The following is a 72089-nucleotide window of genomic DNA, read 5'->3' as shown; positions in this document are numbered from 1 at the left end:
AGAACCATTGAACTAATAAATGAATAAAAGAGTTGATTTTTGTGAAAAACCAAATAAAATAGACATCACATTAGTTAATCTGATTTTTATAAAAGAAAGAAGAAATTCAAATAATCAGTATCAAAAATGAAAAGGGTAAACTCACCACCAGTGAAGAGGAAATTGAACCAATTATTAGAAACTATTTTTCAAAATTATATGACAATAAATCTGATACTCTAAGTGAAATGGATGAATATTTACAAAAATATAAATTTCCAAGATTAACAAGAGAGGACATAGATTATTTAAATAATCTCATCTCAGAAAAGAAATGGGAAAACCACTAATGAGCTCCCTATGAAAAAACCCCCAGTGACAGATGAATTCACAAGTGAATTATATCAAACATTTAAAGAATGATTAATCCCAATATTATACAAACTATTTCGGGAAATAGTCATAAAAGGAATCTTGACCAATTCTTCTTATGACACAAATATTGTACTGTTACCTAAGCCAGGAAGATCAAAAACAAAGGAAAATATATAGGCCAATTTCATTAATGAATATAGATACAATATTTTAAACTAAAATACTAGCAAACAGATTACAGCAATTTATCATAAGGATCATTCACTATGACCAGGCAGGATTCACATCAGGAATTTGAGGCTGGTATAATATTAGGTAAACTATCAGTATCAATGATCATATCAACAACAAAACTAACAGAAATCACATGATTATCTCAATAGATGCAGAAAAAAACCTTTGAGAAAATACAACATTCATTCCTATTAAAAATACTAGAAAGTGGACTTCTGGGTAAACATGAAGGCAGTCCAGACACAGGACTCTTCCTCTCCTCTGAACCCAATGATATAAACTACATCAAAAGACCAAAATAAAAAAACCAAATTCGTAAGAACAAAGGGACTCTACAATAGGGCGCAGCATTGAAGGTATGTGGGATTTGGGCATTTCCACACTATAAGGAGGTGAAAAATCTCCCACCAAAACGCGAGCTGATCTACCCTCCTACACTCCACTTACAGATCCAGAGTCAGAGCCAGTATGTGCCAGAATCAGCAAATGAGTGAAGGGCACCTCTAGAATGAGTAAGAGTCACCTCTAGGTCGTTGGGAGCTGACTAAGACCACCAAAAGACCTGCCCCTGAAAACAATTACACCTGAAACCCCAGCAGGCTAATCCCAATACTATACAAACTATTTGACATAATAAGCAAAGAGAGAGTTCTACCAAATTCCTTTTATGACACAAATATGGTACAGATTCCAAAACCAGGAAGGTCAAAAACAGAGAAAGAAAACTACAGACCAATCTCCTTAATGAACATAGATGCAAAAATCTTATATGGATACAAGCAAAAAGTCTCCAGCAGTTATCACGTGGGTTATTCACTATGATCAGGTGGGATTTATACCAGGAATGCAAGGATGGTACAATATTAGGAAAACCATCCACATAATTGCTCATATCAATAAGCAAACCAAGAAAAATCACATGATTATCTCAATAGATGGCAGAGAAAGCCTTTGATAAAATACAACAGCCATTCCTATTAAAAACACTAGAAAGCATAGGAAAAGAAGGGTCATTCCTAAAAATAATGAACAGTATATATCTGAAACCATCAACTAATATCATCTGCAATGGGGATAAACTAGATGCATTCCCAATAAGATCAGGAGTGAAACAAGGATGCCCATTATCACCTCTATTATTTTACATTTTACTAGAAACACTAACAGTAGCAATTAGAGAAGAAAAAGAAAATGAAGGTATTAAAATTTGCAATGAGGAGACCAAGTTATCGTTCTTTTCAGGTCACATGATGGTCTACTTAAAGAATCCTAGAGAATCAATTAAAAAGCTAGTGGAAATAATCAACAACTTTAGCAAAGTTGCAGGATACAAAATAAACCCACATAAGTCATCAGCATTTCTATATATCTCCAACACATCTCAGCAACAAGAATTTGAAAGAAAAATTCCACTTAAAATCACCCTAGACAATATAAAATACTTAGGAATCTATCTGCTGAGACAAACACAGGAACTATATGAAAACAACAAAACACTTTCCATACAATTAAAACTAGATCTAATCAATTGGAAAAACATTAACTGCTTATGGATAGGATGAGCTAACATAATAAAAATAACAATCCTACCCAAACTTATTTACTTATTTAGTGCAATACCCATCAAACTACCAAATAACTTTTTTTACTGAATTGGGAAAAAAAAAACATAAAAAAGTTGATTTGGAAGAACAAAAGATCAAGGATATCCAGGGAAATAATGGAAAAAAAAATGCAAAGGAAGATGGCCTTGTAGTACCAGAACTCAAACTATACTATAAAGCAGTGGTCATCAAAACAATATGGTACTGGCTAAGAGACAGAAAGGAGGATCACTGGACTAGACTTGGGGTAAGTGACTTCAGCAACATAGTCTATGACAAGCCCAAGGGTCCCTCCTTTGGGGACAAAAATTCACTATTTGATAAAAACTGCTGGGAAAATTGGAAGACAGTATGGGAGAGATTAGGTTTGGATCAACATCTCACACTCTACACCAAGATAAACTCAGAATGGGTGAATGACCAGAATATAAAGAAGGAAATTTTAAGTAAATTAGGGGAACAGAGAATAATATACATGTCAGACCTTTGGGAAAGGAAAGACTTTAAAACCAAGCAAGACTTGGAAAAAGTCCCAAAATGTAAAATAAATAATTTTGATTACAACAAATTAAAAAGATTTTGTACAAACAAAACCAATGTAATCAAAATTAGAAGGGAAGCAACAAATTGGAAAACAATCTTCATAACAAAAACCTCTGACAAAGGTCTAATTACTCAAATTTATAAAGAGCTAAATCAATTGTACAAAAAATCAAGTCATTCTCCAATTGATAAATAGGCAAGGGACGTGAATAGGCAATTTTCAGTCAAAGAAATCATAACTATTAATAAACAAATGAAAAAGTGTTCTAAATCTCTTAGAATCAGAGAAATAGAAATCAAAACAACTATTAGGTATCACCTAACACCTAGCATATTGGCTAACATGACAGCAATGGAATGTAATGAATGCTGGAGGGGATGTGGCAAAGTAGGGACACTAATTCACTGCTGGTGGGGTTGTGAATTGGTCCAACCATTCTGGAAGGCAATTTGGAACTATGCCCAAAGGGTGCTAAAAGACTGTCTGCCCTTTGTTCCAGCTATTGCACTGCTGGATTTGTAATCCAAAGAGATATTAAGGAAATAGACATGTACAAAAATATTCATAGCTGCGCTCTTTGTGGTGGCCAAAAATTGGAAAATGAGGGGATCCCCTTCAATTGGGGAATGGCTGAACAAATTGTGGTATATGTTGGTGATGGAATACTATTGTGCTGAAAGGCATAATGAACTGGAGGAATTCCATGTGAACTGGAATGACCTCCAGGAAGTGATGTAGAGCGAAAGGAGAAGAACCAGGAAAACATTGTATACAGAGACTGATACACTGTGGTACAATTGAATGTAATGTACTTCTCCATTATGGCAACGCAGTGATCATTAAGAACCCAGAGGGATTTATGAGAAAGAATACTATCTACATTCAGAGGAAAAACTATGGGAATAAAAACACTGAAGGAAAAACAACTGCTTGATTACATGGGTCAAGAGGGATATGATTGGGGATATAAACCCTAAATGAACACCCTAGTGCAAACATCAACAACATGGAAATTGGTTCTGATCAAGGACACATGTGGAATTGCACATCAGCTATGGGAAGGGTGGGGGGAGGGGAGAGTGGACTAGAATATGATTTTTTTAACCTAGGAATAATGTTTGAAATTGACCAAATAAAAAAAATACTAGAAAGTAAAAGAATAAATGGATGAGTCCTTAAAATGATAAATAGTATCTACCTAAAACCATCAGCAAAAATTATCTGCAATAGGAATAAGTAAGAAGCCTTCTCAATAAGATCAGAAATGAAGCAGGGATGCCTATTATGACCACTATTATTTAATAGAATATTAGAAATGCTAGCTTTAGCAATGAAAAAAGAAAAAAGAAATTGAAGGAATTAAAGTAGGTGATGAGGAAACAAAAGGTTTTTTTGCATACTATATGATGGTATACTTAGAGAATCCTAGAGAATCAACTAAAAAACTAGTTGAATCAATAACTTTAATAAAGTTGCAAGATACTGTGAACCTTAAAAATTCTCAGACCCTACTTCATAAGGTTGGATTGTGAACCTTAAAAATTCCCCATTGGGACCATTCCCCATTTGGGCAGTGAAACTAACTTAGATCAGGAATGTGAGAACTCTACTTAGATCAGAAATATGAAGACCTCTACTCCACCCATACTTAAGCCTGCTTTAGGGGAAAAAACTCCTTGCTGAACAATGAAAAGTACTTAAACCCATACTTAAACCATTCCTATTTTAGGACTAATACAAAAAGGGTGCTAAGTACCTATAAAGGTCAAGCAACTTGTGAACTTACAAGGAGCAAAGAGGTGAAAACTTACTCAGAGATTCTAGTCTACTCAGGTGTGAATTACTCAAGAGATTAGTCTAATCAGGTGTGAACTAAGAATGGTCTGTCCTTTGAAAAACGTCTACTGTGATTGGTAGATGGGAGAACTTAGGGGAGGTGACATAGGAGAAAATTCCCTTTATAAGGAAAAGAGCAATCTGTTGAAGGGGAGTCTCTTGAATAGAGTCTCTAAGGAGGCTGTTGGGAGAGAGCTCTGGAAACAGGCTCTTGGGACAGTCTCTTGAGGACAGTCAGAAGAATCCCTCTCTGGAGAAGGATGGCTGGCTGAACTGGTGTCTATATTCTTGCTTGGACAGATCTTGTGGTGAGTGATTAAGGACTGAGTGATCTCTCTCTTAAGACTCAGGTCTAGACCTTCGGCTAAGGCCCTTCATACTTATTTCTTTTTTCTCTCTTTCTCTCCTTTTCTTTAATTCCTCATTTATATTAATTAAAATCTCTATAAAATCCAGCTGACTTGGGTATATTTGAATAATTGGGAATATTTCCCTGGCAACCACCTTATATATATATATATATATATATATATATATATACATATATATATATATATGTATATATATATATATATATTGATTAAAAACAAGACACTGTAGTGAAAACATATTTTTGCAGTCACAACTTACTCATCCACTCTTTTTATCTACTACAATTTAAGTCTTCCACTATTTTAATTATTATAGTTTATGGCCTCAACTATTTTAACTCTAACAATACAAAATAAATCCACATAAATCATGAGTATTTTTACATATTACCAACAAAGTTTAGATATTCCATTTAAAATAACTGTGGACAGTATAAAATACCTGGGAATCTACTTTCCAAAACAAAACTTGAAATTATATGAACACAATTACAAAACACTTTTCACACCAGTAGTCAAATCTAAACAATTGGAAAAATATTAATTGCTCATGGTTAGGCTGAGGTAACATAAGAAAAAGGATAATTTATTCAGTGCCATACCAATCAAACTACCAAATAATTATTTTATAGAACTAGAAAAAATAATAGCAAAATTCATCTGAAAGAACAAAAGGTCAAGAATATTAAATTTAAAAAATGAAGGATGATGGCCTAGCAATAGTAGATATCAAACTATACTATAAAGCAGCAATCATCAAAAGTATTTGGTACTGACTAAGAAATAGAATGGTAGATTAATGGAGTATTTTAAATATACAACATACAGGGGTAAATGACCTTCGCAAACTACTGTCTGATAAATCCAAAGATTCCAGCTTTTGGAATAAGAACTCACTGTTTAACAAAACCATGCTGGGAAAATTGGAAAACAACATGGCAGAAGCTAGTGTCAATGCAGTGTCCCTGAACAATCTGCAGGGATCTATGAGAAAAAACACTATCCACAAGCAGAGGACAAACTGTGGGAGTAAAAACACTGAGGAAAGGCAACTGCTTGACTACAGGGGTTGAGGGGATGTGATTGAGGAGAGACGCTAAATGAGCGCCCTAATGCAAATACCAACCAAATGGAAATGGGTTCGGAGCAAGGACACATGTGATATCCAGTGGAATCTCGTGTTTGCTATGGGAGGGGTGATGGGAGGGGAGGGGGAGGAAAAGAAAATGATCTCTGTTTCCAATGAATAAATGTTTGAAAATGACCAAATAAAATAATGTTTAAAACTTAAAAAAAAAAAGAAGCTAGGTATAGCTCAATATATACATGAACTGATACAAAATGAAATGAGCAAAACTGGAGAACATTGTACACAATAACAGCAAAATTATATGATGGTCAACTATGAAAACTTGCCTACTCAGCAATGCAATGATCTGGGACAATCCTGAAAGACTTATAAATGGGAATACTATTCAACCTCAGAGAAAAGAATTGTTACAGTCGGAAGGATGTGGATCAAAGCATAATATCTTTCACATTATGAGCATTTGCAGTTTTCTTTTGGGGGTTTGGTTTTGTATGAGTGTGATTTTTTTTAATAATTACCAATATAGTAGTTTGTTTTGAATGATATTTAAAATTAAATTAAAATGAAAATAAATACAGTTCTCCATTCAGGGAGTTGTTTGTGTAGACAGCAAAGGAAATGAATCACAGATCTATTTTGGTTCTCATTAATGTGAAATTTGAGGCTATTGGATCCTTAAAAGCTATACATATCTTTCAGAATCAAGACATCATTATTTACCTTTCTTATAACAAGTTTAGTAAAGAAAATGTCCAATGCTAATTTCAAATAAAACCAATAGGCATATTTATTGCTTTTGGTAAAAAATCTAATTTGTTCTAAAGATTATGTTTATATGGCAACATTGTGTGAACATCTAGACTTGTTAAGTTTTCAAATGTTGATCAAATTATAGAATGCATTATAATACTAACCCATAGGGAGGGGGAGGTGCCAAAATATCCTAGGTGAAAATAGCAGTGAAATTGTTTTTCCAAAATTACCAGTGATCTATTAGTTGCAAAATTGAGTAGATTTTTCTCAGTCCTCAACTTTCTTGACCTCTTTAAAGGCTCTAAGTCCGTCAATCACTCTCTTCTTCTTTATACCTTCTTCCTTGTACTTGACAAGAGTCTCTTCTACTTTTTCTCCTACTTATCTGGCAACTCTTTCTCCATATTCTTTACTAGATCTTCATCCTGGTCATGCCTGCTAATCATATGTCTCCCAGAAATCTTGCTGAGTGCTCTTCTCTTCTCCCTCTCTACTATTTCAAGTGATCTCATTGGCTCCCATCAATACAATTATCATCTTTATTCAAATGATTCTCAGATCTACTTATTTAATCCTAACTTCTCTGCTGATCTCCAAGTTCAGATCTCTGAAGTCTGTTGTACATCTCAAAGTGAATGTTAAAATAAATATCTTAAATTTATCAGATCCAAAACTGAATTTATTACCTTTCTTCCCAAACCATCCCATCTTCTTAATCTTCCTATTACTGTTAAGACACAACATATATCCAGTCACTCAGCCTCCCATCTTTGAATAAAGGTGCCATCCTCCAATCCTCTTAGTATCTCAAACCCCATAGCCAATTAGTTGCCAAATCCTCTCTCTTTCATGTGCCCCCTTCTCTCCTCTGATAAGGGTCTGAATTCTTGGTAATAGTCCAGTGATTAATTTTGCTATACCATCTCTCTTCATTCTATTCCATCCTCAACTTGGCTGCCAAAATGATTTTTCAAAAGTTCAAGTCTAAATTCCAATTTCTCCATCTCACATCTAAGATTAAATATAAAATCTTATTTGGCATTCAAAGTCATTCACAATCTGGTCCCATTCTTACCTTTTTAGTCTTCTTAGAACTGACTCCCCACAATATTCTCTCTGGTCCAGTGACACTAGCCTCCTTGCTGTTCCTCATACAAGATATTCCATCTTTGACTCCTGACATTTTTAATTTAAATTTATTTGTTTCTTTTTTGAGATTAAAATGCCCAGTTACATCCTTCCCTGCTTCCCCAACCTTTTATTTTTTTTAATTTTTTTTATTAAACCCTTACCTTCCATCTTGGAGTCAATACTGTATATTGGCTCCAAGGCAGAAGAGTGGTAAGGGATAGGCAATGGGGTTCAAGTGAACTTGCCCAGGGTCACACAGCTGGGAAGTGTCTGAGGCCAGATTTGAACCTAGGACCTCCCATCTCTAGGCCTGGCTCTCAATCCACTGAGCCACCCAGCTGTCCCCATTCCCCACCCTTTTAGAGAAGGCATCATTTAACAAATATATATATATATATACATATAACTATATCTTACTTATTTCTATTTATCAGTTCATTCACTGGAGATGGACATATACTTTCATTAGCTATCTCTCATGCCTCTAACTCTTTGCTTCCAATGTCCAACTTCTAGTCCCCCTTGCTATCTTTAAATATCAACTAAAATCCCATTTCCTACAAGAATTTCTCAATCTCATTTTTCTAATTTATCATATATATATATATCTTATTCATGAATAATTTTCTCATTGTCCCCACCCTACCCCCATTGGATTGTGAATGCCATGAGAGCAGGGACCCTTTTTTGCCCTTCTTTCCTTCTTTATATCATTGGGACTTACTACTATTCCATTTCCTGGAATACATAAGGAGCTTAAGAACTTTATACTGACTGACAAACATAAAAGAGCAGTACCTACAAATAACTCATTGTGATCTCTTCATATTAGTTCATCTAGACTACATATACATAAAAACATCTATGCATAATATATGTACACATATTTTAAACATGCTCATTATATTTTACTATGAGGAAAATGGACATATTCCACAAAAAGCTGCTAGGAATATATATCATGTAAGACTAGGAAAGTATAAAGATGCAAGTGCTCTTATAGATCATCTATCCTTGAATCTTTAAAAAAGATGTTTATATATATGTATAATATATAAACCTTCAGATTTTGAAGATCAAGTAATTTCTTCCTTGGCATTAAGAAATTTTCATAGACTACACTAAAAACTGTTTTAGTGTAACGAATGAGATAAAGCCAAATGTAGAAAAGTTTAGGAAAACCCACGATAAAAGGATGGATGGTCATGGATATAATCTTCTCTAAGGGTTTGAATATCAAGCTCAAGAGTCAGAAGCAAGGGTACAAAGTGGCTGTGGCAAACTCCTAAGTCTGGGAAGATAGAAATAAATCAGGGTATATTTGAATGCTTATGGAAAAACATGCTAAAGAAGTATAAGCAAATGTTGGGAGTCATGGCAACAGACTCTCACCACCTGTCAGAAGAATACTACTAACTAGAATTCACATGACACTTGAAGGTTTGTAAAGTACTCTACACGTATTTTTAAATTTGATTCTCATAGCAATCCTGTGAGGTAGTTACTATTATTATCTCCAGATCAGAAACTAAGATGGAAAGAAGCTAAGTAACATGTCCACAACCATACAACTGGTGTCTGAGATAGAATTCAAACTCAGCTCTTTGTGAATCAGCATTCTAACCACTTCCTCCTCCTGTCATTTCTAATCAGAAGATGAAACCTTTCCTACGGCATCAGAGACCTTACTGAACACCCTAGTTACCCAAGGGAAAAGGGCAACATCATATTTCAGAATATGATGCTATGTCATCCTCTAGAAGAAGCCCTGTTAGGATAAGCCATGTTGCATCCATTTCAAAAAGCCTCAGCTGACAGTAAAGCACATTTTGCTAATGCAGGTCAGGTTTTTTAATTCCAAGGATCATAGTTATAGAGTTAGAATAAGAAAATATCTTAGAATTCATTGAGCTCAACAAAATGAAATATATAATTTTTATAGGAATTTAAGGTCTCAGGAAGATGTAACCTCTGTCCCTATTTTTAGGACCTCTGCTATCATATATAATAAAAGAAATGCAAATCAAAACAACTCTAAAATTTTATTTAACACCACACAAATGGGCAAAGATAAAAAAAGACAAAAATAGTCAATGTTAGAGTGGTTGTAGAAAGGTACAGGAAGGAGCCTCATATATTGTTGGTAGATGTGTGAATTAGGTATAACCATTTTGGGGGAAAATGAAATTATAACAGATAAAATGATTAAAATGAACCCTTGGCCTAGAGATTTCATTGCTAAGAGATCAAAGATAAAAATAAAGGACCTATCTATACCAAAGTATTTCTTGGGAAGCACCTTTTGTGATAGTAAAAAAACTAAAAAGAAAGTAGATGCCAGGTGACTAGGGAATGGATAACCCAATTGTAATACATGAATTTAACAGAATATTAACTATTTTGTTAAGAAATGAGAAATATGGTAAGTATAGAGAAGCACAGAAAGAAAGACTTAGGGGAATGTCCACAAAGTGAAATAAATAATAAAAAACAATAACATAATGACAAAATGTCAATAGAATAAAGGAAAACAAAAGAATCAAAAATGAATGACTTAAAATTACAAAGAATAAGAATAACTCAAAAAAAGAGTCCTGAAAATGTATATTTCTTTCCCTTCTTCCTTTGCACAAGTAGGCAATCCATGGTATTGGAACACTGCCTGAATTGCCACATAGATATATTGATCAGTTTTGATGACTTTTTTTCCTTCTTTTTTACTTTAAAGAATTTTTTATGGTATGAGATGGTAGTGGAGCTGAGAAAGAAGAAGGTATTTGGATGATATATATATATATTTATATATATATATAAACAGAAGATATCAATATAAATAAATTTTCTGAAAGAGCTCCTGCAATCAGTTTCTGCTTTGCCCATTAATGTCTATCTTGAATTTATAATCTATTATTCTCTTTTCTATCTGCTCAATTTTTATTTGAATTAGAAATCCAAGCTTTTTTCTAGGTTTTCCCTTACTCACACCTCTTAAAATTCATTCACTTTCTGTATGAAATAGTATCTGTTCCTTCCCTCCTAATGTGGGTGGTCCTTAATTCTACTCTTTCACCTATTGGCTAACCTCCTACTTTTCTTCTATCAAAAATACAGTAATTATAAGGTTTCTCTGCTTGCTAAATGGGTTGAAATGGACAAGTAAACTGATATCTTACTTCCCACAGGAAACATGAAAATTAGGGACTAATTTGATTAGTTTTTAGTGTTTCTTAATGATGTGAAAGTGATCTTTGTTACTCAAAGGCTCTGGCAGGTCAATCTGGAAAGACTGAGTAGAGGTTTTGTGATATCATTTGTTTTTCAAGAACTAGTCTAGGTGAATCTGGATTGGGTCATCACCAAGTTGGCTAAAAGTAATAATGTAGAGAATCATAGAAAATCTTCAAGACCATATATCTCTGTCAGTGAGGGAAAAAACACACACACACACACAAGAAATCACAGATCCTCAAAACATTGCAAAGTACTGAGATTAATGATGAATAAATTATTTACCAACTAAGAAAAATCTGTTAGCACAGTGGGAAAATCAGTGGAGTTGGGCTGCGCAGGAGTGGGAAGGCAGCAGCCAATAATGATAATAGCTGGCATTTATATAATGTTTTATTGCTCACTTTATATACATGAACTCATTTGATCCCCACAACTCTATGAAATAAGTAGCATAAGTATTACAAATATATAATCATACCAATTCAAGAATTTAAAAAAAAAGGTTTCCTTCAACAAAGCATCAAAAAATAAAAGGAGGGGCAGTTAGGTAGTTCAGAGTTATAGAGAGGGAGAAAGGAGGTCCTGGATTCAAATTTGCTTCAGATACTTCCTAATTGTGATCCTGGGAAAGTCATTTGACCCCAATTATCTAGACTTTACCACATTTCTGCCTTCGAATCTATATCAGTTCTGAGACAGAAGGCAAAGATCTTAAAACATAATGATAATCAAATCAAAGGAATATAGTAAATATGTGAGATTTTGTTCCTAGAGTCAGAGAATCTGGGTCATTTCTGATCTTTACTGCCTAGGGAACCTTATGCCTCAACTTTTCATCTTTAAAGTGAAGGACTGGACTAACTGGCCTCTGAGGTAAGTTGCAGCTCTAGATGTATAATTCACTGAATAAGGTCCATAAACCGTTATGACTGGTCCTTTTAGCATTAATCAAGAGTTTCTATTTAGTTAATTAGATGGTGATAAACAGGAGAACTGGCCTCAATCATTGGTTTCAGTAGCCTTTAAGCCATATACATATTCAGCTCTCTGTCCAGGTGTCTTTTTGGGTGGCTGGCTGCCTTGGTCAGGTAGTTGTGGTTTGTCCCTCAAACACCAGTGACATTACAGGGTGATATCTAGAATCATGCATGAATTGGATTTAAGTGAAGAATAATTGCACCAAATTGTCAGTCTTACTGCATCTTCCAGGATCACTACTCATGACAAGACGAAAGTCAGAATGACTGGAGATGACAATGGATGGCGTTGGCATCTTCCATGTCTGACCGAGCTCTAAGCACTTCACAGCATTTGATTCAGTCACATTCATGGACATTGGAATGAATTGTTCTCAGGTGCCCATTCCTTTGGGGTAGACATCCCCTAAATCACCGAAGGGCTTGAGGTCTGTCTCTCAGTTACACTCAACCTGCTTTATTAGCCCATCTTCAGAGATGGTGCAAAGCAGCTGTGCAACTACAGCTTCTTAGAACCATGGTGACCTGGAAAGGTGGTAAGCGGTAGATCTAGAAAGCTAGTATTCAAATCAAGTCTTCTGACTATGTAGTTTTTGTTCTCTTCTCTCTCTCTCTCTCTCTCTCTCTCTCTCTCTCTCTCTCTCTCTCTCTCTCTCTCTCTCTCTCTCTTTCTCTCTCTCTCTCTCTCTCTCTCTCTCTCTCTCTCTCTCTCTCTCTCTCTCTCTTTTACACACACACACACACACACACACACACACACACACACACCAGTTTCTTCCCATATTCAACAAATCTGTGAATACCAAAGCAGAAAGAAGTAAGGCTTGTCTGGATGATGTTTGAAAATTGCCTTTTCATCATTCTGGGAGAGTTGAATGATTGTGTTTGAGGTCTGAGAAAGAAATAGCTGCTAACAATCAGGTTATCCAGGGGCATCTCACCTGACATGGTATCAGGTCCCTAAATGTCTATTCTTCTCTTTACCTTTTCTTAGATTGCTTTTAACAATAACCTTTGTGAGGAGAGAGCCAAGAGACTACATGATATATTTTGTATTTCCCTCATGGTCCATTGTCTGACTCTGAGGAGGACTGAGACGGTGTCTCAGAGAGATGATGAAGTATGCTACCCTACCTCCTGAAGAGAATAAACTAGAAATGCAGACTGAGGCATACATTTTTAGGTATGGTAAATGGAGAGAATTATTTTGTTTGACTATAATTATTTGTTATAAGGGAAGGTGGATTTTTTTTTGTTTAATAGGGAAAAAAGAGAAACATTGAAGCATTTCTTAAAGCACAGAAAAGAGAAGAAGTAAAGGAGAAAAGCCTACGATGTATCAGGCACTGTGCTGACTGCTCTATAAATATTATTTTATGTGAACATCACAACAATCCTGGGAAGTAGGTGCTGTAATTATCCCCATTATACATTTGAGGAAACTGAAACAGATAGTGGTTCAATGACTTCTCCGGGATTACACATCTAGTCAGTGTCATAAAGCCTTCCCTTGGTTAAATCATGTCCACCCAACCTCCATATGTGGCTGATGCCCCATCAGCCAGACCACTGAATACAGCAGACTTAACAAGGGCAGAAAGGGTATGGCAAGTCTGACAATGGCAGTCCGCCATCTCATAGTTTCCTTTAAATGGATTCAATTTCCCCCAATATCATTCAAACATATTCAACTGTAGATAGATAAGTGAAATGGTCCTGTTCAATATCTGTGCTCCTAAGTGCTGCTGCTTACACTTTCACGATAATGTCTAGGTTGACTTGTCAGCCACATATTCTGTCCTCACTGGTAGCAGCAGGGAACTGGATTGAGCAAAGGGAGATCTGACTTCCTTGTGAGAGCACAGCTCTTGAACCAAATCAGTCTTTCCCTGATGCAAAATGTCACCTCTCCGGAAGAAATGGGTACATTTTTCTGGCAGGTGCACTTTTCAGGTAAGTTAAGTGTAGCTATAAATGTTTCAACAGGAACAAATATACATTGGAAATCATTGAGAATCTGAAACTAATTTTGAAAACCAAATGACCAAATGTGGAGAACCAGAGGAATCAAGTCAAAGATAGGCTACTGTCATTTTGCAAAGATCAGTACATGCTAACAGATCAATTCATATGTTCAGCATCATACAGGGAAGGAGGTGGCTGAGTACCTGAAACACTGGGACTGGAGTCAGGTAGTCGTGAGATCACATCCTGTTTCAGTCACTAACTAGCTGTGATCCCATGCAGTTCACTTAACTTCTTTGCCTCAGTTTCCTCATGTGTAAAGTGAGAATAACATCAGTACCTACCTCCCAGGGTTACTGTCAGAATTAAATGAGACCATCAATCAATAAACCATCATTTAGCCCCTAATATGTGCCAGGTGATATTTGTAAAGAGTTTAGCACAATTCCTGGCACATAGTAAGTCTTACCTAAATGCTTATTCCCTTCTTTTACCCTTCATATATTAATATTTATGGATTATCCACTGAATGCATTTAAATTTTGCAGTATGGAAATTTACAAATCATGAGAACACATAATCCAGCACTGTGGGTGGGTGTGTTTGTGTATGCTTTAAGAGACAAAAGACCATTCACATGTGGTGGGAGGGAGGGGTGAGATAGGCAGGAAAGGGTTCAGAGCTACCATAGCCTCAAGCAGAGATCACCTTTTATATAGACTCTTCACTGATGCTATATCTAAGAGTCTTGCTTTGTTCCTTGGGGGCATTGAAAGGATAAGGATAACTTGGCCATGGTTTCACAGTTGGCATGTGTCAGATGAAAGTCTTGAACTTAACTCTAAGACCAGGTTTCTAGGTTCCTATAATAATCATTTTGGTTAAAAATATAAATAGTGTTTTAAAATTCACAAATCACTTCACACACACACACACACACACACACACACACACACACACACACATATGTAATCTCTTAACAATCCTGTAAAGTAAGTGCTCTTATTATCCCCATTTTACAGATGGAGACCCTGGGTCTGAAAGAAGTTAAATTATTTGCCCTGCATCAAAGAGCTAATAAATGTCTGAGGATTTGGACCCAAATGTTCCTGGCTCTGAGACTAGCCCTCTTTCCACTACACCTTCCATTCATCTCTTCCATTTTATTCTGGAAGATATCAAATTGGGGCTAAACTTGAAGGTGAATTTTGACTAAGGAGAAAGTGGCAAGTTTAGGGAACAAGCAAACTAAAATCAAACCACATTAATGGAGTCAAAGAAGTTTCTGAGGTGATAAAATTAGATAAAGGAATAGATATCAAGGGTAGATTAAGAATTTGGCCTCCAAGACCCCTAAAGGAAATCCATGAATTCTGGACGATCTCTGACCTCAAGCTGAAAAAAAAATAGAATATAGGTCAGACATTAGACTGGCTTAGTTGAGACTCTTTTTTAGGGGGCAGGAGTTTATGTGAAGAGGAGATGTACTGGTGGTTTCATTGATAGAGAAAACTCACTTTCCTGATGCAAGTTGGCATCAGCCTTCAAAACTTGCCAGGGGCACAGAAAGGTTGCTACTTATCCAAGAAGCACACAAACCACTTTGCCCAGGATAACTTGAATCCAGACCACCCTTGCTCCTAAATCAGTCCTTTATCTCACCAGCATATTGCTTCTACTTACTATGCATTTGCGTGATCCAAGTGAGACAGAAAAGCTGCCTATGGTAACTCTGTAGTTAAATCAGGGTTCTGTGCTCAGAATGTTAAGGTTGACCCAGGCTGGTTGCTGGACAAGAAACATTTTGCTATAAAAGGAGGAGGAGGGAAACAGATTTTTTGCAAGCACACTCAGACTAAGTCAGAGCTTGTTCACTTGAGTCTCAGCTGCTCCTGTCTTAAAGCCTTTTCTGTCTCTGAGGATAAGGGAAAGGAGAGGCAGAAACTCTGGCATGACTGCCATCCCTGATGCTTCTACTGTCCCTATTTGCAGTGTGTTAGTGGATGTTATAGGTATGTGGCTATATGTATAGGCTCTTCTGACTCCTCAATGATGCAGCAAATAGGGTTAAAGAAAGAGGAGGAAGCTCTAGGGGATGGTAAGCATGAAACAAGATCAGAAATATGGTATACACAATAGCAAGAGCTTAATTTGTGCAGTGAGGGGGGACAATGGAAAGAGTTAAATGGGTTAAACTGGCCTCAGATGCTTACGAGCTGTGTGACCCTAAGGAAGTCACTGAACTGTTTACCTCAGTTTCTTCAACTGTAAAATGAGTTGGAGAAGGAAATGGTAAACCACTCCAGTATCTTTGCCAAGAAAATCCCAAAGGGAGTCCTGAAGACTCAGACATAACTGACACAACTGAACAACACCACAAAATAAGTGCTTGTTAATTGATCAATTGATTGGCAGCACTATCAGTATTCTCCATCACTCCAGGACTCTTATCACATCCCATATCTCCTACCCCATTTTCACCAATCATATAATCAGGTTGCTCAGGTTTCCTGAATACTCCATTAAGGTGTATGGCCAAAGCTTCCATTTCCTCTTTATCACTGAGCATACATAGAAATAACTTCTCAAGACTCACATATCATTTTAAGAGAAATGAGAAAGAATAAGAGGAAATAGAAATACAGAGGACAACCATGGGTTTTATAATATGGTTTTATGACAATGTTATTCATATGTTCCATCTTAATGCAAAATTAAAATTCAATGGCATGGTGTAATGAAAAAAATCAAAAGGACCAAATTTTGAATCAGAGGATCAGGATTCAAATCCTAGCTCTCCATTTACAACCTGTACTTCAGCTTCAGCAAGCTACTTAAATTCTCTGTGCCTCAGTTTCCTCATTTATAAAATGCAGAGAAGAATCTTGGCCTATGTGAATTCAGCAGTTTCTTTCATATTTAAATCTATGATCCTAGACTAGAGCTTTAAAGTTACCCTAGAATAGGGTCCTAGTTTTGAACCGCTGTAAAGGTTTCAAGTTATCATGTCCATTTCCAAAATATGGATGTACTGAATTGGAATGAATTTTAATAAGAAGATGGTAAACCTTATGAAGAACTCTTAAGAAACAGGCTAATGCCAAAAGGAAAAATGCTGTAGGCTGCTGCTTCTTTGCTTTGTTTCTAGGTTTTGAGATCCGGTGGGGGACAAGTACAAGCAAAGATAACAAAACTCTGGATTTTCAGACCCCAAGTTAGGAAACCCCAATTTCCATCAGATGTCAAGTTCCATTTTGTAGACAAAAAATGTCAATAGAACTTAGAGGACTGAGCAGTCACTTTTTTCTTCTCTTTCTTATTTTAGTTCCCATTACAGAATCAGTAAACAGATAAAGGCAAGGTATTGCTGCATCAGGCATACCTAGCTCCACTTAGATAAATTAAATAAGCCCATAGGTTAACTGAAAGGCACTTAACCAGTTTCAAACTTTATGCTTCAAATTTCAAAGTTTCAAGAGCAGCCAAGCCTGCAGGAAAATCTACTGCAACAACAATTGAGGAAATCAGTGCTCCTGAGAGGCTCTACCTACATGGGAAAAGGGGGTGGTGGGACAGGAGGCAGGGAGGGTTAGGCTAACGAACCTAATTCTCATAAAACATGATATCAATGAAGATCTCCATAAACTCTCTGAGGGCAAGAATTATATCCTAATTATCTTTTACATTTACCATTAATAAGCCCTAAAATGTTTGTCGAATGAATGATAGAATAGTTGACTCAATGAATGAAGAGAGGTATCTTTAAAATGCTTACTTTTTGCTTTAAAATGGTATTTCATTTATCATTATTGGCAAGTTTGTGATACTGTTGGGTAAGAGAACAAGTTGTTCAAGTGATATGATTTGAAACTCTCAAGGAATTTTCAAATACATTCAACACTCAACTATCCAGTAATTAGTTTTCCCAACTTAAAAGATTTGGACAATTTTATTAGTAACCTCATTTTAATGTTGGCAACCAGGCACATTCACAGCTATACACAATAAAGAAAAAAATGAACTCAAGTTTGTAGGTAGCTGGTGTCCTACTAAGTGCTTCAATGAGCTTGTTCCACCCTACCAGGATAAACCCCCCCTTCCCAGCATTCATGGCATATTTTCATTTTTTTTGTCTTTAACACTCACATTGTTATGCTGTAATTATGCCACCAAAGCATAGTACAAGACCTTTGTACTCCAAGGCCACATGTGAAAAGTCAGCGATGCGACTTAGTGAGAAGATAAAACTCTTTGATAAGCTTCTTTTTGGAAAATCTGCAGCTATTGTTGGCTGCAAGTTTGGGATTAACAAATCTATGATTCATTATTTCTGCAAAAAGGGGGAAAGTATTTATGGCACTATCAATTTCATGTGTTATGAAAAGTGACTATTGTTTGAAATCAATGTATGAGTTGTTGTTTTTTGGTTTTTTTTTTAAACCCTTACCAAAACTGTATATTGGTTCCAAGGCAGAAGAGTGATAAGGGCTAGGCAATGGGGGTCAAGTGACTTGCCCAGGGTCACACATATAGGAAGTGCCTGAGGTCAGGTTTGAATCTAAGACCTCCCATCTCTGGCCTGGCTCTCAATCCACTGAGCTACCCAGCTGCCCCCTCAATGTATGTTTTTTAATCGAGATGTCAAATCAAGATGACAAATGGTCATGGTAGTATAGGGAATTACTAGTGAAAAGAAATGTTTTGCATGTTACCAATTTTATTTTGTGTATTTCATCTTATGGATAATTTTATTATTGCATTAATTCAGTTAGGGAAAGTATATATTATCAGAATTAATATTTTATTATAAATAATTACATGCAAAAGGAACTAGTCAGAGAGAATTCAAATATGGCTTAAGATTCTTCTTAGCTACTTGAGCCTGACCTTAACCCCCACTACTTAGCCCTTATTTCTTTTCTGCCTTAGAGTCAATAGATAATGTTGATTCTATTATGGGGAGAAAAAGAGCTTTTTTAAAAGAATCATATGCATAAAAGTTCATTTTCAGCAATCTCTAGCTAAAGATTAAAGTTTTTGCTGGTCATGGGGACTTAACCCCCTATTTCCCAATAGGTTCAACCTATCAACATTTGCATTTTTGGCTTGTCTTTTTTTCTAGGAACTTTACACCCTTGAAAGTTGAGAAATTAATATATCTCTAATATGCCTACTTTTTGCTTATACTGGTATTTTATTTATCATTGTTGGAGAATTTAAGACACCATTAGCTAAGAGAAGTATGTAGCTGACATCATCTGCAGCCCACAAAAATGTTTCATTTGCTAGATTTTATTACTTTAAGAGTAATTGATGAGTTAGGTAGTTGATAGTGAAGACATTTTTTGCAAAAATAGTTAGAGAGGTATGAAGGAAAATGGTGTCTAAATGGTTACATCAGCGGAAACCAACCAGTATTGAGGTTACAAAATAGATGAGTGAAGAGTGTTACTTAACACAAGTAGAGTTTGGTGTCATAGAGTTAGAAAATCACAGAATTATGAATGTTGAAATTCATTATAGACATCATGTAGCCCATTCCCTTAATTATAAAAATGAGAACACTAAGGTTCATAGAGATTAAGGGACTTTCCCAATGTCATGCAGATACATAAAAATGGACCTAGAATCCTGGTTTCCTAATTCTCCACTCAATTAATTGCCTTTTTAAAAAAATCACCCCTGAGTTACTGCTCCTGATTCCAAGACGGAATCAATCACTCAGTCATTACGTATTTATTAAGTTCCTTCCATCTAGCAGGCACTATGGCAGAAAAGAACCCAAATGTAGAGGTTATAAAGCACTGGAGCATTTAAATCCTTTAAGTTATAAAAGTATATTTCATGTATCTCTGTTTATTTCCTCAGTAAAAGTTTGAGTTCAATTTTCCCCTAATTCCAACTCTCATATGCTTGCGTGACTCTCCTTTAATATGTATGAGGATCCATGGCTTCATAATGTATAGTAGGAAAGGTGGAGTAGTGGAAAGAATGTTGAACTCAGATTCAGAAAGATGAATTCAGACCTTGAATTTGAAACATGTCTAACAATCTAATGGAGGAGACAACTATACACAAACAAGATAGAGATAATGAAAGAAGGGATGGCACTAGCATTAAAGAGCCTTGGAGAATACTTTCTTAAGAAGATGAGATTTTAATTGGGACTTGAAAGAAGTGAGAAAATCCAGAAAATAGGGATGATAATGTAGAGTTCCAGGAACAAGCTGCTCAGTGAAAATGTCTGAAATCAGGGATGGTATTTTATATAAGAAATGGAAAGGAGGCCAGTGTCACTTGATCACAAAGTGTGTAATGATGAGATATAATAGGACTGGAATGGTGAGAAAGGGGGCAGGTAATAAAGAGCTTTGAATTCCAAAGGATTTTATATTTGATCCTCCAAGTGAGAGGCAACCCCTGGTGTAAAGTAAATAGGGAGTGACACAGTTCTGAAATTTATGAAGATTGATTTGACAGCTGAGTGGAGAATAGGCTTCAATGGGAAGGACTTGAGGCAAGAAGACCATCCCATCCAGAAAGTTATTGGAATAGTCCAAGCAAGAGGTTATGAGAAGTTACACCAGGAGGATGGTAATATCAGAGAAGAAAAGGGGGCATATATAAGAGATGTTACAAAGTTGAGATATGAAGAGAAGAAATGAAATAAGTTATGAAAGTAAAGTCAATGAGAATTGTGACCGTATTGGATATGATCCCCCATTTTTGCACATCCCTTTCTTTGTATCTTCATCAAGAAAGATAGTACAATAAGAGAGATTAAGGAGTTAAGAATAATACCTAGGTTAGACCTCAAATTCCAGTTATGAGGGTGATGATGGTAGCCTGAACAATCATTGAGAAGTTTGGAAATAGGGAGAGCTGGGGAGAAATAGAATGGATTCATTTTGATATGTTGAGTTTAAGATGTCTACAAAGTAGTTGAACTATGGAAATAATAATAGCACCTCCTCAGGATTATTGTGAGGATCAATTGAGATTATTTGCATATGTACATATGAAACATATACACACATTTTGCAACATGAAAGTACTATATTAATATTAATTGTTTACCATTTTATGCTTTACTTTGCAAAATACTTCCTAATCTTATTTGATCCTTACAACAGTCCTGTGAGCTGTATTTTGTATATAGTATCCCATTATACCTATAATAACACTAAGGTTTAGGGGAAAAAAAGTGACTTGCTCATGGTTTAATAAATATCAATGGTAGAATTTGCTTTTTTAATTAACTACTTCATTTGTACATTAAAATGTCCAGTCATTTCCTTCCTTCTCCTGTCCCTACCTAAACTAACCTACTTGTCCATGTTGTCCCAATTAAATCACCAAAAATTATTTTATAAAACTATCAAAAATATTAACAGAATTCATTTGGAAAAACAAAAGTCAAGAACATTGAAAGAATTAATCAAAAATGTAGAAGAAGGAGGTTTAGCAGTACCAGATTTTGAACTATATTTTAAAACAGTAATGATCAAAACTATCCAGTACTGGCTAATAAATAGAAAAGGAAATCAATGGAACAGAAAAACATATAGCAAACAATTGTAAATGATTGCAGTAACTTTGTGTTTGACAAAAGTAGATTCACTTTTTTGGCAGAAGAATTTACTATCTGATAAAAAATTGTTGGGGAGCCTGGAAAGTTGTCTGGCAGAAACTAGATATAGACCAAAATTTTATACCATTTACCAAGGTAAGATCAAAAGGAATATATGACCTAAGCATAAAGGGAGATATCATTGGCAAATTAGAACAGGAAACATTACCTAGTATATTATAAATAGAAGAAGTTATTAATGGCAGAATTTGATTTCAGATTTCTATGATTCTGGACCCAGAACTCTATCCAATACACCATTCTATGGTTTCTTGTACAAGAGAGCATTGGCCTCAAAGGTATGATATGATTTATTACCCTTAATCTTCTCCATTTCATGATATGCTTTGGGGTTTCTATGATGGCCTGGGTTATTCCTAGTGTTGCTTTTGAACAAATTTTGCCCACATTCACAATATGGGAGAAGCAAGTAGTGAAGAAACTGTAATATCAGATTCACATCTAGAACCATCTATCAGAATCTCTCATTAAATATTTGTTAAATTCAATTTAATTTAATTAACAACTAGTTACTGGTTCTCAAACCTGAAAAAGTGTGGTGAAACTATAGTTTAATATAAGCTCTTTGAGGGTAGGAAAAGATTTTCTTTTTGGCTTTTCTTCCCTAACACCTATTATAGGGTAAAGAACATAGAAGGCAGGTAATAAATATTTGTTGAATCAAACATGGTGATCGCTATTATGATATAGTTCAAGGAATTTGAATGATTTCAATGAATAAAAGGGAAATTTTAACTTAAAAATCTGTATAAAGGCATTTTGTTTTATTAAATTAAAGATTTTTTGTCAACTAACAAAAAGTACAATGGAATAATGGGTTTTTTTACATCTTTTAGTAAATTTCAAAATTGTAAGTATGTGCTAAATCTGAATATCACTTGTGAAGGTTTCTTTGTTACCTTCTAATAAACTCGTTAAGGGTGTTCTATATTAATTTACAGAGAATCATATAAACTTTTGTATAAATGAGTATGTAAACATATAGGTTAGCAGTTATTGATGGCATCTCCATTGACTCTTTTGTTACCAATAAAGTACAAAAAATTTTCCATGCCTTTGGATGGCACTCTACTTTAGTTACCTTGTTTAGTGATCCCTCAACACCATGAAAATTATTACACTTTTAATTTCTCTCCCTATACTTGATGCAAAGCAAGTCCTTTCTCATCTTTTGTTTTTTTAGTGCTGTTCTTGGTAAGCACATCCTAAATTGTGAAGTCAGAATCCAAGTATGGTAGTTCTCCTGTCCTTGACAGAGAAAACAATTCATTATGATTATTTTTAAATATCTCCTCAATTCTATTCTCCTATTTTCATTCTTAAATGTCTTTGGGATTTTGATTAGTTGAATGTCTTGCGAAGCTTTATTTAAACTAGTTTTCCCCTCCACTGCTTCTCTTTTATGAGACGTTACTGCTCATAATCATCCATCATCTTTCTTATTTAGATTTTACAAACAAGTTTATATTCTAACCCTGTATTGCCTTTGGCAACTAACTCTCTGTTTGGCATATAAGTCAAAAGTGTGCTGACTAAAACACTTTTATGTTGTCACAATTAATTTATGTTAGGTAAACTTCTTTATAAAATTATTATAATTGATATGAATATTATTTATGTTTTTCATTTCCCATATTGATTTTCTATTACTTAACCTACAACACTGAGTTGTTTCCATTGCATGCCATATATTTTTCTCATTATTATTCTTTATTTTTCCCATTTACTCATTCTAATCTTAGTTCTGAAAAATTGCTGGTGAGATTGAATAGAGAGTTAGTCCAAGGATAACTAGTAAAATAAAAGCAAATTATTTCCTGTCAATAAAAATATAATGTACTTTATTTTATGATGTTATTTGGTACTTATCAGGACTTATCAATTCTTTTCTCAAAAGTATTTATGATAGGAAACAAGATATTTTTTCTGTTTGCTAACTGATTTTCTTTTTTAAAAACTCATTGTTTTAAGTTTAGATAGCCGACTTAAGGATAGATACAGAGAGAGAAAGAAGGAAGAAGAGAGCAAGGGAAGTAGAGAGGGAGGGAAAAGGAGGGAGAATCAGAGGAGGGGGAGAAAGAGGCAGAGGTGAGGAAGTGGAGAGGTGGGGATGGGTGAACAAGGGTGAGGGAGAGATGGATCAGTTTTCTCTTTTTAAAGCAGTCTGATGGCCTTAGCTCCTCCGGAGCTCCCCAGACTGATGACAGAATTTAGTGTGGTCACTTGATTGGATTTAGCTTTACTACAGCTCATAACTCTTATCAAAATAATCTGCTAGGTTGGTGAGGAATATAGATGTGCACCATTACTCTTGATATGTATATATTTTCTTAAATAAACATATATGGGGAGATAGTCAGATAGTTGTATTCTTTTAATAAAGAATTCATTTTTCTTTTTGTTTTAGGGAAAAAAAAAGCAAAAGTCATAATTCTGAGTGGCCATCAAGCTGCCAGAAATCAAAGACTTCAGAGTGGCCCTTATACAGTTTATTCCAGTCTCTAGTTTTACTGATGAGGGTTGATATCCAAAAAAGGTTGGAGATTATTGGACTATAGTACTAGATAACATCAACATCTAGTGGCCATTACATTCACTGCAGTTTACAACTCTCAAGGATATTCCAAACTCTGGAGAAGGTGTGGTGAGTTCATTCAAACCTATAGGCACTTGGTGAAAGGGACAGTCCTAGAGAGAAGTCAAGTGGAAGTACAGACAGCTCTAGGCAAACTTAGGAATTAAGATTTAATTTCCTCTCAGTGCCACCAGCCTTAGAATGTTGTTCCTTCTCCAGCCCATCCCTGAGGTTCTGTCCAGCCTTGGATGCTTGTCTTCCATGCCCTTCCTGTCCTATGAAAAGTGGATCTCAGGACTTTAATGAACATTAAGCCATTCCTTTCTACATGCTTTTAACAGCAACAAAATCCTTAGATAAGCTTTAAAGGTGAAAGTTCATACCCAAAGTTGAGCAAGGGCTATGGGATTTGGGGCTTTCCCAGTATTCCTGAAATCAAGCTATAGCTGAAATAAAATATAGTAAAAAATAAAGCTGCATATGCAGAAGTATTATTGGAGCCGAGGGATAAAAGGGCAGGTTGAAAAGAGTTTTAAATGCCAAATAGAAGGGTTTATGTTTTACCCTGAAGGTCATAGAGAGCCACTGATTATTGAGCATCCCTGTGCTATGGGAAAATCACTTTTGATGGTTGAGTAGAGGATGGATTAGAATAAGGAGAGACTTGAGGCAAGGAGACCAATCAGAAGACGAACTAGTACCATCTCATTTATAAATAGGAATATTTAGTGATGTTCTAATATGGATTAGAAATACTACTCTTTGAATTTTAGGTAGGATGGCCTCAATTTCCAGAAGACTATAAAACTTCCTCAGTGGAATCAATAATTATTCAAAAGTAACACATAAGCAAAGCAAAGTACTTGGGAAATTTATGTTGCCTATAGACATCATATAGTTGGATGTTTAGCTCATTAAGTTATGAAAACTATAAATTGTAACCTCACTATTATTAAATTTTTCTTTTCACATTTTAAGCATGTACTTTTTATTTTATATAGTAGAATTAATTTTAATTAATAATAGAATTTATCCACATTTGTCCCAAACCCTCATTATAGAAGGTATCATTCAGGAGTCTGACAAAATTCACATAAATTTAGTCTTTTATGTTTCCACTTTTCAGTTCACTCTCTAGAGGTAACATTCATGATTTAGTCTGCATTACAGGGATGAAGATCCTAAATTGATTGAATTATCAAAATATCTTTATTTCAAGTGACGTAAATTAATTCAGTGTACTTTACCTATCTCACAAATCTTCCTAATAACTTTGTGGGATATGGGAGAACACTTGGGTTATCTTTGTTCTATCTGTAGGTTAGGAGGAATGGAAATAATAGCTAGTCAAGCAAATAACAGGGACAATTAAAGTCTCCATGGATCCCAATCAAGCATTTTATCGAATTGGAGAACTAGCATAGAGCCTAGCACATAATAGGCATTAAATGCTTATTTACTGACTGACTAAAAGATACAGCATAAAAATAAATTTCCTTTCTACTCTATGAACATATTTAGCCTCTATGGGAATGAAAATCATAGCATATCATAATCCCTTAAGAATCCAAACTGCAAACCACTTATGGAACAACAGAGAGACTCTTGGTTGACATAAATAGCCCATATCCTATTACTTATATAAAATGCATGGGAGAAGTACATAAGATATCAAGAAAGAGATGAATGACTATATAAGGAAGTGGACCTATATGGCAATGAATAGATATCATGCAATGTCCAGATTTAGAAAAGGGTTTTTAATGGGTGGCTCCAAGAAGTTATGGCATGCTCAGCAACTACACCCCGCCAGGATGAGGGGAATCTAAAGTCTTCAAACCTACCACTAAGTGAGAGTCTACACAAACTTGTGAAGACTTCCCCTGGTAGAGATGGCAGATGGGAACAATTTGTTCCAACAACCATGAAGGTGGCTGCAGCAGGTGCTGGAGAGCATTTAGAGTTTGTTAAGACAGCAAAAATGCCAAGATCTTCCATTGCATCCTGGACCACCATCAGTGATCCTGACTTTTGTCTTGCCACTGGACTTTGATGATTCTGGAAGAGAGTCAAGCTATGGTCTTTGCCCAACTCTCCCTTATTTAAAATCGAATTCATGAGCAAATCAAGACAGGTCTTCTTCAAAAACAAAGGATGAACAGTTTTTGCCAGACTTCCACAGAGTTACATGACGTGCAAAAAATTTAAGAACATCAAATCTAAAGGAAGGTCCTTAAAAGCATTGGTTGGAACATCTGCATAGAATTTACAGGAGGACACGGATAAGCATCACGAAGGATGATAAGGTATAAATGTTCAGCAATCTTTAGACAGGGAATCCCCAGATAATTGAGATCATAGATTCATCAAAGTACATGTACACATCTTGATACATCTCTATTTGGTATAGGGATCTCATATTCTATCTATATTGTGGTCAATAAAAAGGAAATCCAATAATGTTTGTTGGTTTCACTGTTATTTTTTGCTGAAGGTTTTCTTTTTAAATCAGTCTATTGAATTTCTTCCTAAGACAAATGTTTGAAAAGAATTCATTGTACTTCTGGGTGAATATGGTTTTGAGCAGAGTAAATGTATTCTTGAGGGGTCAGTACCTTCTCACCAGATGTGTTCCTATTTTATTTGTCTGTGACATGTGGATTGAATGTTTTCATTAGCCTGAAACCCAGATCTTTTGCCTTTGAAGCCTTTTTCTTCCTCCTGCCTGTCTTGTCACAGTTTATTAGAAGCCCATTTTGTTCTTTGGAATTAGATTCTCCTCTCCTATGCATGATGGAACTTTTGTCTCTTCACCTGAGAATTGTAGATGATGAGATAATTCAGTTATACTCTAAATCAAGGAATTTAATAAAACTGTTATGTTGAATAAAATTTAAGAATTGTAAAAGAAATTAGTCTAAAATATGTGGCCTGCCTTCAAGGTATTATAACCTAGCATAGATATGGAAAGACTGAACATTTAGGTAAGATAAATACAGATTTTAAATTTAAATACATATATTTCTATATCTCCATAGAGGCAGTTCAAATTATAATATGATATAGTTGGAAGCAGCACATTCTGCAGTTAAGAGCAGCAGAAACCCTTCTATATATCCTCATTTTTATTTCTTTGTTTCCATTAAAGAAAGTGGAGAAAAAAATATTTTTAAACCAAAATGTTCTATCTTTGGAATCATACCCAAAGCCAAGTGTCCTGGCAAGTTTCAATTATAGTTTTTCAGTCACTTTGAGGCATACAAATATAGACACGTACCCAATTTCCATTTTATTTATCTTTTATGAATGAGTAACTCAAAATAGAAAAAAAAAAGCCATAAACTTTCACATTTTGCCTGTGGCCAATCTTCATGAGAAATATTGTTTTGTGAAAACGTGATGAAATATGATAAGCAGTTTACTAAGTATTTTAAAACACACAATAAATTATCCCTATTATAATTTACATATGACCTTGGGCAAGTCACTTCTCTTTTTTCCACAAATTTATTTTCTCATCTCTAAAATGAGAGGGTTAGAATAGGTAGTTTCTGGGGCACTTTTCTCTTCTAAATCTATGACCCTATGATCTAATGAGAGTTCTCCACTCCCATTCCTTTCTTCTTATTTCTGTAATCCTACCACATAAGGATTATATTAGGCCCCCTCTTTCCACCCTGCCCTGAAACACAATATGGAGAAATCAGTGGAAGTTGAGAAAGATGATCATAGGATAGTAGACTTGAAACTGGAAGGGACCTCAGAGGTCATCAAGTCCAAAAGGGGAGAAATGATTTGACGAAGGTCACACAAGTAACAGATAATAGAGGAAGGATTTGAATCTGGCTCTATTGAGCCCAAGCCAGTGGTATTTCCACTGAGATCTGAAGTCTCTTGAGTTAATCCGTAGAAGATATAGCACAAGGAGAAGCCAGGGGGCTGAGTTCTATTGATACAACAAGATTTAAAGTTGATCTATTTTGAGAGGAGCTTCTAGCTCAATTGTGTCAGAAATGGAACAGGACATAAGTGGATATTTCAGCTGTTTGCAGAATCCTATTTTATAGGTCAGGCATCACTCCTCCAGGTGATGACTTTCTGTGGTTAGGCATTTCACTTCACCTGACAAGAACGAGCTCATTATAACAGGCAGGTAAAGCCAGTTCTAACCCAGAGCAACACAAAATATCCTATGCCCCCAAAACATGAAAACCTAGATTTTTGCTTTGTAATGATTCCCAAGGGAAAGCCAGAGGGCATGTTGTAGCTAGGTTGCTTCTTATAACAGCTTCAATTATATACCCAAAAAAAGGGAATAGTGTAAGAAGGGGAATAACCCATTAATTCCTTGGGGGTTGGGGGAAGGACTCTAGTTGGGTTTTTTCTATTCATATGTTTCATTTTTAATTTAATTTTCATTAATGTTTCATAGAATCATAAATTTAGAATTAAAAAGAACCTTAAAAACCTTCTAGATCATTTACACATTAGGAAACTGAAGTCCACAGAGGCTGTTAGGTCCAAAGTCACTCAGGCAAATAAATTCAAACCATGTTTTGTTGCTTCCAAATTCAGGGCTCGTCCTACAGCATTTCACAAACTCTTTAAATTAATTTTATTATTTTTGTGAACTAACAATAATTTATTTTTCCTTCTACTCCTTCTCCCTATGAACAATCAAAGAAAAAGAAAACTTTCATCATAATTATAAAAGCTAGATAGATGGATAGATAGACAGACAGTGACAGAGACAGATATTTAATCAATCAAAGAAAATTTCCACATTGGCATATCTAAAAATGTTATGTTTCCTTCTGTATTTTAAGTCCATCCTCTCTCTAGCAAGAGGTGTAGAGTGTACTTCTTTAGTCCATTGGAATCCTGATTTGTGTTGATATTGATTGGAATTTTAAAGTCTTTCAATGTTGCTGCCTTCATAATGTTGTTCAGTTACGCATCTTGTCATTTTCCAACTCATTTATTTAATAATTATTATGCCAAACACTTACGAATTTGTAATTTTGTGACCATGGCTCCATAGTATAGCAAAAGAGCAAGCTCACATGGTACTAACAAGCAGAAGGCATTAGCATACCAGTTACAGGTTAATAAATCCATCTCTGGCATATCAACTCGCTCGTGTTATCTGATTTACCATGAAGTGGATTTATCTTCAAGTCCTGATACACCTCATTTTGCCCAATAGCTGTGTTCCCCAACAATTTTGTGGAAACAATTTTTAAATAAATATAATTTTCAAATGAACTTCAAAAGCATTCAAATGAATCTGTGGTCTACCTATTACCTAAAAAGAAAAATTAATTTTAATGTAAATTGAGGAATTAAGGTGATACATGGAGATAGAGTACTTGACTGGAGTGAGAAAGACTAGAGTCCAAATGTGAGGCAGTGAGGTGGAGCAGAGACTAGAGTGCTGGGTCTGGAATCAGGAAAACTCATCTTTCACAATTCAAATCTGGCTTCAGATACTTAATAGTTATATGATCTTGGGTGAGTCTGTTTTCCTCAGTTTCTTTATCTATAAAACAGAGATAAGAATAGCACACCCAACTTCTAGGAGTGTTGTAAAGAGCAATTGAGAAAAGTGCTTATAACACTTATTACCTGGCAAAAAGCAAAATATAATTAGCTATTATTATTAAATAATCATTTAATTAAATTAATTATATTGATTTAGTATTAATTAATTACATTAAATAATACATTAAATAATCATTCCTTTATTCATCAGTTTTATAAGTCTATATTTTCATAGCATAATAGATTTTCTTAGAGATAGATTCACTTATAACTAATTTCTAATTGATAGAAGCCCTTAAATCTATAATTTTTTTCTAATATGGCCTTCTTAGTTGTTATTCACGTACTGTAATATGTCAAAAGATTGTTCTTTTGCTCAGCAGGCATGATGATATACATCAGAACCTTTCATGAGTAAAAGAGTCAGAAAATATACCAACTGGAAATAGCCTCTGTGGTTATAGAATTCAATTCAAACCTGTACAGAAAATATGTTCTACAAATTCTAAGGTACCATCTCATACCTACCAAAGTGGATAATATGATGAAAAATGAAAATGATACATGTTGGAGGGGATTTTGGAAAATTGGGACACTAGAACATTGTTGGTGTAGACATGGGCTCCACCATTCTGGAGAGCAATTTGGAACCATGACCAAGAGACACAAGACTGTACATCCTCTTTGACCCAGAAATACCACTACTAGTCCTGTATCACAAAGAAATCAAAGATGGGGGAAAAGGACCTACTTACACAAAGATATTTATAGCAGATCTTTTTTGAGGTGGCAAAGAACTGAAAATTGAAAGGCTATCCATTGGTTGGGGAATGGCTGAACAAGCTATAGTTTATGGTTGTAATAGAATATTGTTGTGCCATAAGAAATATCAAAAAATAACAATCATTAAAATAGAAAACTGGAAAGACTTATATGAAATGATGCAAAGTAAAGTAAACAGAACCAGGAGAACACTGTACATAGTAATAATTAATAATGATCAACTGTGAATAACTTGACTATTATCAGAAATGCAAGGATCTAAGCAACTCCAAGAAATTCAGGATGAAAAAAATCTATCCACCACCACAGAAAAACTGATGGAGTCTGTATGCAGATTGACCAATATAATTTTCATTTTACTTTCTTGAGTTCTTTTCTCTTAAAAACAAGATTCTTTCACAACACAATGAACATGGAAATATGTATTGCATGATAGTCCATGTATAACCTATATCATATTACATTAGGAAAAGGGAATGGGAGGAGGGAGAGAACATGGATCACAAAATGTCAGAAAACAATTATTCAAAGTTGTATCTACATGGAATATAGAAAATAAAAATATAAATTAAAAAACTTATTGAAAGAAACTGTTCTACAAAAATATCAGATAAATTGTAATCTGGTGTCCCACCAGGGTGAACCTATCACTTCTATACTATCTACTTTTGGATAATGCTATTTATTCAGTTTAGAATTATGTTGCGTAGAAAGAAAGATAATGTTGATATTGCTAGTACATAAAAAGATAATGAGGAAACCAAGAAGACCTAGGTTTGCGCCTCTGATAAATACTAGCTCTAAGACTGTGCTCAAGTAATTTAGACTCTTAGTGTACTAGGCAATTTGCTAAAACAACAAATTACAGTGAAAGTGACTACTTTCATAGAAAAGTGGGAGTTTCCTTGCCAAGCAGTCCACTTTTGCAATGAAATAAAATGACTAATCCTTATCCTCTAACCATAATTGTTCAGAATCTTTTCTTTAGATCAGACCTCAAGTTATGTCTTTGCAACTTCTGATCCGAGTATTGGAAGCTAATACTAGCATTAACTTCTGCCCTACGGAAAATAAGTCTAAATACACAAAAAAACATTTTTTTCTCAAATTCATTTCTTTCAACCAGTCTTCTTATGGCAAAAACTTATAGTCCATTATTACCCTGGTTGCCCTCATCTGTTCACCAGCTTGTCAATCACTGTCTTAAAATGTATTTGAACTTCACACATGAGGTCTGACTGGGGAAGAATACTACATAACATTGTCACCTTATTTTTGGGCACTATAATTTCCTTAAAGTAGCTGAAGTTAAAAACCAACCATAAAATGCATACTTAAGCATGTAGAAGAAAATAATCTAATTTGTATCCCATGCTAATAATCTAATTTGCATCCCGTGCTATTTTTTTTTTACTTTCAGAATTTTTTTTATTCTTTTACTTTCAGAAATCCATGAATTTACTGGTGTGAATAGTACCTCCTCTGAACTAGATGGTAAGAGCTTAGAAGTTGTCACAGCTGAAAAGTATATCACTTAGAGGTAAGTCTTCTGATAATAAGTCTCCCTAAATATAACTATCATGGTCATCAGACAATAGACTCACAATCTATTACCATATCTGAACTCAAAGTCATTCCATCTCAGTGGATAAGACCAACAAAACTAGTTCTGGAGGCCTATCCATTTCCCAAAGAGAAATCAGAGTAGGCCTTGAGTTAGGGCATCTACTATTAAAGATGTGAAAAAGGCTAACCCTCAAATATTGTTCTTAACAACAAAAATGGCTACCCCCTAATGAAGAGTGCAATAAATATCCTATTCAATATAAAACTAAATTAATATTTCATACACTTACTGAGAAGACTTAATAATTCCTTAATTACTGTTGTTTTTCTGTCTGGAGCTTGGGAAATGCCCAGTTAGAATTAGGCTTCCATATCTGCATCATATTATGCATAAATTTTGCTTAAAATTTCACTTAATTCTGATGCTAAAACAATTGATGAAAACAATTTCCTGGTTTTCGTTGAAAGTTACTATGGTGACTGGGAGCCGAGTTAAAAAATGAGCAGCATTCAAACAACTGCCTCTATAAGACTCCACTTGCCAAAAAAAATTCAGGAAATTGCTCTGACTAAGCCAAGAATTCATACTGTTCTTTTGGGGTTTGGCCGAAAATCTAATTACTCCAATATCAAATGGATATCTAGCTATTTTGATATGTGACTTCTGTTATAGTGGGAGTAAAAAATAGTAAGGACATCCCTATTTATCACTGTTGGCTAAGGGATTAATAATAATTTTCATAACGATCTCATAGAATACAATTTTTGCCTGAATTAGAATATTAAGTTGATAGCACTTCTCTGCTTTTTTTCCCCTTTTTTTCTCTAAATTATGAAATTGTATTTCTTGAATTCATAAGTATTCATAAGTTGTTGGAATTTCCATCTTCCCATTGGTGTCTTAGTAGAATCCCAAGATCAGTTGACTGCAATGGAAGCCTTTACTAAATTGGATGTGTATTCATAGCTCCACGAAAGAAACAACAATAACCACAACAAACTACATCAGACCTAAACCTCTAGCATGTAATGGATTGAGCTTCCTCCACAAAGGAGGAAAAGGACTTCCCACAACGAGGAGCTCTGAATTATATGTTGGCCACATAATCTCTCTACATTTAAGCCTTCCTTCCTCCAGACTCTGTGTCCTTATGAGAAAGTGTGGCACAAGTGCCTGAGAGGATGTTTGATATACACCCTTCTCTAAAAGCTATTTAGGGTTAGCTAAGTTAATTCTCAACTAATAATATAGGAGAGAGTACAGCACTGGGGGCTTATGCCAATAGCATTAAAGAATCAACCCCAACTCCTCAGAGGGAGTTGAACATTAATGTGAGATGTATCTTTGCTATGGGATTCAGAAGAAGGCATATATGCTATGTCAAATAAAGATAATTTCTTTTGAGAATCAAATTATTCAAAAATCAATTTTTATATTGACTTTTTGGTTTATGCTGTGGTTTTTGCCTACCCACATAGAAAACATCATGTTATTTTATTTGGTAGATGTTGGCATATTTTATAAGGGGTTCTGAGCTAAAAGTGTGGTCATTTAAAAGACTAATAAAAATACACTCACAATTTTTCTATTGATATAATATGGCACCAAAAGCCCCACCTCTTTATTGTCTACAAATATGATTTGTATTTCTGGGCTATGCTTTAAATATACAGAATTAATAGACACTTAACTAAGCATCATGTGTATTAGATGAGGGCAGATGAAAATATTTTTGCTTAGAAACTTAAAAATCTGATCAAGAGTAAATGGGGGAAGTAGCTAGGTGGCTAAGTGGATTAAGAACTAAGCCTACAGTTCAAATCAGATGTCAGACACTTTTTATTTGTGTGAATCTAGAGCAAACCACTTAACCCTCATTGCCTTGCCATCACCATTCTTTTGCCTTCTAACCAACACACAGCATTAATTCTAAGACAGAAAGTAAGGATTTTATTTTTTTAAGGAAATGGAAAGGGGGAGAAAGATATCTACATACCACTATCATGTTAGATAATATAGAAAGGAAGAGGAAAAGGCTTAGAATAGGAGCCCAGGAAAAAGAAATAGCAGAGGAGAGTATCAGCAATTATTGGGAGACAGTGGGTGTCTTTCATAAGACTCCCAGTCTCCTATAGACAATGAACAAGAGTAGAAACATCCATAAAGCATGTGGATTTTGATGTCTATGTACAGGTACCTAAAGTCCAGTGAGTAAGGAAGGTGAACTAGAGATCCTAGGGCAAGGAGGTCAGCTTGATCTCATTGACATCCCTGAGCCAAGGTAGACTTCTTGGGGAAAAGTAGCTTTTGTTGCCCTACAAGTTGTCATAGTAGAGAAGTGGGCTGGGCACTGGTCGCCATATATTCTCCTTGTGTGAGAGCAGATTTCAAAGGGATTAAAGAAGCAATTGCAAACTCATCAATTGCCTAACATGTTGGAGGAGAAGTAGACCAAAGATGGGCAAGAAGCTTCAAAGAATAAAGTGCTGAAGCGACCAACATCCTCTCATCCTAAATGTTCTCTCCTCCTTTGACTTCTGTCTCTTTCTCCATCTGGTGCTCTAATCTATATGACCATTCCCATCTCCTGTCTCTTCCCCATGTATAACTCATTATACCCCTAAAGTTTTTCTCTAGGTTTTCCTTTTTTTTCCCTCTTTTGGCAAACTCATTCTTCCCAATTGATTCAATTAAAGCATGCATAGAAATTCTTCCAAAACCATGGGGAGTAGGTGGCTAAGTGGATTGAGAGCCAGGCCTAGAGATGGAAGGACCTGGGTACAAATCAAGCCTTAGACACTACCTAACTGGGTGATCCTGGGAAAGTCACTTAACCCCCAATGCATAGCATTTACATAGTACATAGAGACAGAAGGTAAGGGTTAAAAAAAAGAAATTTTTCTAATATCTAAATTTCCAACTCAACTTTCTCTAATTCTGATTTCTTATTTCTGATTTTCTGCTAGAGGGATCAATGAATTGCTCCACTGATACTGCAACCTCAAACGCATTCAAATCTGTATGCATCATCTCGCCTCCCACTAACCCACCCCTGCTCTCAACTTCCTTTCTTCTTCTAAAGACATTTTCCATCATCCTCTGAATCACACAGGAACAAGACTTCTAAGTCATCTTTGGTGATATCCTTTCCTTCATCTTCCACTTTTAAGTAGCTGCAATGTTCTATACATGGATTCAAAAAGATCAACTCCATAAAAACAAGATAGATGCAGCATCATTAGACAATAGTTCCTATGAAAACCAAACTGGATGCTTTAGTGGACCATGAGCCCAATGCACATCAAGAGTATCCCATCATTGTCAGAAAAGCTAATGTGACTCTAGGCATCATTAAGAGAGAAATCGCCTTAAGAATGAGGAAGATATCTCACCTCTGATGAAGAGGAAATTGAGGTAATTATTAAGAACTATTTTGCCCAATTATATGGCAATAAATGTGACAATCTAGGTACAATGAGTCAATATTTATAAAAATATAAATTGCCTAAAGTAACAAAGGAGGAAATAGAATACTTAATCCCATCTCAGAAAAAGAAATTGAACAAGCCATCTAGGAACTCCCTAAGGAAAAATCCCCAGGGCCAGATAGATTCACAAGTGAATTCTATCAAACATGTCAAGAACAACTAACCCCAATACTATACAAACTATTGGACAACATAAACAAAGAAGGAGCTCTACCAAATTCTTTTTATGACATAAATAGGATGCTGATTCCAAAGCCAGGCAGGTCAAAAACAGAGAAAGAAAACTACAGACCAATCTGCCTAAAGAATGAGGAAAATACATGTCCTACTATCTTCTACCCTGTTCAGGCCATATCTAAAGTACTAAGTTCAGTGCTTCTGACTTTAGGAAAGATGCAAACAAAACTAATGTGTCTCTAGACCTGAATGGCCCCCTAGAGAACTAGAAAACACAACATACAAGGAGCAGTTGAAAGAACTTGGAATGGTTTTCTTGATTTAGAAAAGATTTAGAAAATGAGAATGGCTATAGAATAATATTTTATATTCTTTTATACATGTTTTGCATTCACTTACTTGTGCACAGTGGCAATGGTGCCAGAGAGAATAAGTTCAAAATTAATCTCTGACATTGGCTACATGAGTCTAGGTCAGTCATTTAACCTCTTGTGTTCTAAACTGCATGGAGAGCTCTGACCTGCACAGGCAGAAAGTCCTTCACCTGGACACTCCCTAAACTGACAAAAATGACCCAATCCTCTTGCCTTACTTTTATACACACTGAATTTCTCTCATTCGGCTATTCCCACCCCAGAATGTAAACACTTTGAGGCTAGGCATTCTTCTGGATTTATTCTCTGTTTCTCCAGTTCCTTCAATTTACTGAGAGCTTGATAAATGTTTGTTAAGATGAATCAGAGGTAATAAGTAATTAATTTGTATAGAATTATATTGATTCTAGAACCATTTCTTGGTGTGTGGAATAATTAAAATGGAGAAATGTGCCCTTGGCTGACATGAGAAGGAAAGGACTCCCACCTCTTTTTATTATTAAATCTCTGCACTTGACTGACATCTTAGAAAATTTGGAATTAACTGTAGGAATGGGAAATAGCAGCCCCAGCAGTAGTAGCTGACATTTATATTGTGCTTTAAAGTTTACAAAGTGCTTTTCAGTACAAAACATTCTCACTCCATCCTTAAAGGATTCCTGTGAGGTAAATAGTACAATTCTTTTCTTTTTTTAAAAAAAAAACCCTTATTTTCTGTTTTAGAATCAATACTGTGTATTGGTTACAAGGCAGAAGAGCAGGAAGGGCTAGACAATGGGGGTTAAGTGACTTGCCCAGGGTCACACAGCTGAGAAGTGTCTAAGGTAAAATTTAAATCCAGGACTTCTTTTCCCTAAGCCTGACTCTCAACCCACTGAGCCACCTTGTTGACTCCTATAATTTCTATCCCTCTTTTACAGATAAAGAAACTGAGACTCAGAGAGGTCATGGGATTTTCCCAAAACCACAGAGCTTGAAAATGTCAGTCAGAGCTCAAATCCACTTTTGCAAAGGCACAGATACCAAGATGGAACAAACCACAGAGACCATGTAAATCTTATTTTACAGATGAAGGAACAAACACAGAGGGGGTTAAATGATTTCCTCAGTGGTCACAATGGTATTAGGTGGCAAAATCTGAATTTGAAACCAGATCTGGACCTATTTCCACTCTATCAAGCTCTGTCTCTGACTCCAAATGTGGTGCTTTACCCATGATCTTGCAATGTGCCACCTTTCATGTATAAAAATAGTAATATGACCCACTCTCAGGGGACTATCCATTTTTGAATTATTTTTCCAGCTCTGATGATACATTTGTGTTGATTCATCCACATTCTCTATATTTAGGTGCACTGTATTTAGGGAAAGAGAGAAAGAGAAAAAAGACCTCGCCAGCCCACTTTTCTACTTTTCAATTTGGAAAATTCTCCCAGGCAACTTTGCAAAACTCATTCAAGTAAAAAATAGACCAATGTTACCTGAATCCAGCCTACCCTAATATTAACTTAACCTGCAGAGGAAAGTAAATTAATTAAATTCCCACTGAAACCTTAGTCCCCTGTGAAAGCACATCTACACAATGGCTTGCCTTTTGGTTTCATCTCACTTGACTATAATTAATACTTTGAAGTGGTACTTTATAATCTGAGGAGAAACAAATGGTTACTCGAAAGTTTCTCCGTTTGTTTCCTTGGATCAGGTACATGATGGGGTGCCAGTTCTTTTTGGTATTACTGACAAGTCTCAAGTCTAACGTCACAGCCTAAGGGCTCCCATTCTCTAATAATCAAAGATTCACCAGTGGAAGATGGTTGAAAAAAACCCTGTTCTTTTCTGAATGGAGAATCCCCTCCTCCCCATCAAGGGTGTTGACGACAAATGGATGAAGTCACTTTAGCTAGATGCTGAGTTTCTTGGACCTCATCAGCTTTCTCGCTTACCTCAAAAGCCAAACCAGCAGACTAACAGGCTCTGTCATTAAAAGTAAAGTTCTTAGTGGGTTCAGTCATGCGAGTAATCAACAGAATTACAGGACTTCAAATCCAGTCAGCATCTCATGCCCAGTTTTATTTAACTAGAGATTCCTCAGCCCTGGTCCTTCTAGGAAAGGCTTTTTTTTCCCCTTCACTTGAGTATGCCAAATGTTGTCAATGTCTTCTTCCTGACACTTGGAGGTCTGCTAATGGCATTTGATAAAAGATGTCATTGATTTTCATTCTACTAAGTAATTTACTCAGGCTACACATTTTCCCCCTATTGCTTTCTACCAAGTGAGGGAATAAATGTAAGTGGCCCCTTTTGTCTCTCTCCTTTTTGTGAAGTATTTCACATAAATATTTCAACTGCTTCTTGCAGAAGAGGTCAGAAGGAGAAATAATGAATGCAGAATATACATTGGTAGAAACAGCTGCTGTGATTTTCCAGAAAAAAAGCTCAGCAATGAAAGGACAATCCAGATACAAGAAAGAGCTATGGAGGCATGGCAGAAATGATGAGCATTGCCTTTGGAGAAGAAAAGTATTTGGTTTGTTTTTAGTGAAGAATCATTGCTATTCCCTCTGAAATTTATTCACTGACTCCTGAGCATTGGGTTCTATCAAAACTCTAACATATTTGGACCTTTTTTGAGCTCTCTAGAAGAAAGGTGCTTGCTAAACTGAAGATTTAGGTGCCTGGTAAGATTAGGATTTAGGTCATAGACTTAGAGTAGGAAGGAGTCATAGACATCATCTAGTGCAATTCCAATGAAGGTGGGAGCATGTGAGATTTGGAGTCAGACAACATGGGTTCAAATCCTGGTTCTGCCATTTAATACCTGCATGTCCTTGGACAAGTCAACTCATATCATTGGGCTTCTGTCTTCATCATCTTCAAAATGGAGAATTTGACCTAGATGGATCTTCTTAACTTTTTTTTGTGGTCAGTGATCCCTTTTGTAATCTTGGAAAGCTATTGAATTCCTTCTCAGAATGATGTCTATAGATAATTAAAGGAAATTCTAAACTTCAATAAGAGGTTAGTATGCTAAAGATGTATTTTTTTTTCAATTTGAGTTTATGGACCCCTCTGAGATCTATCCACAGATTCCACCAAGAAGTCTATGGACTCCATCTATTAAACTACATTGTGTCTAAGTCCTTTCATGTTCAAAATTATGATTTCTTCCTCTTACAGAGGAAGAATCTTAGGTCTACAGGGGTGAAGTAACTAAGCAAGGGGCATTGGAATGGGCAGTTGATCAATAAATATTTGTTAACCACCTACTACATGATGCTTCTGATACAAACAAATACAAAAGTAGTCCCTGCTACCAAGGAATTTAATCAGGTAAACAATATGCAAACAGCTGGATACAAATGAGCTATATATCTGATAAGTTAGAAATTAGTAAGAGAGATGGGAAAGGAAAGATTTGGGATCCTAACCCAGATCCACAGCTCTTTCCAAAATTTCATGCTGCTTCCACTGTATATTAATGATCACACTGTCTCCATTACATTATGAAGTCCAGCAAAAACATAGTCAAAATTATCATCACCATCACTCTCTACCTTCTCTAAGGAAGCCAAAATTTAGAAGATTCTATGACCTTGTGAACCACTTTACCATATAAGGAAAACTGTGTTAAAATGAACATCTTCAGTATCTCTGCCCTCACTGGGCACATAGTCAAGAGAATGATGTTTCTTGTCTCTTATAAAAATAATTAAACTCAGCATTTTTGACAAATGAAAATATCTGGGAAGAAATGAGGGTATTAAATATACATTGAACCTTAGGATTTGGAGCTGAGAATCATTTAGGATTCTAATTGACCCATGGAGGTTAGAGGATCCAGTCTTCTAAGACTCATCACTGGTTGTCCAAACAATACTCCTCCTGCATTTTTCATATGAGGGAACAAACTTAGAAAGGTTAAGAGACTTAACTAAGATCACACAAATTCAAATACCATGGCTAGGATTTCAATCCAGGTCTATAACTCCAAATAAGTAATGTTTATGACAAACAAATCTAATGTGACATCTGATCTGTTTTAACTCCTCAAATTAACAAGAGCAATTAAAACGAAGTTCTCCATTGTATTTAGGTCTCTTCATTCATTCCACATTTAGCTAGTGTTTTAGTGTGCCATATTAAACATTATCTATAATTCTTCTGGGATACTGAAGAAATAAAGAGCTAAAAGCAATCTACAGAGGTCAGAACTACATCGAAGCCATTTTAGCAAAATCCTTAGGAAGCCAGAAAAACATCTTTGTTATTTGATCATTCAACTCAGTCATATTGTCACCAAGGATGTATGTCAAACAAACACAAAAGTAAATAGTTGAAGATGTGCTCTGCACCTCTCTCTCTCTCTCTCTCTCTCTCTCTCTCTCTCTCTCTCTCTCTCTCTCTCTCTGTGTGTGTGTGTGTGTGTGTGTACCCCCAATAATTGTGTAGGTTGTAATTCTTGCTTCTGTACAGGATAAATACAGGAACATTTAGTTCAAGATCATAAGTCAGACTATCTGAAAGATTCATCATTTGAATAGGGGAACTGGACTATTACTCATGAACTTTGGTGAAAATTTAGAGACCATTCAGCTCAGTTCTCCGACAAGGTCAGAGGTTGGACTATCACAAATCTAGGGAGGGAAGCCCTCTCCTGACACATACAAGGGTAAGGAAGGATAGATATCCCCATCCCTGTCCTCTTCCTATGCCTTTAACAAAGGTGTGCTAGGAGGGGAGCATTTTTCTGCCCTGCAGCTGTGGGGGAATGCATAATTATGGTCTCAGAGGAGAAGAATTCATCTGATCATTTCTTCCTGCAATATTTAATGCTAGCAGTTAACATTGGCTAAGAAGTCAGAATCTCTGGATTCCACACATAATTCTATAGCTAATTCCCTCTTCCCATCCTGCTTTTCCAGCCTTATCTTATATCTCTATGCACTCAATCTCTATGACTCAAATAAACTAGACTAACCTCTGTGCTCTGCACTCTTCCTCCCTCCCTGCCTTTCTGGCATTGTTCCAGGGATACCCTCCCCTCACTTCTTCATCTATATAAAATTTCTAACCATTCTTTCAAGGTCACTTTCTCTAGGAAGTCTTTCCAGTTTCCTTCATTCACTTTTATTACATTTCTCCTTGAAGCTTCACCACTACTCTTTTACCTGTGTGTATTATTTGATATTTGATATTTATTTTGTGTATGTATTCTATATCCCGATTAAATGGTAAAGTTTATGTGACTATAGACTAGATCTTGTCCAAATTTTTGTGATATTTGTAATGTCTAACACAGTGCTACGGACCCAGCAGGCATAATAATATTATATATTACATATAATAAATAATACAAAATAAATGGTTTGGGGATTGAGTTAAAATTAACTTTTAGCTCTCTCTGTCTACCCACCCCACACTCACCAATCCTTTGGTTGTGGGCTACAATTAACAGCATTCCCCTGAAAATCAGTGTCTCAATCTTGAACTGTTCCTTTTATGAATTGATGCCAGTAATGCAAAGGCAGAAACAAGAAATCATTCATTTGTTGATGAATGTCATCAGACCAACAAAGATGACCCGCCTAAATAGAAAGGAAACTTTCTTTCATAACACAGAGAATAAGGAAGATCATTTCTAAAAGCACTTTTTTACATCAATCACCACTGTTAATTTTCAAATATTGTAGCTCAGAAAATAAGAAGGAAATTTTCTGTGCCAGAGACCATAAACTAAATTCTACAGACCCTGTAAAATTACACTAATACATTTCAAAATCCATAAACTTGCATGGAAAAAAAACCTACTTTATCTTTACTAACTTTTAATTGAAAATGAGCAATTCTTTTAAATTATTTCAAAATATTATTCTGAGAAGAGCTCTGCAGAGTTCCCTAGACTGCCAAAGAGACCAGGACACCCAAAATGGTAAGAACCATGGATGCAGATCATTTTACAAATAAAGAAAGTGAGTCTGTGAAGGCTCAAAGTCACATGGAGAAGAGTGGCAGGATTTAAACCCTGGTCCTCGGACTCAAACTTCAGAACTCTTTCCCCTGTACTATCCTGAGAATCTCAGCATTAAAAGAGACAGGTTTGGGCAGCTGTTGACGAGTGCAGGGTCATTGAAAGCCCTGGGCTAATATATATAAAGTATTATTATGATCTTAAGTATCTTCTCTTATGCATTGAGGTCATCCATTCTAGGCTATCATAGTCCTTTGATTAAGGCTCTGGCAATATGCTATAAAGCAGACTTGTGTTAGATTTACAGCATAGGTACTAATCTAGTAGGCTATGACTTAGAGTGCTAAAAACATGAAACTAATCATAGGTACCGGGTGGCATAAGGAAAGGGTTATAAAAGAGGATGCTGAATTCAGAGTGAGCAGTAGGACAGTTATGCTGTCACATCAAGTACACACCTGACAAATCATCCAATTTTGTGACTACAATGGCCCAACCGTGCACTCTCCCCGCTGTCCACAAAACCCATTAGGTCTGCTCACATGTGCAGGTTTCAGGTGACAAATGACGACTTGATGTTATAAAAATAAAGCAGCCCAGCACCTAGAGGCAGCTCCCCCCAATGGCTTAGAGCAAGGAAGTGCTCAACAAATATTAGTTGCTTTGATCTAATTTGCACAGGCAGCTCTGCACAGAGGTACTACTCCAAGGCAGACGAAAGGTTTCTTTTTCTCCCTGTGCTCCCATCCTCCCTCTTTTGATGGAGAACCCATAAGTGGGTTTTCCTTTGTGTTTGGGGCAAACAGGTGGGAAACTCAATCTCCTTGGTTTGTATTTGTCATTTAATGATAATAATCACTCAGATCCATCAAAGCAATTTCATATCTAAACTAGGGCAGCTTGCCTCTTAAAACTCTGATAAATCAGTTATGATACAATCTCAACTACTGAGCAATTAACCAGGACCAAGACTGAGATTGCAACTGTGACCTGAACACAAAAGCAATCTAAAGTAACAGGACTGTCAGGTGAGGCAATCTCCTTTGACAGTCTGATCCTGTTTTAATATCTTACCATTGTGTTTTGGGAATCATTTAATGAAGCATAAGAGGGAAGTGGTGATGGTTTATTATTGTTGCTTTTTTTTTCCCAAAAGCAATATTTAGACAGGACATAGTCAGTCATTATGTTGAAGAATTTCAAAAGGTGACAATTAACCAGGGTTTACCTTGCCTCCCCTGGGTGGGTCCTGGACACAAACTCATCATCCACAAAATCGATTTATGCTCTGGAATGAATTTCATAATCTGTGCATGACCAAAATGAATTACATGCAACTGACTTTTTTTATTTTTTCTTTATTTTATTCCAGGAACAAATTTATACATAAAATTTCCAATGTTACATGATTCATGTTGTCTCCCTCTCCTTTTCCCTCCCCCCTCCCAGATGTAACAAGCAATTCCACTGGGTTATATGTGTATTATCACTTGAAACTTATTTCCATATTACTCATTTTTGTACTAGAATAATCTTTTAAAATCAAAACCCCAAATCATATACCCAAATTAACAAGTGATAAATCATATGTTTTTCTTCTGCATTTCTACTCCCACAGTTCTTTCTCTGAATGTGGATAGTGTTCTTTCTCGTAAATCCCTCAAAATTGTCCTGGATCATTGCATTGCTATCAGTAGCAAAATCTATTACATTTGATAGTTCCACAATGTTACAGTGTCTGTGTACAATGTTCTCCTGGTTCTACTTATTTCATTTTGCATCAGTCCATGAAGGTCTTTCCAGTTCTTTAGGAAATCATCCAGTTCATCATTCATTACAGCATAATAGTATTCCATCACCATCCTATACCACAATTTGTTCAGCCACTCCCCAATGGAGGGACCTCCCCCCAGTTTCCAATTTTTTGCTAACATAAAAAGCACAGCTATAAATATTTTTGTACAAACACATCCATCCCCACCTTTTTTATCTCTTTGGGATATAGACCCAGTAGTTGTATTACTGGATCCATACAACTGATTTTCACAAAGACCCCAAAGGCTTCCTGCTTGCTGGTTATACAGTAAGAATATGGAAAGTAGCCTCTCTTGTTTGCAATCTTCACTGGCACACATACACTGACATTGAATTTACCATGTAGTGACTTTCTCTTAAAATTGATCTAGGGAGAGGCAGCTAAGGGGTACAGTGGGTAAGACTGCTGGATCTGGCTCAGGAAGGCTGGTATTCAAGCAGCCTCAGATACCGACTAGCTGGGTAACTTTGGGCAAGTCGCTTTGTTCAGTCAAGGAGCATGTATTAAGCACCTACTACTTGCAGGGCACCATTTCAAGCTCTAGAAATACCCATCCCCCCAAAAAAGGCAAAAGAGTGTATATGCTCTTAAGGAGCTCACAGTCTAATGATTACTTTTCTCAACCTCAGTTTCCTCATCTGTAAAAATGAACTTGAGAAGGAAATGGCAAACCACTCTAGTATCCTTGCCAAGAAAACCCCAAATGGAGTAAGAAAGAGTCAGAAGCAACTACAATGAATGAACAACAACAAAAACTTAACGCAGGGATTACCTGGGGCACTAAGAAGTTAAGTGATTTGTCCATTCTTACAAAACAAATTGGTAACATGAGGGGGACTTGTAGCCATATCATCCTAGCTACACAGTTGGAACTCTACATCATACTGCTTTTGAAGCAGAATAACACCACAAAGAGACTTCAGAGGAAGGAATTTCATAGATGTTGCCCTTTTCCTGAAATATAGATGCATCCCCCCAGCTATGCTATTCCCAAAAGGGGTGTGGAGAAGGTATGACAACTTCAGCTGTCCTACTAATGCAGGTCCACAGTCACAAAAGGATCATTGGCACATTTCACAATAAAGATTTTATGCCAGAAAGTCCTCCTCTTGGCTGCCAACTGCAAGCAGCAGTCAGGACATTCTCTGATATTTTGGATTAGTGTGCCAAGAGGTGGGGAAAAGGAGGGATAAAACAAGGCACAAAAGGATTATTCTTTCCATGGCTCTTCAGCATGTACACTTCTCAAATACTAAGGGGAAAATTCCCAGAACCTTTTGTAGACATTAATGATATTTATACATTTAGGAACTTCAGCTCTCATTTGTATCTGGCAGCTTATATAAAATACTTCCCTTTGTTGAATTCTGAAAGAGACATCCCAGATATTATATGTAATATGTTAATAACTATTTCTTTCCAAATGGAAGAGGAAAAAAGAGACCCTGTGAATACTCATCAATTGAGGAATGGCAGGGAAAAATAACAATATTTATCAATATAACAGACTAGATGACCACCAAAGTCCTTTCCAGGTGAAATGGGGTTCACTTCACTTTGCACCTGTTCTCTGCTTTCTTTCAACTCCATGGAACAAGAAGCCTCCCAAATTAAGCTCATCACTTCTAATCTCATTATAATACTACTAACTCAAGCCTTGCCTGACACCACCTCCCTTAGCCTCTTCTCCCTTCAGACTCCAGAGATGTAACAAGATACTCCTGAATCCCCCAGTCTCATTCCCTGCTTGAACTTTCCTGCCTCCATCTGTGTATTGTCTCTTCTGATTAGATTGTAAACTAGCCACCCTGAACAAGACACTCAACCCCAATTGCCTAGCCCTTAGGGCTCTTCTTCAATACATGGTATTGATTCTAAAATGGAAGGTAAGGATCTAAAATTTAAAAAAAGATTATAAGCTAGCTGAAGGCTAGGATGGTCTTTCTTCTTATTAATTGTATTTCCAGCACTTAGCATGATTACTAGTATATAGTAGGTGCTTAATAAATGTTTCTTGGATTAGACTGGATTCTAGCTCTAAAATAGCAATCCTAATAGTGTAGTAGTTTCTGTTTAAAAAAAAAGGATGAAAATACAAAATCCAAAGAAACATGAAAATGTATGGATTGATATAGAGTGAAATAAGCAAAACCAAAAACAACTTAATTTAAAACAGTGTAAATTTTAAAACACTAAAAGGTAGGCTAACCCTAGTTCAATATATTAATAAATGTTGGACCCAAGACCTTTGTATTCATTTTGTACATAGTTTGTGTGACATATACATATGCCTATTATGTATATATATATATATATATATATATATATAGTCTCAGCTAATATAACATGAATTTCTTAAGAGCAAGAATTGTTTCTTTGTGTTATTTTTCCCTGTTTTTCACCCTAGCACCTATTACAATGCTTTGCACACAAATCACTTAATAAATGCTTATTGAATGATTAATAATGGAATAGTCTTCTCAACTCTCAGTAGAAAAAGAGAGACTATGGCTATGTCATGTTGCATAATTTGTCAGATATAATTATGGAACTTTTTAGTTTTGCTCAGATTTTTTTCTATTATAATAGAGGACTCATTGTAGGAATGTATTGTGAAAGGACTGACACAAGAACAAAGAGTGTCAATAAAAATTTATAAAAATAAGAATAAAACACTCTTCTATGTGAATGTTAAATTCACTGTATGCTAATTGATATTTCTACTATTAGTTTTATATTGAGGCAAAAGTGATTTTAACTTTAAACTGGAAAAATAAGTATTTACCACTAGAAGCACCAAGCATATAAATTGATGCAAAAATTTATTATTTCACTTTGAAACAGAAATGTTTATCTTACTCTATTTTATTTATCTTATTGATAAAAAATATGCAGCTTGGTCCTTTGAATTTTAATTTGAATATTCTTAAATTCTAATCATTTTAGTAGATAAATTGATATAGAGTAATTAGGGTCTAAAAAGCAAATAGGAGTTCTTGGGTTGGGGATGGAAAAATGAGAGCTAACAAGACATGGAAAGTAGATTTTCTCAGTTCTCATTTTGTTACAGTTTTCTCTGCCTAGAAGAATGATCTCTTCACCAGAAATAACCAAACAAAAATGTTTTACCAGAGGATAATAATTAAAGAAGTAGCATTCAAACTAGAGAGATAGTACCTAATGGTGTTGATGAATTAAAGACATTTGGCCCAGATAAATCACCTCTTCAGTTATTGACAGAAGCAATTATACAAAGATATTGGCAAGATGTTGCATAAGGGAAGAAGTAACCCAAGCCTGGAAATGGTAAAAAAAATGTCCTGATTATTTTTAAAAGGGTGAAAGATCTTAGATAGATGATAGATAGATAGATAGATAGATAGATAGATAGATAGATAGATAGATAGACAGATAGACAGATGGGTAGATGGGTAGATGGATAGATGGATGGATGGATGGATGGATGGATGGATGGATGGATGGATGGATGGAGAGAGAGAGAGAGAGAGAGAGAGAGAGAGAGAGAGCTATAGAGAGAAATATATGTAATATATATGCCAGTGGTTGTTGTCCTTCATATTCCTAAAATGCCACCACTAGTGATGTCTTTTGACTCCTGAATAAACTGGATTTAAGTGAAGCAGAGTTTCATAAAGTCATCAGCGTCATGTTCTCTTTCAGAGTCATTGAAGTCCAATGGTAAGTCAATACAATGGGTGCTCAAGGATGCAGGGGATGATCAGGACTTTTATAATGTATTATAACCAAGCTCTAAGTGCTACACAGATCCTGTTTGTGCCTCTTTTATGGCTTTAAAATAAATTTGTCTCATCTCCCCATTCTCAGGTTAGTCATCACACACTTGGGGCAGACATTCTCCTAAGTCACCAATGGGTTTAAGGTCTCTCACTTACCTGTGGACACAGTGTTTGCTACAGCTTCTTAGAGCCACAAGTAAGAGCTGGATGGCAGTTAGACACCAAAGGTGGATGGATAGCCCAGATAAAAAAGGGCTAGGCAAGCCCTCACACCAGAGTTTCTAGTCTTCTCTGGACACATGATACACATACTTTGACCAATAGGATAAACTGCACTTCCAAGGAAAATTCTAGAATGGATCATTAAAGAAATGACTAGTAAACCTCTAGAAGAAGTGATGGTAGCTTGGTTTCTTCAAGAACAGTCATGCCAAACTAATAATATTTTCCTTCCCATAATTCTTTGCTGTGCTAGTATTTTATACCCCCCAAAATTGTAAACATGGTGAGTACAGATATGATGTATGATGCTTATATAAGCAGTGTACATTAATGGATATAGTGTTAGTCTTTGAGTCCAGAGACATAGGTTCAAATCCCACCTAAGATATTTGCTATCTACGTAACTAGAGGCACGGACAAGTCATTTTAACACTTATAAACTCAATTTCCACATTTGCAAAAGTATAAAAATGATAATATTGGCAATATCTACCTGTTGTGAAGAAATCTTCTTAAAGGGACATAAAAATGATTTACTGTTTTCTCAACTTTGAATCTCTTCCACTTTCCTAGCCCAGTTCCCTGTTCACTAGAGATGTTTAATTTTTTTTATGCTAAATTGAACTGAATCTATCTATTCTTATGCTGTGAGGAAAGTATAGCAATTGCCCCTTTGAGCCTCGGTAATGGTGCAGTGTCTAGGACTGGACTAATTCTTAAGAATCTTATTTTCATCCTCTTATATAAACTGTGAGGGTGATAACAATCTGCCAGACATCCTATGGTAGGAGACTATTGGGGGCAATGAGTGGGAGACTCAAGTTCTTTATTTTATAAATGCTAATAAAAAAATTTTAAGTATGTCCATGAATTAGGTCTCAGGGCATGCATAAATGTATTTCAACAAATGTATTTCAATGAATAATAAGCAGAAACCAAATCAAGCAAAGACTTGCATACAAACATGGGCATTCTGTCCTAAAGAAAGCCTCATGTGAGCTGTGTGTGTGTGCGTGTGTGCAGAAAATAGGGCAGATAAAGTTCAAAATATAAGAATAAAAGCCCCCATGGCAACTAAAATTGGGTATCTTTTGCACTGAAGATTTTTTTCAAATAATTTCATTTTTAACAAAGACTTCTAAAGCATCTCCTATGTGCAGGATGTTGTTCTAGGAAGAACTTAACTAGACTGACTGATGAGGCAGAAGGGGAAGAGCTAGTTTATAGGATCCCCAATGAATGAGAAAACCATGGCATATGAGTGCTTTTAAATGAAACCCTCTTTCTAGCTATCATATACTTCTCTAGTGAGTGCAAATGCTACTTATTCCATCCAGAAGAGTCGAACACAACTGAAAAATGACTGAAATGAAGCAAGGGTGGTGAGAAGTCATCTGTCCTGAGAAATTTTGCAAGGTTCTCTGCTAGTCCTTGTATATCTGCCTTGGAAACATCAAAGTAAACCTCTCTTTTTAGTAGCTTGAAAACCAGCCCCTTTTCACAAGGAGCCATGAAATAGCATCATTCTCATCTTCCTCTGAATTGTACCAGATAATCCTATCATATGTACCTTTTCTGTTTATATTTCATCACTCTTTGGATAACAAGCATCTGCTTCCTCCACAGAGCCATTCACGCTGCCTCCTCCTCAGTTTGACTTTGGAATAATTGTGTCAATTCCCTAGATAAAGGAATTGCCCAAAGATTGCTCCCTCACTAGCTTGAACTGTCCTATGTGGGTTAGACCACTCTCCATGAGGGTTTGGTCTCCAGGAGGCCACCAATAAAATGCCTATCCTGTCCTTTTACTCTCTTCACATGGTTAGTTTATGAGATGAGCTAACTGATGTCTTGAGCCCTGCAGAGAATAAGTATGTGACTAGTAAATCACTCTGGAGGAGAGCATAGTAGAAATAAGCCTTGAATATAGGGGTGGGGCAGGAATAAATAAAAGCATTTGGCCAGGAGACAGGAGTACAGTGGGATGCCAGAGATGATCAGCATGTCAAAAAGAGAGCTCATGGCCAATGATAAGGGGATGTGACACAAAGGCAAATGTCACCAAGGAGGAGCCTTATTTGTCTGTTCATGCATACATTTGTCACAAAAAGTCATTAGTGTGCCAGTGTAAGATGGTCTTTATATTTATGTTTCCAAAGAAAATGTGCGCTCTCATAATGGTAATCTAAAGAACAGGTGTGCCAATCAGCCTGGGATTGCTATCTAGAGTGTGAGCAGCCTGCACATGTCCTGATTTCTGATGTTTGGGTAAGTGAAAGAGAAAAAGAGAAAAAAGACTAAAAAAGAAATCTGCTGCAATTCATTACATGGGATTGCCAGCATTGGGCATTAGAAAATTGCATTTCAGCTAAGGATGTAGAAGTACTTATGTGAATTACAGTAGAGGTAAACAACTTTTCAATTAATTTATCTAAGCATTTGCAATTTTCATTTCAAGATAGGAAGAACAATATGGAATACTAAATGGAAAAATATAATCTATATATCACCTGTATGTTAAAATGTGGAGAAAACTCAGTGCAGTCTCCCAGAACTTCACTGGGCTGTGTTGGAACAAAGACTGTGAGTTTCATAGGCTCTAAAAAGAACCAATTCATTGGTAACTCACTTTAAAACACAAAAGAGTTGTGATTCCATCACTATAAGGGGCTCCCAGTATGGCACCTTCTCTCTGCAAAGGCAAATCACAACCTTTGGATAAATCCCATCGAATCATTTGAGACTCAGAAAGGTTAAAAGGCTTATACAGGATCACAAAGTAAATAAATATGATGGAATTTTAACTCAGCCTTAATGATTCCAATCTTTGAACTCTTTTCATTAGATCACTACCTCTGATATTGATAACTTAAGGATTACTTAGAGCAAAAGGACTATTTATTAGAAGTTTCATTTGTGACCAATTTCCAGAATTAGCCTCTTCCAAAAAGCCTAGTGACTTCTTAGAGCATGAAGCATATGTGACTGGCATGGAGGATAAGGATCAAAATATGTCATTTGGTCTGGGTACTTTGCCACTTTTTTAAACATTAATCATGCCTGAGCTTCAGTTCATTTATCTCTAAAATTAGTCCATTAGTAGGGCAGTAAACATTTATTGATCACCTACCATGTGCCAGGTACTGTGCTAACCCCTGATGATGCAAAAAAGTCAAGACAGTCCCTGTTCTCTAGGAGCTCATAGCCCAATGGGGGAGTTAATTATGTACAAACAAGCTGTATGTTGGATGAGTTGGAAATAATCAATAGAAGGAAGATGCTCATGTTAAGAGAGATTGAGGAAGCTTCCTGTAGAAAGTGACATCTTGGCTGATATTTGAAGGAAGCCAGGAAATAGAGTTGTGAAGGGAAAGTAACCCAAGAAAAGAAGATAGCCAGGAAAATTTCTGGAGTCAGGAAATGATCATCTTGTTTGGGAACGGCAGAGAGACAATTAATGGATTGGACTACTAGATGGTCTCAAGATGCCTTCCAGTTCTAAGTCCTAGGACCCTGGGATTTAGCCACTTAGATTTATTTTTTGCTGTTTCTTTTTATCATGCCATATTCTTTTACCCGGAGCTACATAGCTCAATGACAATCTCTCTGAGCGACAGGTGGATAGGTGGTGGGCATCATTATTCTTAGACTACAGATGAGAAAATTGAAGTCTCAGAAGATCCAATCATATGTCTATCATTATACTGACAGTTAAGAATCTTGGTGGGTGGAGGAAATGAAGCCCTTCTCACATGAAGTTAAAGTCTGTCCTCTCAATCAGAGGATCTCAAAATGACTCTGGGTCCATGAAAACACTAATTGTATATGAAAGTGTCCCAAGTAATCTTCGGTTTGTTCTTTTATAAAAAATAATGCTTAAATATTACAATGTTAGCAGTTTGCTTCTGACATAAATTAGTCATTTTCCTACAACTCTGCACAGTAATGCCATTTTTCCTGCTTATTCTGAAGCCTTTTATTTTGTTTAAGTGACAGGTAGAATCAGTTGAACTGTGGGACCTGTCAGGACTTTTTGCCTCACTGAAGAGGTTTTGCTTCTACCACATAATGAATATTAATTAATGAAATGGGATCTCTTCTAAGATAGAAGTGATAGCTAATGAGGGAATTTCTCCTGCATATGTGTGTGTGGTGTGTATGTATTATAATGGGGGTCTTGTGTCTATGCAAGACCCCATTAGCTTGCCACGATGGCATCTTCATGGAGCTCCATCGGGGAGAGTTGTGATAACATCTGAGGATATGTATATAAACACACAGATTTTAATTTGATTGATTCACAAATGAAATAACTTTGCCAAGTAGAATTCAGAGTTGAATGTGGTAATATTGATAAGGATGATGGTGGCAGTAACTGACATTCAATTCAACAATAAACATTTATTAAATACCTATTTGTAAGGTCTAGCTACAAAGTCAAAAGTGAAAAGTAGTTCCTGCTTCTCAAAGAAGTTTATATTCTACTTGGGAAAAGGGAGAGAAGAAAGAGGAGGAAGGTGTCAGGTGAGAGAGGAATCCAACATAAATACCAATAAGTAAATACAAGAAGCAAAAAAAAAATGATGGGAGGTAGAGAGAGAATAATCTAGGGAGATGGAGATAGTAGTAGATATAGTATATAGTAGCTGAGTTGAAAACTTTGAAAGGATTTCAAGAAGTGGAAGTAAGAAGAGACAACAATATTGGCTGGGGGCTAGCTTTGCAAAGTCACAGAGGGGGGGGAGGTGACATGAAAAGTAGCAAGAGTAGAGTAGACTGGGAGGCAAAACAACATGAAGCAGAACAATGTGGAATGCCTGGAGAGGCAGATTAGAGCCATAATATTGGAACCATAATGAGAAGGACTTTAAGTTTGTCTTTTATCCCAAAAGCAGTAAGGAGTCACTGAAAATTGCTACCCATAATGAAATTAGTGAAATGAAACCTGGAAAATATTTAACTTCTACATGGAGTACAAGGATTAATCAATAATAAATATAGTTGCAACATTTTCTCTTGAGCAAAGTATCTATTTAAGAAGTTTGAAAAAAGTAAAAAGTGTCGACTTCCGGTTAAGATGGCGGCTTAGAGAAAGCTGAAGTTCAGATCTCCGGAAAACCCTTCCCGACCAATCTCAAACTAGAAGCTCCTAAGGCGCCGAAATTCAAAACGATCAACAGCACAGACCCTGGGAACCCTCCTCCTGGACCTGGACCCGGTTCAAAAGGTACGGCTCCCCTTAAAAGCCAGAACCCGAGATCCCTCGGACCTCAGGGGTAGGAGCGCAGAGTCCAAGGCTCCCGGAAGCGGCAGCCGCGCCGGGCTCAGAGAGCAGGGTCTGAGGAACAACAACCCTCAGGGTCTTCTACCCAAGTCCCAGTCCGGGTGAAAGTTACTGCCTGGGGCCTCCGCTGCAGAGAGCTGGTCAAAACAACAGCAACCCTCAGGGCGGGCAAGACAGCCTCACGGGCTGGATCCTGCTATCCAAGTCTCAGTGAAAGTCTGTGCTCTCGGAGCTTGGGGAAGCGGCAGCCCATCCCCCAGCAGGCCGACGAAACAGCCTCACGGCCAGGGATTCTGAAGGCAACTTCCGGAAATCGAGCCAGGGGGAGAGTGTGGCCTCGTGGTCCGACCCTTCCATTCCAGTTCCAGTGAGGCATATTCAGTTTAACCCAGGGAACGCTCATAGAACCAACATCTGCCCAGGACTAAAGCCTCTGATCACCAGACAAAGACAAGAAAAGCCAATCCTCCACGTTCAGAGATGACAAACTCCACAGAAGCACAGAAGCCCCAAAATACCAAGAAAAATAAGAAGAAAGGGGCGACTCTGGACACATTCTATGGAGCCAAAATACAAAATACAGAGCAGATAGAAGAAGATATACAAGAAAATTCTCCAAAATCTTCCAAAGGAAATAGAAACTCTCCACAAACACATGAAGAATTTGAATCAGAAAGGACCAAAAAGATGGAAGCCCTCTGGGAGGAAAAGTGGGAAATGATGCAAAAGAAATTCACGCATCTACAAAACCAGTTTGACCAGACTGTAAAAGAAAACCAGGCTTTAAAGCAAGAACTAATAAAGCAAAGCCAAAACACCAAGAAATTAGAAGAGAACATAAAATATCTCACCGACAAGGTGATAGATCTGGAAAACAGGGGGAGAAGAGAAAATTTAGGAATAATTGGACTCCCAGAAAAGCCAGAAATAAACACCAAACTGGACATGGTGATACAAGATATAATCAAAGAAAATTGCCCAGAGATTCTAGAACAAGGGGGCAATACAGCCACTGACAGAGCTCACAGAACACCTTCTACACTAAACCCCCAAAAGACAACTCCCAGGAATGTAATTGCCAAATTCCAAAGCTATCAAACAAAAGAAAAAATCCTACAGGAAGCCAGAAAAAGACAATTTAGATATAAAGGAATGCCAATCAGGGTCACACAAGACCTTGCAAGTTCTACGCTGAATGATCGTAAGGCATGGAACATGATCTTCAGAAAGGCAAGAGAGCTGGGTCTCCAACCAAGAATCAGCTACCCAGCAAAACTGACTATCTACTTCCAAGGGAAAGTATGGGCATTCAACAAAATAGAAGACTTCCAACTTTTTGCAAAGAAAAGACCAGAGCTCTGTGGAAAGTTTGATACCGAAAATCAAAGAGCAAGGAATACCTGAAAAGGTAAATATTAAGGAAAGGGGAAAAATGTTATCTTCTTTTGCTCAAACTCTCTTCTATAAGGACTACATTTATATCAACCTATGTATACTAATATGTGGGGAAAATGTAATGTATAAATAGGGGGTAAAGAAAGACCAAATAGAATAATGGTTCTCACACAAAGATTCACAGGGGAAGGGGAGGGGAAGAAAACTCCTATAAGAAGGAGAGGAAGAGAGGGGGGGGGGGTACTTAAACCTCAATCTCAGGGAAATCAACTCTGAGAGGGAAAAACATCCAGATCCATTGGGATCTTGAATTCTATCTTACCCAACAAGGGTAAGGAGAAGGGAAAACCAAGGGGGGGAGGGGGAGAGGGAGAACAAAAAGGGAGGGAAAGAGAGGGGGGAGGGGGAGGGAACAAAAAGGGAGGGACTAAAAAGGGAAACATCAAGGGAGGGGACAAGGGGGACTGATTCAAAGTAAATCACTGGACTAAAAGGTAGAGCCGAAGAAGAAAAGGTTAGAATTAGGGAAGGCAATCAAAATGCCAGGGAGTCCACAAATGACAATCATAACTTTGAACGTGAATGGGATGAACTCACCCATAAAACGTAGACGAATAGCTGAATGGATTAGAATCCAAAACCCTACCATATGTTGTCTTCAAGAAACACACATGAGGCGGGTTGACACCCACAAGGTCAGAATTAAAGGATGGAGTAAGACCTTCTGGGCCTCAACTGATAGAAAGAAGGCAGGAGTGGTAATCATGATATCTGATAAAGCCAATGCAAAAATAGACCTGATCAAAAGGGATAGGGAAGGTAATTATATTTTGTTAAAAGGGACTCTAGACAATGAGGAAATATCATTAATCAACATGTATGCACCAAATAATATAGCACCCAAATTTCTAATGGAGAAACTAGGAGAATTGAAGGAAGAAATAGACAATAAAACCATACTAGTGGGAGACTTAAACCAACCATTATCAAATTTAGATAAATCAAATCAAAAAATAAATAAGAAAGAGGTAAAAGAAGTGAATGAAATCTTAGAAAAATTAGAATTAATAGACATATGGAGAAAAATAAATAGGGATAAAAAGGAATACACCTTCTTCTCAGCACCACATGGCACATTCACAAAAATTGACCATACATTAGGTCACAGAAACATAGCACACAAATGCAAAAAAGCAGAAATAATGAATGCAGCCTTCTCAGATCACAAGGCAATAAAAATAATGATTAGTAATGGTACATGGAAAACCAAATCTAAAACCAATTGGAAATTAAACAATATGATACTCCAAAACCGTTTAGCTAAAGAAGAAATCATAGAAACAATTAATAATTTCATCAAGGAAAATGACAATGGCGAAACATCCTTTCAAACCTTTTGGGATGCAGCCAAAGCGGTAATCAGAGGCAAATTCATATCCCTGAAAGCTCATATTAACAAACAAGGGAGAGCAGAGATCAATCAATTGGAAATGCAATTGAAAAAACTCGAAAGCGATCAAATTAAAAACCCCCAGCAGAAAACCAAATTAGAAATCCTAAAAATTAAGGGAGAAATTAATAAAATCAAAAGTGATAGAACTATTGATTTAATAAATAAGACAAGAAGCTGGTACTTTGAAAAAACAAACAAAATAGACAAAGTACTGGTCAATCTAATTAAAAAAAGGAAGGAAGAAAAGCAAATTCACAGCATTAAAGATGAAAAGGGGGACAGCACCTCCAATGAGGAGGAAATTAAGGCAATCATTAGAAATTACTTTGCCCAATTATATGGCAATAAATACACCAATTTAGGAGAAATGGATGAATATGTACAAAAATACAAACTGCCTAGACTAACAGAAGAAGAAATAGAATTCTTAAATAATCCCATATCAGAAATTGAAATCCATCAAGCCATCAAAGAACTTCCTAAGAAAAAATCCCCAGGGCCTGATGGATTCACCTGTGAATTCTATCAAACATTCAGAGAACAGTTAACCCCAATACTATACAAACTATTTGACATAATAAGCAAAGAGGGAGTTCTACCAAACTCCTTTTACGACACAAACATGGTACTGATTCCAAAACCAGGCAGGTCAAAAACAGAGAAAGAAAACTATAGGCCAATCTCCCTAATGAATATAGATGCAAAAATCTTAAATAGGATACTAGCAAAAAGACTCCAGCAAGTGATCAGAAGGATCATTCACCATGATCAAGTAGGATTCATACCAGGGATGCAGGGCTGGTTCAACATTAGGAAAACCATCCACATAATTGACCACATCAACAAGCAAACTAGCAAGAACCACATGATTATCTCAATAGATGCAGAAAAAGCCTTTGATAAAATACAACACCCATTCCTATTAAAAACACTAGAAAGCATAGGAATAGAAGGGTCATTCCTAAAAATAATAAACAGTATATATCTAAAACCAACAGCTAATATCATCTGCAATGGGGATAAACTAGATGCATTCCCAATAAGATCAGGAGTGAAACAAGGATGCCCATTATCACCTCTACTATTTGACATTGTACTAGAAACACTAGCAGTAGCAATTAGAGAAGATAAAGAAATTGAAGGCATCAGAATAGGCAAGGAGGAGACCAAGTTATCACTCTTTGCGGATGACATGATGGTCTACTTAAAGAATCCTAGAGATTCAACCAAAAAGCTAATTGAAATAATCAACAACTTTAGCAAAGTTGCAAGATACAAAATAAACCCACATAAATCATCAGCTTTTCTATATATCTCCAACACAGCTCAGCAGCAAGAACTAGAAAGAGAAATCCCATTCAAAATCACCTTAGACAAAATAAAATATCTAGGAATCTATCTCCCAAGACAAACACAGGAACTATATGAACACAACTACAAAACACTCGCCACACAACTAAAACTAGACTTGAACAATTGGAAAAACATTAACTGCTCATGGATAGGACGAGCCAATATAATAAAAATGACCATCCTACCCAAACTTATTTATCTATTTAGTGCCATACCCATTGAACTACCAAAATACTTCTTCACTGATTTAGAAAAAACCATAACAAAGTTCATTTGGAAGAACAAAAGATCAAGGATATCCAGGGAAATAATGAAAAAAAAACACATATGATGGGGGCCTTGCAGTCCAAGACCTCAAACTATATTACAAAGCAGCAGTCATCAAAACAATTTGGTACTGGCTAAGAAACAGAAAGGAAGATCAGTGGAATAGACTGGGGGAAAACGACCTCAGCAAGACAGTATACGATAAACCCAAAGATCCCAGCTTTTGGGACAAAAATCCACTATTCGATAAAAACTGCTGGGAAAATTGGAAGACAGTGTGGGAGAGACTAGGAATAGATCAACACCTCACACCCTACACCAAGATAAATTCAAAATGGGTGAGTGACTTAAACATAAAGAAGGAAACCATAAGTAAATTGGGTAAACACAGAATAGTATACATGTCAGACCTTTGGGAGGGGAAAGGCTTTAAAACCAAGCAAGATATAGAAAGAATCACAAAATGTAAAATAAATAATTTTGACTACATCAAACTAAAAAGCTTTTGTACAAACAAAACCAATATAACTAAAATCAGAAGGGAAACAACAAATTGGGAAAAAATCTTCATAGAAACCTCTGACAAAGGTTTAATTACTCATATTTATAATGAGCTAAATCAATTGTACAAAAAATCAAGCCATTCTCCAATTGATAAATGGGCAAGGGAAATGGATAGGCAGTTCTCAGATAAAGAAATCAAAACTATTAACAAGCACATGAAGAAGTGTTCTACATCTCTTATAATCAGAGAGATGCAAATCAAAACAACTCTGAGGTATCACCTCACACCTAGCAGATTGGCTAACATAACAGCAAAGGAAAGTAATGAATGCTGGAGGGGATGTGGCAAAGTAGGAACATTAATTCATTGCTGGTGGAGTTGTGAACTGATCCAACCATTCTGGAGGGCAATTTGGAACTATGCCCAAAGGGCGACAAAAGAATATCTACCCTTTGACCCAGCCATAGCACTGCTGGGTCTGTACCCCAAAGAGATAATGGACACAAAGACTTGTACAAAAATATTCATAGCTGCGCTCTTTGTGGTGGCCCAAAACTGGAAAACGAGGGGATGCCCATCAATTGGGGAATGGCTGAACAAACTGTGGTATATGTTGGTGATGGAATATTATTGTGCTCAAAGGAATAATAAAGTGGAGAAGTTCCATGGAGACTGGAACAACCTCCAGGAAGTGATGCAGAGCGAGAGGAGCAGAACCAGGAGAACATTGTACACAGAGACTAATACACTGTGGTATCATCGAACGTAATGGACTTCTCCATTAGTGGCGGTGTAATGTCCCTGAACAACTTGCAGGGATCCAGGAGAAAAAAAAACACCATTCATAAGCAAAGGATAAACTATGGGAGTGGAAACACCGAGAAAAAGCAACTGCCTGAATACAGAGGTTGAGGGGACATGACAGAGGATAGACTTTAAATGAACACTCTAATGCAAATACTATCAACAAAGCAATGGGTTCAAATCAAGAAAACATCTAATGCCCAGTGGACTTACGCGTCGGCTATGGGGGGTGGGGGGGAGGAAAAGAAAATGATCTATGTCTTTAACGAATAATGCTTGGAAATGATCAAATAAAATATATTTAAAAAAAAAAAGTAAAAAGTGTCATCCCTGAGAAATTTGACATTTATGTTTGCATTTTCATTCACACACCAGAAAAGGCATTTTAAACCTACTATGTGCTAGGGCACTTCGCATTTCTAAGATGCCTTGAGAGCTGGGGAGAGCCATTAATCATCACAGAGAAAAATATCACCCTGATTTCACTGTGGAAGGGGCATCAGAGTGAATTTCTGGGCTTTTGATCCTCCCTCATTATAAGAGAGTGAGGAACTATAGAATAGATTCTTTTCCAGACTGAGCTTGTTTCATCATGATAAGAATCTGAAATTAGGATTCCCATACTATTCCCGAGCCAAAAATTTCCCAGTCTCTTTAGGTCTTACAAAACTGAAATATACATATTATATATATGAATATATATCCATATAGCACAAGATATACCTATGCACATTATATATATATACATATATTTACATATACATACATTTGTGTGCATACTATCAGTTCCATGTGAGGTTCTGATAATAATTTCATAGTCAGGATTTCATACAGTATTTCACCAGCTTCTAATACAGGTTCTACCTGAAGCTAAGAAGAAAATACCTGAAGAAGAAAGAAAAATAAAAAAATTTTTTTTGATGGAAGGGGAAGGAGGAAAGCTTCTAAAATCAGACCTTCCAGACCCTTAAATTCCTTCCAATTTTGGATTTTGACTGAAAGCAACTCTGGATCTCTCTCCATCCCTCTCCCTTTCCCTTTTCTTCTCTTCCTATTCCACATATTTCCTCCCCGATTTTCTCCCTCCTCTCTCCAACCTCATCTCTTCCCATATCCTCATTGTTATGGATTTCTATTCACTTGACTGCCTTTTAAAAATGTTAATATTACTATAAATGCAAACTGACATTAAAGAAATGTTGCCTAGAGGATTCTTTCCAAATCAAGTAGAAATTCCTCTGTCTTTTAATAGCTCCTTATTGCTTAATTTTTTATTATTTGTAGTGGGACTTAGTCATATTTTTCCTGATTCTTTTTCCAAGTTAATGACTTTCTAGGATTTATTCCATAGTCAATGTTGTGACATGAGTTTTGTGTTCTAACGATGCAAAAGTCTAATACCATTTTCATCATCACTGCTATCATCACAATTGTCATCAAGCAACCAATACATCAATAAACATTTATTAAGCACCCACTGTGTGCCAGGTACACTGCTAAGTGCTGGAGATACAAAAATATGTAAAAAGCTATCCCCTGTCCTCAAGGAACTTACAGTCTAATGGGAGAGACAATTTGCAAACAAATCTATAAAAAGCAAGCTATAAATAGAATAGGAAATAATTAACAAAGAAAAAGAATAAGAATTAAGAAGATTTGAGGAAGGCTTCTTATAAAAGATCAAGACTTAAAAACAGTCAGAGAGGTCAGTCAGCATCATCTCTGTTTTCCTTCTGCCACACACTAGCTATGGGAAAGTCACTTAAGCTCTCTATATCCATAGATAACACTTTAAAACTAAGATAAGAGTAAATTTCTTGACTGGAACTGCCCGTTCTCATAAAATTATAATTAAATATAATTATTTATCTAATGAGAATGGACACATACAACACATACAGTGTTTTGAAGTTTTCAAGAGACTTTCCAGATACAATCTCATCTGAGCCTAATAACCACCCTTTTATGTATATATTACATCATTTATTATCATCATTTATAGATGAGGAAACTGAGGATTAGAGATTAAAAAGTAACCTAGGGCAACTAATGGCAGAGACAGTACTTGAATCCAGATCTTTTATATAACAACAGGTCCAGTGCATAGAGATAGGGCTATCACTTGGGATAAAGTTTTCTTTTATTTATTTTACTTCTTTTATTCAAGATACTTTTTTATTTCATTTTTTCCATTACTCTATATTTAGAAAACATAGACTTTTTTATTTTAAATTTATTTTATTTGTTGCATTAAAACTGCCAGGTATCTCCCTCCTTCCTTCCCTTCCTGTCACTAAAGAATATATTATTTGACAAAAAGACATAGGTATTTATAAAACTATGTCTTGCTTGTTTCTATGTATTAGTTCTTTCTCTGTAGGTGAACAATCACAAGTCACTTTCAAACAATATTTCTGTTGCTGTATAAAATATTCTCTTTGTTATGACCATTTATACATAATTTCACATAGATATTTCCATTTTTTTTAATTAACCTGCTCATCATTTCTCCTGGCCCAATAGTATTCTATCACAATAATAAGTCACAACTTGTTTAGCCATTCTCCAACTGATGGGCATCCCCTCAAACTCTAGTTCTTTGCCACCACACGAGCTGTTTTGAATATTTTAGAACACAGAAGTCCCTTTCCTTTTTCCATGATCACTTTAGGAAATAAACCTAATAGCTGTATTGTTCAGTCAAAAAAGTATCACATTTTTAGAACTCTGTGCAAAATTCCAGATTGTCCTCCAAAATGGTTGAAACAGTTCACAGTTCCATCAACAACATATTAATATCCTCGTTTTCCACGTCCCCTTCAGTGCTTATCTTTTTGCCCTTTTATCATTTAACCAATCTGATAGGTATGAAATGATATGTCAAAGTTGTTTCGATTTGCATTTCTCTAGTCAATAATTATTTAGAGCATTTTTCATATGGTCATCTATAGCTTTCATTGCTTTATTTAAAACCTGTCTGTATCTTTTGACCATTTATCAATTAAAGAATGGTTCATGTCCTTATAAATTTGACAATGTTCTGTATATATTGTATATATCAGGCCTCTAACATTTAAGTGACAAATAATATAGTAAATTTGAATGAAATAGAATCACATTAAAATAGTACTTAAAGATTTACAAAGTGTTTTCCCTACTTCAAGATTGTAAGACAACGTGATGAAATTCTAAATATTCCAGTTTTACAGATAAAGAAACTTGGTTTCAGAGAAGTTAGGATCTGAGCTTACAGAGCTAAGAAAATGTCAGAGTTTGGGTTAGACTCAAACCTCCAGATTCCACAGTGAATACTCGTTCACAATGTGTCCTTAATTTGGTGGCGATATCTATATATACAAATTATTAGGCAAAGGTGGGGAGGAAAAAACCTAACAGTAGATTCAAATATGTTGCTTTTATTTTAAGTTAACCATTTTTTTTTCAATTCAGCTAAACTTGGTCAAATAACCATTCAGGATAACTTTATTATTTTGATGTACAGAGCTTTTGCTCTAGTTAAAACTGAAGAGTTGAGAGTATCTTCAAACTAGGATTTCTAACAAAACTCAAGAAGATTTAATGTTATTCTGTTGTTGTTGTTGTTGTTATTGTTGTTACAGATAGTGGTTAAGTGACTTGACTAGGGTCACATAGCTAGTAAGTCTAAGGAGGGATTTTAACTCGGGTCTTTCTGACTCAGACCCTGCACTCCAGCCATCAGATAAAGGAATTATTTCTCCTAATGTAGATGAGCACTTTCTTTAGAGTCCATATAGAATAATAGAAATAAAATAGCCAGATAGCAATTTATCTCAGGACTACCTCTAATTAAAACCCACCAGCAATGATGAAAATAATAAGTAATACTAATTATGTAGTCATCATAGACAAAACTGTTGCCTACAACTATCCTGACATAATATTGATTTGCAAGAATTTGAGAACAAGGTTTTAATTCAAATGCCCACAATTTCAAAATCACTTTGAATGAAAACTTTAAAGATATAGCACTAAAGCAGAAAAAAAAAACAAAAAGCTTATGGGAACAGAACATGTTCTATGTCAGCCTTATTGTCCTGTCTGCTATTGAAGTTGTCTTAAAATAGGATAGGGACTTGTCCCAGGACCATTTCCATCTAAACCTCATCAAAAAAAGATGAGAATGAGTTACTAGTGTCATCAATAGATCAAATCCTTTTCTTTTTTTATTGTATTTTTTAAAAACTTAATTAACTAATTAATTAAGAATATTTTCCCATGGTTACATGATTCATAGTCTTTCCCTACCTCCTCCCACAAACAAGGAGCGATTCCATTGCTTTTTACATGTGTCATTGATCAAGATCTATTTCCATATTACTAATATTTTCAATAGTGATCATTTAGAATTCAAATCCTTTCCTCCAAATAATATACCTTTTCATTTCTCTCTGCTTATGTTTCCCAGTATTTCTATTGAAATAGACATATAAACATAAGAGTAAAGTATTTGAGGAGTTTATGATTATTGAAACACAGTAGAATATGAACTTTTTCTCCAATAGAATTTAAGCTCCTTGAGGGTAAGGGTCGCCACTTGTGTCTTTTTGTCCCCAACAGAGATTAGAGAATAATAGCTGTCACCTATTGAATTTAAATCAACTCAATGGCATAAGGACAGCTGGGTGGCACAGGGGATACAGCTCCAGGACTGGAGTCAGGAAGACTAAACTTCCTGAGTTCAAATCTGGACTCCCAACCACTAACTAACTGTGTGACCCTGGACAAGTCTTTTAACCATGTTTGCCTCTATTTCCACTTCTGCAAAATGAGCTGGAGAAGGAAATGGCAAACCACTCCATGATTTTTGCCAAGAAAACCCCAAAATGGAGTCATGAAAGTCAACATAACTAGAAGTGACTGAATAACAAGAACAAAACTATAAAAGTTCAGTGAGATGGCATAATCTGGCATCTACTCATTGAATCAGGGATAATAAAGGAATATCAGATCAGATAGTTAAAATCATCCAGATGAAGGACAAACACTCAAGCATGAATAAGTCCCTTCCAGTGTTGAATAGATATGAAATTACCAAATAGATTGAGTAAGTACAACACTTCCAAAAGCATTTAAAAATAATTTGAAATCTTAATCTCTTAGAAAAAGAACCATCCCATCCCTCCCTTGCAAAAAATACATCTGTACTGAAATCTTTATTGAAATGCATCAAAACAAATTCATATGATAGCTCTCTATTCACTGAAACAGAGCTAACAGAGGCATGAAGATCAGATAACTAAAATCATTTAGATTATGACCAAACGTTCAGGCATGAATAATTCCATTCCATTCTTGGATAGACTGATAGGATATTACTTAGTAGATCTAGCATACAAATATTTTTCCAAAAAACATTTAAAAAGCATTGAGAATACTACTTTTCTTCGAGAAAAGACAGGCATGTTCCACCCTTGCAAAGCATGCATGCATTGCACAGCTTAAGAGCATTGCCTCACCAAGCAGAAATATGATTGAGTTAAAACATTGGCCTGACATGCTCTTTTCTCACCAGAATTCAGCTAGTCAAGCTGCTAATAGGAAAGCCTGCTCAGCTGTAATACTCTTACTGGGAAAAAGTTCAAAAGCTAAAATTCTGACCCCGAGGTGAACCAAAAAAAACCAGAGAGGGGAGGGAGACCTCTGCTCATAATTACCTCCCCAAAACTGTTTCCATCTGAGTATATTTTAGAAATTTCCCATATTTGAACTCTTTTGTCAATTTGTTCTCTTTTCCTGTACAGGCTGAAATATTTGGGGTACACATCAGAAGCACTTTACAGACAAATAGTGATGGTTTTTGCATCCAGAATGGAAGTCACATTCACATTCTAGCTAATAATACAATATATAGAGAACTGTCCTAACTTGGCCACATCATCACATCATTAAGGAAACAGACAGACAGACAGATAGACAGAGGGGGAGACAGAGGGGGAGACAGAGAGAGAGAGAGAGAGAGAGAGAGAGAGAGAGACAGAGACAGAGACAGAGACAGAGAGAGACAGAGAGAGAGAGAGAGAATTCCCAGAATGCTAAAAGCTAATGAGGCTTTGTGAAGAGATTGGCCCAAAGAGAGAGCAAGCCAAATACAAAGCATGCTAGCTGTACTATCATGCTAGATTTTCTTCCTTTTCACAGCCAAACTCCTAGAAAGGACTATTTCTACTTGTTAACCTCCATTTTCCTTAAGTCCCACTTACTCCTTTTCTCCTTGCAATTGAACTTCTAACCCCACACTAAAAATTTTAATTTCTAAATGCCACGGCCTTTTCCTCATCCATTCTGACATCTCCTCAGTTTTTGGCATTATCGAGCACTTCTCTTTAATTATTAAACATTAATTATGTGTCTTTTATGTGCCAAGCACTATGCTAGTTTAAGAGCTAGGGATACAAAGACAAAAATTAAAGGTGTTGTTGAGGAATTTTTTTTTTCTTATCATGGAAGAAAACTCCTTTTCGGACATCCTCAGCAGTGAAGTTTGTTATCTTTAAAAGGGGGCAGCTGGGTGACTCAGTGGATTGAGAGTCAGGCCTAGAGATGGGAGGTCCTAGGTTCAAATCTGGCCTCAGACACTTCCCAGCTGGGTGACTCTGGGAAAGTCACTTAACCCCCATTGCCCAGCCCTTACCACTCTTCTACCTTGGAGCTGTGATATTTAAAATGTTTTGGAGCAAGGGAAATATATATATATATCAATTATGACCACTGAAATATGTTTTCTACTGTGTCTTGGTTTTATATAAATATAAGATGGTCGCTAGGGAATATATTCCCAATTTATGAATATGCCCAAGCCAACTGGGTTTTATAGAGAAATTTTAATTTATAATACACTGATTAATCAATAGAAAAAGAGAGAAAGTAAGAAAGGAATAAGAATGAATAAATCAGTCAGTTGGTTTTATCACTCACCCAAGATCTCTCTAGGTAAGGCTTCTCATGCCAACCTCAGGCTCCACCTTCAAGAGAGCCTCCTTTTAAGAAATCTTCCAGAGAATTCTCCTCCTGACTCCTCCTGAGTTCTCCTTCCACAGCCTCCTTCAAGACCTCTCCAGGAGCTCTCTCCTCTCAGACACCTTCAGAGCAAAACCTCTCAGAGCAAAAAACTCTCCTCCCCCTGTCCTCAGACCCCGCTATCTTTAAGGAAACCATCTAAGTTCCCTCCCCTCAGTTCTCACATCTACCAATCACTGTTGATGTCTCCCCTGTGCCAATGGTGGCTCTAGTTTAACCCAGGACCTCCCAGAGGTCTGTGACTTTGCACATGTCTGTTGAAGGTCATATTTTCAAATAATTAAATCTTGATCTTTGCTGCAGCCCTTCCTAAATCCTGTTACTCTAAGTAGGGTAGAGGTTGTATTTTCCAAGACCTGGTTCTATCATTCCAAGTATCTCTATTGTATCAATTCTAAAATCAATCATGACTCAAAGAACTTCCTGTTCTATGCTTAAGCATAGGTCAAAACCCTTTCCATTGTTTAGCAAAAGATTTCTGTCCTAAAGTAGTCTTAAGTAGGCAGGAGAAGGATCCTCCCATGCCAAGGGGTTTCACGTTCCAATAGAGTTCGTACTATCAGTAGGAAATTTTTTCCAGTATGAAATTTTCCAATGGGGAAATTTCCAACATTCATAAGTCTAAGAAATTTTAAGGTTTACAGAGCCAATACAGTGTATTGACTCCAAGATGGAAAGTGAGGGTTTAAAAAAAGGGGGGGTAGCAAGTTTTACTCCTCTGTATATTGTGTGTCTAATCTACTCTGCCAATCTACCATTTTATTCGTGAGCCAGTACCAGATTGCTTTGATGACTACTGCTTTATTTTGAGATCTGGTACTGCTAGGCTCCCAGTCATCACATTTTTCACATTAGTTCCTTTGATATTTTTGACCTTTTGTTCTTCCAGATGAATTTTGTTATTATTTTTTCTAGTTCTACAAAATAATTGTTTGGTAGTTTGATTGACATGGCACTGAATAAATAAATTAATTTGGGCAGAATTGTCCTTATTAAATTTGCTCAACCTACCCATGAGCAATTAATATTATTCCAATTGTTTAGATCTGGCTTTATTTGTAAGAAGTTTTTTTGTAATAGTGTTCATATAATTGCTATATTTGCCTGAGAAAGTAGATTCCCAGGTATTTTATATAGTTTAGAGTGATTTTGAATGGAATTAAAAAAAAAACCCTTACTTTCCATCTTGGAATCAATACTGTGTATTAGTTATAAAGCAGAAGGGTAGCAAGGGGTAGGCAATGGGGCTTAAGTGACTTGCCCAGGGTCACATAGCTGGGAAGTGTCTGAGGCTAGATTTGAACCTAGGACCTCCCATCTCTAGGCCTGGCTCTCAATCCACTGAGCTACCCAGCTGCCCCCAGGATTTTTTTTTCTAACTCTTGCTGAGGGGAGCAAATTTTAACTAGACAGTACCAACCAGAAAACCTATACAGACAGCCAATAGGTAAATAACTTTAAGGGAATTACCTAAATAAATCATTTTGCAAGTTGAATTTGTTCTTTGTTATAAAATAAAGCTAGGAAATTTGGATGATAGATGGAACTGAATTACTGCAAAGGTAAAGAAATTAGTTTTTCTGTGCAATTCTAAAAACTTGTAAGAGTTAAATAATTAAAGATATATGTCTAGGTTCATTGCTATTCCAGAGAAGTTTTCCTAAGAGTGACCTGAGTAACTGTAAGCTTTTCATCTCATAACCTCCATTACTTCCACTTCCCTTCAGACACTTTTAATACTCTCCTAAGACACACCCAAAATTTGAACTGTGAAGAATATTTAGCCTCAAGAGAAAAGGCACATAAGAAACTATATGCTTCTCTGTTACACTGAGAATCCAAGACAGAAAGCAAAGAGTTGTTTGGCCCATATAGCCAAGAGATAAGCACAATGAGGTAATTTTAAAGCAGAAAATAATAGAAGACATCAAAAAAAAGACTTAAAACGGTTTTGAGATGGAAAGATAAACTCAGAATCTAAATTTCAAGAATCAGGTAAATTTAATTAACCCAGCGAAGAATTCCATGCAAGCTTTGGTCCCTCAACACCATTTCAAACTGTATGTTCCAGAGACATCTCAATTTCACCACGTCCAAAACTGAATTCATGATTTTTCCCCAGGAAATCTTTCCCTTTTCCCAACTTCACTATTTCTGCTGAAAAACAACACCATTCTTACAATCTCCTGGATTCTATTTAAGCATTATTCTCAATTCTTTATTCTCCTTCACTCCACAAATCCAATCTGTCATCATATCTTGCCATTCCTAGCTTCATCCCTCTTACATTTGCCCCCTTCCTGTCACTTAAACATTTACCACCTTGGTTCAGGCCACCTCCCACCTGGATTAATGCAGCAGCATCCTATTGCTCTCCCAGACTCAAATCTCTCACCACTCCAGTTCATCCTACACGCTGCTGGCAAAGTGATTTCCCCTCAGGCACATATCTGACTGTGTCACCCTCCTATTCAATCAACCTGAAGGCTCCCCATTGCCTCTAGTTTAAAACATCAACTTCACTGTTTTGTCTTTAAAGTCCTTCACAACTTGACTCCAACCTATCTTGCCTGTATGACTGAAGATTACTCTCCCACCTGCTCTCTATCATCCTGCCTAACTGGTCTTCTCTTTACCCCTCATGCATAGCACTGGTCTAATCCTTGCCTGGGACGTGCTCTCCTTCATTTCTACCTTCCTTTAGCACATGGAATTGTCTGGATTCCCCCCAAATGTTAGCGCCTTCCTGCTTAAATTATCTTATATTTAATTATTTTGTCTTTATGTATACATATCCTTTTTTTTAATTTTATGGTGTGTATGTGCCCTATGTACACCTCTTAAAATAAGTTTGGGTATCCTATATGTCTTGAATGGGCTTTGAGCCATCTAAACATAAAATTGAATGAAAGCTAAGTGAATATTATGATTAATTTCTCTCCCAAATTGTAGGAAAGAGGAATATACATTCAATTTTACAGGATGATTTATGTTTGAAATCCATATGTCCACTTCCTAGAGAGCAAAGAGGAAAAAGAGGATGAATTTGTACATTCAGAACAAGGCAAAGATTGTCTCTAAAGGAGGATTCATTCTAAAGGAATGCAGGGAGCTGGAAGTGAGTATGGAAGGTTGTTAAAGTTTAAGTAAAATGTATTTTCAACTTCATTTAATTTGCACTATTCTTAATAGTCTGTTGGTGGATGGTATTTTGTATAGGTTTAGTGATTTCATCAAATTCCTCCAAAGTGTGAAGCAGTGCCAGCCATGATATACTGCTATGTGAGAAAACCTACTCAAGGGAAAAAAATGTAGTAGTAAAGGTGAAATAATGATATTTTAACATGACTTCTAAAGGATGACACTTTTGGAAGAGAAAACTCTTAAACACATTAGAGATGAGACTTAATTAACCCCAAGTGCTCTATAATACCTGTCCCAGAGCTTTGTCTGTGATGTGATTGGCAGAAGATGAGTCACTACTTCCAAGAGTTACATTAGAGTAAGTGCCTCCAGTGCTCTGTTCTCATTCCTGGAATTCTTTGTAAGGTTTATGGGTGATATTTCTGGGAAGAATGTACTATTCCAAAATTAGGGAAAAAAAGTCCTTTTCAAACCATGGATCAAGTCAAAGACAGCTGAAATAAACAATGATCTCATCTTGAGATATCTGCTTTCTCTAGCTATATCTAAAGAACTACAGTTAAAAATCTGTACTGTCTTCATCCTACTCTCACATTGCTCCCTGACTAATCTGAAGCCAAGCTAGAAAAAAGAAGCCAGGTCTCCTGATTTTTATTTTCATATCAACAATGAATTTAGCAAACAATCTATTGTGGCCCTGGTTAAAATATGGGATAATTTCAATCTTAGCAGAGTGATCTTAACATTCAAAAAAAATTGGTCAATACTGAACCTTAGAAGAAAAGATAATCAATATTGTCACTGCTATGTAGCACCATGAGATCAATATTTACTTACCTTACTTTATCAGTAGGAATACTCTTCTATCACAGATCTCAACAGCCTTAATACTAATAAAATGTTAGCTCTGTAAAAGGCAGTGAGGTGACACAGTCTATAGAATACTGGGCATGGAATCAGGAAAACATCTTCCTGAGTACAAATCCAGCCTCAGACACTTACTAACTGTGGGACTGGATAAGTCATTTAATCCTCTTGGACTCAGTTTCCTCAGTTTACAGATGAGCTAGAGAAGGAAATGGCAAACCCCTCCAAATATCTTTGACAAGAAAACTCCAAGCAGAATCACAAAGAGTCAGATATGAGTAAACAACAATAAGCTCCTAAAGAATATGGAAATGCCACTTTATTTTTTATTTGCATCCTATTTGCCTTTTTGTCTTTAAATTCCTTATGCCTACCATAATATCTAGTGCATAGCAGATACACAGTGAATGCTCATTGATTGGCAATACACACTAACTGTATCAGTTGCTACATCTATGAAATTCCATTCCCCTAAGACCAATCAAATAATAAGATTCTGTGAACTTAGGTAGTTATATACACATTATTAAAGGCACATAATTTTAGACATTTCAAATGGCCATATGAGCAGCATTCCTACAAGTTCAATTAATAAGCAAACTATCTGTTCTTTGAAAATTTTAGCTTTAGCCAGAATGTTCTTGGAGGAAATATAATCAAAACCATTTTTAAAATAATCAGGTTGAAATCCTTAACTTTAAATATAAACCATACCTAATGGTTATTCTTAAGAAAGAGTACTTAATACTTATACTTTTTAAAATTACTCAGTGTAATTTAATGGGGAAAAGAATGTTTCAAGGGAAAATCAGAGGATTTGGAGCTTGAATACAGCAAGGGCAGATGAACTGAAATCCCAGTATTGCCAGTAACTACTTACCTGCTCTCAAACAAGTCACTTCATCTCTTAGTTCCTTGCTTTCCTTATATGTAAGAGAAGGAAACTGGCCTTCTTTTGGATTTGGTATTTTATAACCTGGATTAAAATCTCACTTCTATCATTTGCTAGCTAAATTATTGGAAGCAAGTCATTTAAGTTCTCTAGGACTTGGTTTCTTCATCTGTGAAATAAAGGGGTCAGAATAGATAACTTCTAATTTCACTTGTAACTAAGTCAATGATCCAATGGCTTTAAAGAACTAAAATTACTAAACTTCATTCTAAATTACTAAGGTAATATTTCAGCATTACCTTGAAGTCATACTTCAAGTTATTAGGAAATCCAAAGCTACCACAGAGAAGTCTCCTTTCTAATGACTGGTTTAATAGTGCAGATAATAAACTAGTTGTATTAGCTAGAATAAAAGGAAAAAATGTTAAGCCATCCTTCTTAAGGTGTACAATGTTTATAAGCCTCTCTCTAAAATCTAGCATCTAGTTTTGTCTTCTAGCTAATGAGAAATCAAGAAACTGGCAAGACCAAGAAGGGCAAGGAGAATTAATTCAAAAATTGGAAAATAGGGACCTTAATCCACTATCTCAGTAACTATAGAGATTAAAGAGGCAATGGTAGATAGTTAATGACTATCCTCAAGAATGTGAAGGATGATTGTCAGGAGGAAATCAATTCATTGTACTCCGTGTCCAGAGAAAATACAAAAGGATGAAATGGTCTTACTCTGAACAAGATTTGGAATTTGAATAAGTCAAAGGGAAGGATTTTTATCCTATAGAAATCATATATATGCTATAGATAATAGATTTAGAAGAGAAAGGGAACTTTCTAGTCATCTAATCCAACACCCACATTTTACAAAAAAGGAAACTGAGACCCTAATAATTTAAGAATCTAAAGAGTGTGAAGTGGAAAAACCAAGATTAGAATTGAAGTCTTCCGGCTCCAAATCTAGCACTTTTTATCCCCTCCTACATTCATTCATTCATTCATTCATTCATTCATTTGTTTATTGTTTTTATTTAGGTCTAGAGCCATTCTTTTATAGGGAAT

The sequence above is a fragment of the Monodelphis domestica genome, chromosome 6 (assembly GCF_027887165.1).
Source record: "Monodelphis domestica isolate mMonDom1 chromosome 6, mMonDom1.pri, whole genome shotgun sequence".
NCBI classification, from domain to species: Eukaryota; Metazoa; Chordata; class Mammalia; order Didelphimorphia; family Didelphidae; genus Monodelphis; species Monodelphis domestica.
The sequence above is the reverse complement of the archived record's forward strand: the minus strand, read 5'-3'. Positions refer to the sequence as shown.